Source organism: Meles meles, chromosome Y (assembly GCF_922984935.1).
Source record: "Meles meles chromosome Y, mMelMel3.1 paternal haplotype, whole genome shotgun sequence".
Classification (NCBI taxonomy): domain Eukaryota; kingdom Metazoa; phylum Chordata; class Mammalia; order Carnivora; family Mustelidae; genus Meles; species Meles meles.
The window spans coordinates 41754056-41826144 of NC_060088.1; the positions used below are offsets into that span (position 1 = coordinate 41754056).

General features: G+C 43.7%; 1 long non-coding RNA gene across 1 annotated transcript; it reads right to left on the reverse strand.

Annotated features, from left to right (window-relative positions):
• Nucleotides 1–22987: 22987 nt before the first annotated feature.
• Nucleotides 22988–47617, reverse strand: LOC123935764. Its single transcript, XR_006817015.1, has 2 exons — nucleotides 47563–47617; nucleotides 22988–23095 (listed from the first exon to the last, which is right to left on the reverse strand). It is a non-coding gene; the product is annotated as an uncharacterized LOC123935764 (long non-coding RNA).
• Nucleotides 47618–72089: the final 24472 nt, after the last annotated feature.

Consider the following 72089-nt stretch of genomic DNA (forward strand, 5'->3'; position numbering starts at 1 on the left):
CTCCACCTGTCCCCCAGAAGGAAACCGTGTTTTTTGAGCCTCACAAATCCCCCAGAGCAGGAGAAAATTCCGTGGCCTCAAGAGGCCATACACACACATACGATAGCCCTAGTGGACACAAATTCTAGTCTAAGTGAAAGCCTGACACTCACCCTCACTTCAGAATCTGGAACCTCGCCTCAGCATCTGCAGATTGGTGATCCATGCCCTAGACACTAGCCAGAAACCTAGCTTTGGATCTCAGACTTCTGTACCCAGATTTCTGTAACACAAATCCTCCATATTGGGAACTCTATAGCAACACCAGGACTCTCCCTGCCCTCCAGACTGAAATCGTCTTCTGTGGAGCTGCACAAAACACCTAAATTATGGGAAACATGCACTGTCCCAATGTCACCCACTTGCATTGCTACCCTGGATTCTAAAGCACAATATGACACACCTGAGTCCCGTCCTCCAAGCAGCCACCAAGACACCTGGCCCCAGAGCCATGAGATCGGACCTGCCATGCCCCTAATCCCTTATGCTAAATCTAGTTTGGGCTAACGGGCATTAATACACAGAACTCTTCTCTTGAATCCCTCCTCGCACCCTAGAGGCTAAACCTACATTCAGCAGATCTCATCGGCAGAGACTCCAATCAGCCATTAAGGTAGCTAGAGCCAGAGGCAGCTGATTGGAACTGCCATGCCCCTAGGCCGAAACCCTAACCGTAGTTTGAGTTTTTAGGCATCCATACACAGAGCCCTTTTTCTGTAAACCCTCCACATAGGGGATTCATGATCTATAAAACAAATATCCTCCTTCTGCCCAGAGGAAACATGGTTTATTGGAACTATGTAAAACCATCAGAGATGGAAGATATCAGCTTTGCCCCTATGGCCACATCCACTTTTGCAGGCCACCATGGACACTGTTAGGGCCAATTTAATGTTAAAACCTGCTTAACTATTAAGGCCTGCTTAGCCAGAACAACTCCATATTGCCTCGGTAGCCATATTGTTGTTTACATCCATGGACTTCATTCCGGGAATAAACGCTCCCTTAGTTCCTGGTATGGTTTTGGGTATCGATTCTGGGAGTAAACACCTTAACAATAGAAGCCTTGGGTCTGTGGTTATGCCCTATAAAACCAGCCTGTGTGATTGGGAGGAGGTCGCTCTGCTCTGGAATTCCTCTAGAGGGACACCTGAGGCAGAAAACGGGACTCCTCCCTTCCCACACCATGACCCCAACCTTTTGGGATTTGGGCCATATCCCCAGAGAGGGAGACTGGTCCATGGCCCATGAGGCCACCCCTCCATTCCATGGCCTTCCTTGACGCAAAATCCAGAGACAAAACCCTGAGCGACCGACTCCCACTCGCCCTTCTTTCCTATCCTGAGGAGCTCATGTCACTGTCTATAGATCTGGCCTGCCATACCTTCGGCTCCCAACCTAAGTCGACTTTATGTTATCGTAATTCTGGCCACACAGGCCTGGCCCACACACTCTCCAGGCTGAGGCCATTGGAGCCACACCACAGGACTGTGCCTGCCCTCTCCAAGAAAACTGTGCCCATTTCATTGGCCACAACCCTACAGATTATGAGAAACCTCCAAGGCCCCTGAGAACAGCCCAATTGTGTAGGCCGCCCTGGACAAACAGGGGCATTCTGACACAAGCTGACCTACCACCTCCACTCAGACATGCAAACCGATGTCCCCAGAAACAGAAGATTGAACCAGATGGGCCCCTAGGCCCTAATCTGAAGCCTAGCTTTGGATTCCATGCCTCTGTCCTCTGAGACCTGGTTTCTAATACTAGCATATGGGGTTTCCTGAGCTTGTCATGCCTCTTATTCCTAACCCTAAACGTAGGTTGTGTTTTCAGGCATCTATTCCCAGAGCCCTGCTCTCAAATCCCTCCATATGGGGAAATACTGATGCATGAAACAGGACAGCACATATCGCCCAGAATACACCAAACTATTTGGAACTGTGCAAATACCCCAGAGCAGTAGCAACTCCATGGCCCCATGAGGCCACCCACACACTCCATGGATCACATGGACAAAAAATCGAACCAGAGCGACCCCTGACACTCACCTTAACATGAGATCCCCAGGAGCTCACCCAGCATCTGAAGATTAGGCCTGCCTTTCCCTAAGACCTAACCCTAATCCTAGAGTCGATTTTCAGACTTCTGTTCCAAGAGCCCTGGCCTACAAGCACTCCAGAGAGAAAACTCCAGAACCACACCATGGAACTCTGTCTACTCTCCAGAAGGAAACCATGCTCATTGGAGCTGCACAAAACCCCCAGATTTGGAGAAACTGGCATGACTACTGAGGTCAAACCCATTTAAGAACATGACACTGGACCCTAATGCACATTCTTTCCCACAGTGTGATCCCTGTCCTCCAAACAGCCACCTACGTAGCTTGCCCCAGAGTCAGCAGATCGTTCTGCCATGCCCCTTGTCCCTAATGCTTACCCTAGGTTTGCTTTTTAGTCATCCATACCCAGAGCCCTGCTCTCGATCCCCCCATATGGGGACCCCTGAGCAATACAATAGGACGCCACCTCTCACTGAGAATGAAATAATACTATTTGGAGCTGCACAAAACCCCCAGCAAGAGATACCTCCATGGTCCCAGGAGGACACCCACACATTCTGCAGCTCTAGTGGAAACAAATTCCAGTCTGGTCTGAGCAAATGCCTGACATTCGCCCTACCCTCAGAAACTGGAGAGCTTGACTCAGGATCTGCAGATAGATGATCCATTCCCTACACCCTAACCATAAATTGAACTTGGGTTGTCTGAATTCCATCCCTTCAATCCTGAAATGAAAGCCCTCCAGGTTGGGACCTGGAGCTAGCCTACAGGAGTCTGCCTGCCCTCCAAAAGTAAACCATGCCCTATGGAGCTGCCTAAATCAGGGCAAACGTGCAAGGCACCCAAATGCCTCCCACTTTCGTTCTCCACCCTGGACACTTAATACCCAGTCTGACACAGCCTGAGTACTGTCCTCCAATCAGTCACCAGGAAGGCTGGCGCCAGAGCAGCAGATCAGAATTGTTACACCCCGTGGCCCAAATCCTAACCCTAGATTGGGGTTTCAGGCATCCAAACACAGAGTCCTCCACTTGAATCCCTCCACAAGGGGGATGCCTTAACCATACAACAGGACCCCACTCTCACTGAGAATGAAATCATACTATTTGGAGCTGCACAAAAGCCCCAGCAGGAGATACCTCCATGGCCCCAGGAGGACACCCACACATTCTGCAACCTTAGTGGACAAAAATTCTAGCCTGCTTTGAGCGAATGCCTGACACTCACTCTAACTTCAGAATCTGGAGAGCTCACCTCATCATCTGCAGATCAGGGATCCATGCCCTATACCCTAATCATAAACTGAGCTTGGGCTTTCAGAATGCCATCCCTTGAATCCAGGAATGCAAGGAATCCAGACTGGGGACTCCAGAGCCAGCCCACAGGACTCTCCCTGCCCTCCATAGGGAAACTGTTCCCTATGGAGTTGCACAAAACCCCTCGATTAGGGCAAAGTTGCATGGCCCCGATGCCACCCCACCTTGGTTCTCCACCATGGACACTAATATGCAGTCTGCCACAACCTGAGTCCTGTCCTCCAATCAGTCACAGGGTTAGCTGGCCCCAGAGCCAGCAGACAGGACCTGCCGCGGCCTAGAGTCTAATCATAGCCCTTGGCTGTGGTATCAGGCATCCATACCCAGAGCCCTGCTCTAGAATCCCACCACATGGGGGACCCCTGAGAAATGGAAAAGAACTTCTCCTGGCCCCCAGAAGGAATCCTTGCTTTTTCAGCTATGCATAACCCTCAGAGGTGGAAGAAAGCTGCACTGTCCCTGAGGCCATGCACAAATTTCCAGGCAGCCCAGGACGCAAACACCCATTGTGACCCTTAGCCTGAGCCCCATTTTCAACACAGCTCCATGGGTAGCTCTTTGCAGAGCCAGGATATAAGGTCTGACATGCCACTAGGACCTAACCTTAAAAATAGGTTGAGTCTTCAGGCATCCATATCCGGAAACCAGTGAATACCTGACATTTGCCCGAAGCTCAGATCCTGAGGAGCTCAACTCAGCATCTGCAGATCAGGCCTGCCATACCCTAGGACGTTTCCCAAATCCTAACTTGGGTGTTCAGACTTCTTTCCCCAGAGTCCTAGCCCACAAATCTTCCAGACTGGGGACTCAGGAGCCATACCACAGGACTCTCCCTACCCTCCAGAAGGAAGCTGTGTCCTATGGTGCTGTAAAAAAAAAAAAAAAAAAAAAAAAAAAACAGATTAGGAGGAACATGTATGGCCTCTGAAGCCACCCTCATTTCAGAAGCCCTCCCTGGACACTAATACACATTCCATCACTTACCCTGAGACAGGACCTCCACTCTGCCACCCACGTAGCTAGCGCAAGAGCCAGCGATCAGGCCTACTCTGCTCGAGTCCCTAATTCTAACCATAGCTGTGTTTTCAGATATCTGTCTCCAGTGGTCTACTTTAAAACCCTCCATATGGGAGATCCCTGGACCAGAAAACAGGACTTCTCCTACCTTCCTAAAGGAATTCCTATGGTTTAGAGCTGTGTAAAATTCTGAGGGTAAGAGACATCTGCATGGCTCAGGCCACCCCCAATTTCGGAGGACTCACTGGACACAAGTTGATTTGTGGACCTCAGCCTGAGCTGTGTTTACAACTCAGTCCCCAGTGTAGCTCCCCCCAGAGACAGCTGATCAGGCATGCTATGCCCTACGCCTTTATCCTAACCCCAGATTGGGTTCTCAGGAATTCATAACCAGAATCCTGGCTCAAATCCCTCTATGTGGGTGACCCCTGAGCCATAATACAGGACTCCTTCTTTCCCACAGAATAAAACCTTGCTAATTGGAGCTGCACAAAATCACCATGGCTATAGTAACCTCCATGTGTACATGAGGCCACCCCCATATTTGGAAGAAATCATGGACACAAAGTCCAGTTTGAGTGAACCCCTGACAGTCACTCTAAATTCACAATCCATGGAGGCTTCCTCAGAGTCTGCAGGTCGAGCCAACCATGCAGGTTACAATAACCCTATCTTGGGTTTTCAGACTTCCGTCCCAAGAGTCCTGGCCCATGAGTGCTCCAGATAGAGAACTCAAGAATCACAAAATATGTCTCGGCCTGCCCCCCTGAAGGAAACAGTGCCCTATGGAGCTGAACAAAACCCCAAGATTATGGAAACGTGCATGGCCCTTGATGCCACCCCAATTTTGTACGCCACTGTGGACACCAATTCGCAATCTGACAACCTGAGTCCCATTCTCCAATCAGCCACCAGGACAGCTGGCCCCAGAGCCAGCAGATGGGATCTGCCATGCCCCTAGGCCCTAATCCTAACCGTAGGTTGGGTTGTCAGTTATCCACACCCAGAACTCTGTTCATGATTCCCTCCTTATGGTGGACACCTGAGCCATAAAACTGGACTCTTCCTGTCTCGTAAAATAAATCTTGCTAATTGGAGCTGCACAAAACCATCAGGGTGGTAGTAACCTCCATGGCCACATGAGGCTTCTCCCGTATTTGGCAGAATGCATGGACACAAAGTTCAACCTGAGCCACTGCCTGGCACGCATCCTAAATTTACATCCTAGAGAGCTTGCCTCAGCATCTGTAGATCTGCCCAGCCATGCCCTAGGCCTTAACCCTAACACTAGCTTGTGCTTTTAGACTTCCATCCCAACAATCCTGGCCCATAATCCCTCCAGATAGAGAACTCTGGAACGACAGCATAGTACTCTGCCTGCCCATCAGCAGAAATGGTGCTCTGGGAGCTTCAAATACTCCCCAGATTATGAGAATCCTGCATGGCCAAAGAGGACACCCCAATTTTGGGACCTGGGTAGGACACTAATACAATTCCTGTCCCTCAGCCTGAGCCCCAACCTCCAGTCAGCCATCCACGTGTTTGGCTCCAGAGTCAGCAGATCAGATCTGACATGACCCTAGTCCCTAACCCAAACCCTAGGTTGGGTTTTTTTAGGAATCCGTACCCGGTCCCTGCTCTCGTATATATAAATATGGGGGACCCCTGAGCCATAAAACTGGACATCACCTATATGCTAGAATAAACCAAACTATTTGGAACTGTGCAAAAAATGCAGAGTTTTTGAAAACTCCATGAACCCATGAAGCTACCCCCAAAATCGATGGTTCTCATGGACACATGCTCCAGTTTGAGTGACCCCCTCATACTTGCCTTAAACTCAGATCCTGGGCAGCTTGTCTCAGCATCTGTAGACTGCGCCTTCCATGCCCTAGGCCCTAACCCTAGCCTTAGCTTGGGATTTCATACTTCTGTCCTCAGAGTCCTGGTTCACAAGCTCTCCAGATAGCGAACACTGAAGTCACACCACAGGACTCTTCCCGCCCTCCAGAAGGAAAACATGCCCTATGGAGCTGCACAGTACCCCCAGATTATGAGACATCTTCAAGAGACCCCAAGCCATTCCCATTTATGAAAGCCAGCACTGGATACTAATACAATTCTGTCCTTCAACCTGAGTCCTACCTCCAGACAGACACCCACGTAGCTGGCACAGAAGCAGCAGATTGACCTGCCATGTCCCTAGGACCTTATCCTAACCCTAGGTTAGTTTTTCAGGCATCCATACTGAGCCCTGCTCTTGTAATGCCTAATGGAACCTCCTACCAAATGATCTGAGGCATTGGGGGTGAGGTTGGTGGCAATGTTTGCAGTGTGTGAAAAAGTCATTCCCCTGGGGATTCTGGAAGCCAGAGCCCCATAGTGTTGGCAGACAGCAAGAGTGCAACTTTCTGTATAATATGTCTCCAGCCAAGGAACTCTGGTAGTGGACTATACTAGAATGTGGGAGCCTGGTTGCAGTGTTCCAAATTCTATTGAGGTCTGCAGTCAAGGAGGTGTCTATACTTCCTGAGATCACCTACCCAATTTCACCCTGGATTATCACCTACACAAACAGTGTTCAGGGATGTGGTCTTCCCATCACCTTTCTGCATGCAAGGCCACCTCTGTACACAGTGAAACCAATGTTAGGGTCCGTGATCAAAGGAACGAGACTGACACAAAGCGAAAATCAAGCAAAGCTTTATTTCATGCCAAGCACCCAAAATCAAACCGACCAGTCAGGGCCATTTCTTATGTAGAGGCGATGATGACGAGGATGCTGCTCCTGACGACAAAGAGGTGATGACGACAAGGACAAGAACCCTGATGACACAGACTTTGCTCCCCATGATGCCACTCCAACATGGCCATTCCCCAGATGAGGCTGCTCTGGACTAGGCCACTCAGGACGAAGCTGCTCCAGAAAAGGGCGCTCTGGATGAGGCCGCTAGTCCACGAGGCTGCTCTCCAGACAAGGCCGCTCCCCAGAATGACGCCACGGCTCAGGGTGGTGAGGCCAGTCACAGCTCGGGGCAGCGAGGCCAGTCATGACAGCACTGCTGCTCAGGCCCTCGAGACCAGTCATGGCAGGGCCGTGGCTTGGGGTGGTGCTGCTCTCAATGACCCCAACGCTATCACTCCTATGACTAACCTAATGGCTCCCAAAGGCTACCCTAACAGCTACTCTAATGGCTCCCAAAGGCTACTTTAATAGCTACTCTAACGGCTATTCTAACTGCTATTCTAACTCCTCCTACTTCTCCAATGGCTATTCTAACTCCACCTATTTCTCCAACTGCTATTCTAACTCCTCCTACTTCTCCAAGGGCTATTCTAACTCCTCCTACTTCTCCCCCCTCCCAGCCTCACAGACTAATGTTTATAGAGGTGATTGAGCCCGGCCCACACACAGGTGGCCAATGAGATTTCAACTCACTACAGTTAATATATGCGCACCCCACTGATTGGATATGGCTAACTGGCCTGGCCCGCCCCTATATCCCGGGTTTACAAGTAAGTTCCTCTGGCTAACCAGGCCCTTACATTCCCCCCTTTTCTTTGGAAATCAGCCAAATCCTTGACTTTTCAGCCAGTTCTATGTTCTCCTGTTGTAAGAGTGTTATATTGAGCATGTAAGACTAACATTTTTATTAATCCAATTTTCTTTGGTACAAATGACATTAGGGTGTTTACAATACAGGGGCCAAAAAGTAACAGTAGTGCACAGTCGGCTGGTGAGCTAGCCATTCAATGCTTTGTATACCCTTTTCCATTTTTTTCCTAATTCCGTTCATCTAATTTCCCACCTATACTTTACATAAACAGGTAACAATAGGAGCAACAATAAACTCACAGTTTTTTAGTCTTAGCTTTATTCCATGGTCAGTGAGGTCTGTCGACTTCAGCTTCCATCTCTTGGGGGCGTCCTCATCCCTGGCTCATTTGACATGACCCGCATGAATCCAGGCCCTAATGCCCTCTACTTTTACTGCCTTGGGGGTGGTCAGCATAACAGCAAATGGTCCCATCCAGCGAGGCTCCAAGTTTCCCCCTTGATAGTGACATATCCAAACTAAGTCCCCAGGTTAGTAAGGATGTGGTTACACCCCTGTCTCCATCCCAGTGTGGGCAGTCCGGATCCCTGAATGGGCTTTTTTTTTTTTTAAGACAGATTGTACTGCCTGCAGTGACTGGAGTACAGACTGATCAGTCATTTCTGCTAGTGCAATCTCTTGTATTTGACGGCGGGGTGGGGGGGTGTCTCCAAAACGTTATTTCAAATGGGGTCACCTTGCTTAAATAGGGTGTACATATCGCCCTGAGGAGGGCAAAAGGAAGGAGATCTACCCATTCACTGCCAGTCTCCAGAATTAGTTCTTTCAAGGTCTCTTTACGAGTCCAGTTCATTCTCTCTACTTGCCCAGAACTCTGGGGCTGGTAGGCACAATGTAGTTTCCAATTAGTGCCCATGGCCTTGGCCAATGACTGGGACACTGAACTCACAAATGCAGGGCCATTGTCTGACCCAATCCCGAGAGGTAAACCAAACCTAGGAATTATTTCTTCTAGTCATTTTTGGGCTACCACTCCTGCCATCTCATGTTTGGCGGGAAAAGCCTCTACCCAACTTGAAAAGGTATCTACAAAAACTAAAATGTTCTTGTGCCCATATTTTCCAGGTTTCATTTCTGTAAAATCTATTTCCCAATAAATTCCTGGTTCTTTACCTCTTTCTCTTTTCCCTCTTCCCATTTTAGTTCTTCCCACATTTACTGCCTGTCATTGAGCACATCTATCAACTACATCCTGAACCAGCTGCTGATTTAGAAACCCTAATTTAGAAACCTGGATCTGCTTGCCTATAAGCTCCTTAAGTTTGCGTTTCTGGTCTACTAACTTTTTGCCTAGTCTTCGAGGAAGAATTATATTTCCTGCTTTAGTCTTAGCCCAGTCCCCTTCATAGTCCAATTTAACCCATTTCTGTGAATACTTTAAATCTTCTTCTGAACAGTTCGGTTTTTCTGGTAGGGCAGGAGCCAGGAAGATAACCAGTTTTTGCACCATTTCTCGGGCTGCTTGCTTTGCGGCTTGATCTGCTAATTAGTTTCCTTTTGAAATCAGATCAGTCCCCTTTTGGTGTCCTGGGCAAAGCATAACGGCCACCTCTTTTCAGTCCCAAATAGCCTGGAGGAGAGCCAATATTTCTCCTCTGTTTTTAATTCCTTTTCCTTCTGCTGTTAGAAGGCCCCTTTCTTTATAAATAGCCCCATGTGTATGGAGAGTAGCAAAGGCATACCTGCTGTCAGTAGAGATATTGGTGGCTTTACCTTTGTCCATCTGCAGTGCCTTAGTGAGTGCAATCAGTTCTGCTTTTTTTGCCAAAGTTCCGTGTGACAGGGCTGCTGTCCAGAGTTTCTGCTAAGGAGAAACCATCACAGCCCCTGCATACCTCTTCCCATTGACCATGTAGCTACTCCCATCTGTGAACAGAGTCATCTCAGCATCCAGGAGGGGAATGTCTCTGAGATCCAGCCTTATTCCTGCGACTTGGGTTAGGACCTCCCCGCAGGCATGTGGATGGTCAGCCAGCTCCTCTGGCAGCAGCGTGGCTGGATTTAGCACCGCCAGGGACCAGATTGTCACACTTGGTCCATTGAGGAGGAGGACCTGAGACTCTGTCACTCAGGTATTTGTCGTCCATCGGTCTGGTGGAGTCCACAGAAGGCCCTTGATAGCGTGTGTGGTGGTCAAGATGAGATTTTGACCCAAATTAATGTACTTGCATCCTTGACCAGGAGGGCCATGGCAGCAATTACGCAGAGGCAAGAGGGGAATCCAGCCACTACTGGATCTAGTTTCTTGCTAAGATAGGCTACTGGCCTTTGCCAAGGTCCCAGAGTCTGAGTCAAAGCTCCTTTGGAAACACCTGCTTTTTCATCAACATACAAGTAGAAGGGCTTGGTAACATCTGGGATGGCCAATGCTGGGGCACTCAGTACATCTGTTTGTAATTCCGGAAATGCTCCTTCTGCCTCATCTGTCCACTCTATCATAGTGAACCGCCCCCCTTTTTCCAGTTGGTAGGGAGGTTGGGCAATCTCCACAAACCGCAGTATCCACAGCCTACAGTAGCCCACCATCCAAGAAACTCCCTCACATGTCAGGATGTGGTGGGGTGGAGGTATTGGGTGATCATCTGTTTCCTGGACTCAGACACTGAACGCACTCCCTCGTGGAGATATGTGGCATGGCTCTGACAGAGCTGTGTTTTCTTTGCTGACACTCAATACCCTTTTTCCTGCAGAGTCTGTAAGAGAGCTCTTGGCCCCCACAAACATAACTCATAGTCTTCAGCGGCTACTAGCAAGTCATCAACATACTGCAGCAGAGTGACTACTGGGTTGGAGGTTCTTTACTCTTGCAAATCCTCATGTAGGGCCTCCTCCAAAAAATGGCGGGTAAATTATTGAATCATTGGGGAAGTCTTGTCCAGGTGAGCTGGCCTTGGAATCCTTCCTGTGGGTCAGACCACTCAAAAGCAAAAAGGGGTTGAGATTTCCTTGCTAAAGATATGCAGAAAAATGCTTCCTTGAGATATAAGATGGTATACTCAGTTCTTTTGGGGCCCAGGAGCGAGAGTAGGTTATAGGGGTTAGGCGCCGTCGGGTGGATATCTTCAACCCATTTATTAACTTCCCACAAGTCCTGAACGGGTCAGTAATCCCCAGTCTCAGCCTTTTTGATGGGCAGCAAAGGTGTGTTCCATGGAGATTTGCAAGGAACTAGGATCCTGTCTCCTCAGAGGTGGTTACTGTGTTTTCTGATCCCTTCCTTTGCTTCCTTGGGAAGGGGGTGCTGCCGAATGTGAACAGCCGTAGCCATAGCCTTTAATTGTATCACCACTGGACGTTGTCCCCTGACCAAGCCAGGGGGCTTCCCTTCTGCCCAGTCCTCGGGAAACTTGACCTGTAGGATTTGGAGAAGTCTGCTCGCCTTTGTCTCCTCTGGATTTGAGACTGGCTCGTAAAGGAGTTATTCATCTACTGCTGCCATAAGCACCTGTACAGTGGGTTGTCTCAAGGTTACAGTCATGTCTCCTTCCGAGAACTGAATGCCAGCTCATAACTTGTGGAGGAGATCTCTTCCCATCAAGTTATATGGGGCATTAGGGAGGATGAAAAATTGAGGTTTAGCTACTCCCAAGGCCAAATTTAAAGTCCTTTTTGTTGTCCATTTATGTCTTTCTGTGCCATTTGCTCCTTTTACCCAGACTTCTTCTCCAGATAGTGTTCCCATTGGTTTAAGTAATAATGAAAACTGGGCTCCCGTGTCCACCCAAAAATCAACTGATTTCCCCTCCACTTCAATTTTTATTCTGGTGGCCAGCATTGCCATCTTCCTTTTTGGGCACTCCCTGGCCCAGTGTCCTTTTTCCTCACAGTAAGTACACTGATCTGAATCTAAGTCTTCCCACCTGCCTTCTCTGTGCACAGGCTTTTCCTTCCATTTACTATCTCCTACCTATCTCATGTAATGTCAAAACCTTAACCAGCTTTTTGTCTATTTTTCATCCTCCTGTGCATCCCTGTTGTTAAACAACTATTGCTATTCCCAATAACTTAATCAGACTCTTCCCTTCAAATCCTTCAATTTCCTAAAGTTTCCTCCTTATATCTGGGGCCAACTGACTAACAAAAGCAAGATTCACTCCCCCCTGATTTTTGGGTGCCTCAGAGTCAATCGGGATATACATTTTATAGGCTTCAATAAGCCTTTCTAGGAAAGCTCTTGGAGACTCATTCTTACCTTGAGTCGCTGTACTAATTCTGGTTTAGTCCGAGTGCAACTTTTACTTCTGGAAATTCAGTTCCAGGATTTCAGCATATCAATGACCCGTATTTGTTCTGAAAATCTCCCATATAAATTTCCTTTAAGGCGGAATTCATCTTACAAGAGAATTAAGACAGTGACAATTGACAAAAAACTCAGAATAGATATGGTTAAATATCAAATGATGACCCTTATCAAAACATTAAAGCTTTAGGAAATGTATAAAACCTCTGGAGTAGTTACAGCATTTACCCAAATGTAACCCAAGGTGTATCATTGATTTAACAGTACTTCTTGAGTAACTTAGCATATCAGGGAAAAACCTTATAATACAAAGAGATCTCACTTATAATTCTAGGCGGGCAAAGAGAAAACCATTCATCTTTTAGCCAAATGTGAACTGTTACAACAGCCGTTAAGCACAAAACATGTTTACCAACAGATTTCAAAAACACAAACCCAGTTCCAGCAACCAGCGCCCTAGCACTTCATCCCATTTGTCATCCAAGCAAATCTTCAAAGCTTCAGGTTACCAAAGACTCTGAAAGCTACTTTAACTATTACCCATTAAAACCCTGAGACAGACAATTAACCATCAGTTCAGTCATCTCCTTGCTAACAGATTTCATCTTCCAACTGGGCCCATTCCACTTCAGATGCCATGCTTTCCCGCCAGCAATGGGGAGGGGCTAGGCAGTCCACGTTGGGCCAGAGAAGGCAAGGAATTCCCTGAAACAAAGTGAGTATGGCAGCTGCTTGGGAATATTCCTTAAAGTCTTTCCCGAGTTAGACTAACCCCAGTTGGCTCCAGTTATAGCCCTTAACACAGGAAGCGAGTGAGGAAGAAGCCCCACATCTATTATGAGGAACAGAGAGATGAAAGTCAGAGTCCCCTTACTCTCTGCCTGTCCCATTCCCCCAAACACAACAAACAACACAGCAGACAACAAAAAGACAAGTCAAGGACAACTGCAGGCCCAGCGGTCCTGCCACCATTGGGGATTTCCTAGGGGGACTCAAACCCCCTTACCGCTTAGGGGGACTCAAACCCCCGATGACCACCTCGGGGGACTCGAATCCCCAATGACTGCTTAGGGGGACTCGAACCCCCTAGGTTCTGGTGGCACTCCTGCTTGGGGTAGCGAGGCGACTCATGGCGGGGATATGGCTTGAGGCAGCGCTGCTCCCGATGACCCCAATGCTATCACTCCTATGACTACCCTACGGGCTCCCAAAGGCTACCCTAATGGCTACTCTAATGGCTCCTAAATTCTAACTGCTATTCTAACTCTTCCTACTTCTCCAATGGCTATTCTAACTCCTCCTATTTCTCCCCTCTCCCAGCCTCACAGACTAACCTTTATAGAAGTGATTGAGCCCGGCCCACACAGGTGGCCAATGAGATTTCAACTCACCACAGTTAATATATGTGTACCCCACTGATTGGATACGGCTATCGGGCCTGGCCCGCCCCTATATCTGGGGTTTACAAGTAAGTTCCTCTGGCTAACCAGGCCCCTACAACCAATACACACATCTCCACAGGTGCCCAAGGAAGGGCTGAGTGCCGCCAGGGCCCCACCTGGCTTCAGAAACAAATCTCCACTCTTACTAGTTTGTGAACCTGGATAAGCCATTATGCCTGTCCGGGGTGTGTGCATGTTGTATGTACAATACAGAGATTGTAGCATGGACTTCCTCCACATGTCCACAGGCATGTGTGGAATAATATGTGATATTGTAGTAATGGTGTCACATATAGGAAATACCTCAAGCACATTTTCCTCATCTTCTCAATTTCTCTGAGTCTGCTACTTGTCAGATCCCACCCTACAGTCCGTAATGGTATGTGTAAGTGTGTGTGTGTGTGTGTGTGTGTGTGTGTGTGTGTGTGTGTGTGTACGCACTGTCACTCCTGTGGGCACATATCTGTTCATCAGTACTCATATTCTGGCATCCGAGAAGGTAACAGCCCCATCTAAAGAAGGGTGGGCCATACTTTCCCAAGACCTTAGGCTTTTGAATTTTCCAAGCAAACCCTAAAGAAGGGATTAGAGCTCTTGATGGTCAGAATCCTCCCATACCACTAAAGACTTCATACCCTGTGCTGAGAGCTATTAAATCCTTTCCAATGGGTGTGATGTGGATAGGGGTCCACTCAGGGGGTTGCCATGACCTGGGCTCCCCCTCAGACAAGAACTTCCAGGAATGCCTCCTGTCTATGATGTTAATGCCCTCTCTCACCCTGATACCATCTCCATGTTGGTAGCCCCTGCCTTCAACACAACTTTTTCCTGAGTCCTGCAGTGAGTTCTAGGTATCCAGGGCCCCAACTTTGAGGACACTCACAAAGAGCTGGGTTCATGCCTGGTTCAGCCTTCTCAACAGTCTGTGATTCTGGGCAAGGCACTAACCATGCAACAGTCTTCACCTTCTCCTCCTAGTAGTTCCCTGAAATCTCATATCCTGTTTAATCATCTTTGTGTAACCCTGTTATTGGAATGTGGTTTGGACTGAATGATTCCTTCCATTCCAGAGAACATGGCCACATAAACCAAAAGCCCCATCTGAGATTTAGCTCTAAGAGCTCATTGCCCATCCCCGTGCTGCCTCTGACCCATGTTCTCTCTCAGATGCTCACCCTGGAGTTCAAGCCCCTATGCTGAACCTTATTGCACACACATGGGCCCAGAACCTAGCAAGGAGGACCAACAACAGTCAGAAGAACTCAGGTATTTTGAGATGGACTGAGTCCTGCCAACACCCATACGTGAACTCAGATTCTCAGTGAAGCATGTCGTGAATTAATGTTATCAAGAGCCAAAAGTACTGTGGATCTCTGGCGGGAGCCCCTAGGTAAGCACTCCTGGATTCCCATACTTAAAGTCTCCTCAGAGAATGTGAGATAGTGTTTGTTGGTTAAGACAATGAGTGTGTGATAATGTGGTCACACAGCACTAGGAGCAGGGAACTGAAATTGTCCACCTGCCCCAGCCCATGGCCTTCCTCCCTTTCCTCTGCTCCCCCCTTTAGCATCCTCCTTTCTAGCACCCTGGCCTCCTTTCTAACCCTCACTCCAGCAACATCATATTCTGCTTCTGAACCTCTGCACCTATGGTACCCTCTGTTGGGCTAAATAGAGGAGGATTTGTGCAGGGCTGCCTTCTTCTTTTCCTGCCAGAGGAATTCTCAATGTCATCTCAGTATATCCTTGTCTGATCCTTCCCCTGGTGGAATTCAGGACCCATTTTATTCCCTTATACCTGTCTCATGTAGCAGATGCTCTTTTCATTCACCTTTTCAGTTCATGTTTGTGCATCTGCTCCTCTAAACACTGAACTCCTAGAGGGAGAAATTGTTTGCCTGATAAGGAGTGGCACCACCTGAGTGCTCAGGGCCCAGTGGCTGAATGAACAGGAGAGAGGATCCCGTCCACCACCGACCAGCTCTATTGTCCAAGCCCAATTGATTTGGGTTATGTGTAAGTCCTGTTGTTTTCTTTTGTTTCCTACATCAAATCCGTGTTCCATATGGAGCTCAAACTCATGACCCTGAAATCAAGTACCTCATTCCTTACTGACTGAGGAAGCCAGGTGTTTCTTTGGTCATTTTCTCTAGGTTCTAGGCTGATAATTATCGAACTTTAATTGCTGATTTCAAAGTTATATTTCCTTATGCTGAATTACCAAATAACTCCCCTAATTATGGTGGCATGTTGCCATAGATTTGCTCACATGACAGTGTTGAGTGGATCTTCAGATTGGTGACTGAGCTCCTTCATGTGGTCTTTTAGGAGGCCAGAGTCCCTCCACCATTGGCCTCATCACTCCCTTGATTGTCACACACTCTGATGCCATCAGCACGAGGGAAATGTCCCTGAATTAAAGTGGTCAAGTGGTGAAACTTGTAGGAATCAGACAGAAAGAAACAGATTTGTGGCACAGATGTACTTATCACTTGAATGATGAGAGTCAAATAATTGGAAATGGCTCAGTTGTTCAATGATGGGTCTTTGAGTGCTGTCACTGAGAATGCCCAAGAGGACAGCAGCGATAGTGCCTGTCCACTGTGGGGGCACCAGGTAGAAGAAGAGCCCAGCCTGAACACTCTCACTACCTCCCCCCCACAGCGTAACACACACACACACACACACACACACACACACACACACACACACACACACACCAGAGGGAAAATCACTGGAATTGGGAAAAAGTCCATTACGGGCGATTATTTGTTGGTGAAGGAACTTGTCTTCTTTTTGTCATATTTAAGTCATTATTTTACTTCATCAACACCTTCTGGCTTTAAATTAAAGAACTATTTAGTCTATTACTTGATTTGTTATTAATAAATGGGAAGATTTAAGATGTGATTTCAAGGGGCGCCTGGGTGGCTCAGTGAGTTAAAGCCTCTGCCTTCGGCTCAGGTCATGATCCCAGAGTCCTGGGATCGAGCCCCTCATCTGACTCTCTGCTCAGCAGGGAGCCTGATTCCTCCTCTCTCTCTCTGCCTGCCTCTCTGCCTACTTGTAATTTCTGTCTTTCAAATAAATAAATAAAATAAAATTTAAAAAAAAGATGTGATTTCAATATTTTTTTTTATAAATTGCCCACTAGAATAATTTAAACATGGCCTATGCAGGATAATGAAATAATTTAAAAGTATCTCATGGACCGAGATTTCCCCCCTCTTTCTGCCATTTAAGATATCCTTATGAAAGGGAACACTACCCCAGATAATGAGAGTAGCTTATTTTGGGGCTTCCCATGCTGATAGTTCTTTCAGGAACTTTCATTTATAATAAAATGTTACTTTTATGAAAAAGTGAAAAAACCTGTATCTTTCTTATATTCTTTAGCCAGATAGAGAAGGCCATACTGTAGGATTCAAGTCATATGAAAATACCAGATGAGGTATAGTATCAGAGACAGAGAGAAGTGCAGTGGTTGCAGGGACTGGGGAGCGGTAATGGGCAGTGAGTTATAAGTAGCCTAGGTTTCTCTGTAATGGAAATGTTCTACAAGTAATTAGTTGTGCAACACACTTAAAGTACTTAAAGGCACCTCAATATACCATTGAAAATGATCAGAGTAAACTTTTAAGTAAACTCTAATAATACTTTATTTAATGAACAAAATCTATTCAGCCATTTTACAAGTGTATGCAAAACTCAGAAATAACAAAGAGGGCAAGGAACCCAAACCTTGGTGTTTCAGCCAGCATGAGATGTTCCTTGGGGGCTGAGTCTGGTCATTCCACTGAGACAAGTGCTGACTTGAGCCCCTCAGGAAACAAAAAGGAGTATGGGCAGAAGCCTGATGGACCTTTGGGTCAGGTAAAGGGGCTGATAGATCTTCTATCTCAAGGAGAGTGAATTAGAGCCCTGACTACCAACTGCACTGGACCCAACAGGGGAGGTGATCACACTGCTATTGCTGAGGGGTGAGCTCCAGCACCAGGGATGGGGTGGGCCAGCTTTGTGCCCCAAGATACAGCGGGCACCACAGTGGGAGCTGGAGCGAGTTCCTGAGGTGGTTCGGGATCTTTCTCTGGGCCTAGTGCAGTAGCTCCTTGAAAGTAAATTATCATCAGCATGATTGACTTCCCATGTCCCTTCTAAAAAAGGGAAACTTTTCCCAGCACTCAATGTCTTCTGTGTTCAGGAAGCAATACCTGGGAGGTCTCCCTGACCAAAGACCATGGTGACAGGAATCTGAGACTACTCACTCCTCTTGGCTCAAGTGTACTCTAGGCTTCGTGGGTGTGGCCCACTCAGCCCCCTCCACAGGACCACATCAGACAGTACAGCCCTTCTCTCTCTCTTTTTTTTTAAGTTTTTATTTATTTATTTGACAGACAGAGATCACAAGTAGGCAGAGAGGCAGGCAGAGAGAGAGAGGGAGAAGAGGCTCCCCGCTCAGCAGAGAGCAGATGCAGGGCTCAATCCCAGGACCCTGGGATCATGACCTGAGCCGAAGGCAGAGGCTTTAACCCACTGAGCCACCCAGGTGCCCCTGTCCGGCCCTTCTCACTCCCAGACTCTGTCTCCATGGGCCCAAGCTGTTACAGATGGGAGAGCAGAACCTGAGTATGGTGCTCCAAATCTAAGCTTGGCATATTGAGCCCCATGCTGAATATGCCAGCAGCATATTCAGGCTGGGAAATTCTGGGGGCTGAACAAAATCCTTGGTCTATTGTTCTAGCCATGTGTTCAAGATGGAGGAGATGGCCCTGGGAAGAGACTTAGAGGAGTCATAAGACTTGGCACCCTCCCAAACCAATTTCCCAGGGAACCCCTGTGGGAACCTGGGTCCTTGGGCTTCGAGCTCCTATCAGAGACCAGTCATAGTCTTTGTCCACCTGTGATCTGGCAGTCCTGCCTGAGATAGGTCTCATCATAAATGACAGGGTGTAAAAAGGTGCTATGAGTGTGAGTCCTGATCAATCCTGTGAGCATTTCTGTCCTTCTTAGGGGAACTGGAAACACTCCTCAGTCTGCCTCCTTTTCCACTTGCCACAGAATTCAACTGCATGTTCCCAGGGAGGGGTGGAGTCTGGCCTCTTAATTACCCTCACTGCACATGCCACTGTGCTGTGAAGATCCAACCAAGGAGGGAACTAAGAGACTCTGTCTCTAGCTAGGCATTTCCAGGACACTCCCATTACCTCAAATGTTACCTCCTATAACAACCATGTCCTGCCTCTTTCACTAATTGCCACGAGTGTATCTCCTTCCACTCACACTATTCTCCCACGGAGTTAGGAATGTATGGTCCCTGAGCTCTCACTGGGTCTTCTGAGCACCTTCTGGACACCCAGTGTCTGGGTTCCAACAGATTGCTACGTGTGATGGTTCCTACACCCTCTGTTCTGGGTCCCTGGATTGGTGTTGAGTCAGGACTGTGAGGGCGTGGGGTTGGGTGGGAAATGACTCCCTTAGGGGCTAAAGCTGTCCTCTAGTCCCATTTCTTCTGCAAAGGTGCCCATATCCACAGTTCCTCTGCGCCCCTTCCTTTCTCCAGAAGATCTGAGACCTTCACCCTTAAGAAGGAATTACAGATGTGTGGGATGAGGGTCCAATGGTCCCTGGGGGTGAGAGAAGGCACTCATGCATCAGGCAAAGCTCACTGACATATTCTGCTACTCCTGGGCTCTGCCGTCCTCATTGTAGCTGGAGAAAATACACCCATATCTAGTGGAAGCCAGGGGTCATCACATAAAATATCATGTGGATGCTGCCTCTCATAATGTCCAGTGTCACTGTGTGTCCCCTAAATAGTCTGGGGCCCTGGAGTGCTGTCAACTCTGTGCAGGGTTCATAGTCAGCTCCTAGAGGATTGCCTGTTATGAGTGGGACTTCCTGAATGCTTCCTGAATTAAAGGGCCCCAACCTAGCCCATTACAGATATCTGCGTGGGCCTGGAGCCCCTGCTAACCTCCAGGGACACCTGCTCTGGTTTCACCCAGGCAAAGTCCTCATATAGAGTCTTTTATCTCCTTTTAAAAAATTAAATTGTGTTTCAGTGTTCCAGAATTCATTGCATATGCACCACACCCATCCTCCATGCAATCCATGCCCTCCATAATACCCACGACTTGTCTCACCCAACGCCCCACTCCTGCCCCTCCAAAACCCTCAGATTGCTTTTCAGAGTCCACAGTCTCTCATGGTTCATCTCCCCCTCCATTTTCCCCCAACTCCCTTCTCCTCTCCATCTCCCCATGTCCTTCGTGTTGTTCCTTATGCTCCATAAATAAGTGAAACCATATGACAATTGACTCTCTCTACTTGAATCTCTTCCAGTCCCGATCATGTTGATATAAAAGTTGGGTATTCATCCTTTCTGATGGACCATATCTTCCTTTTCCATTCGTCCATTGAAGGGCATTTTGGCTCTTTCCACAGTTTGGCGACTGTGGCCATTGCTGCTATAAACATTGGGGTACGTGTGGTTCTTCTTTCACTCCATCTGTATCTTTGGAGTAAATCCCAGTAGTTCAATTGCGGGGTCATAAGGAAGCTCTATTTGACATTGTTTTAAATTTGACTCGTCCCTGAAAATTTTTGGAACAGTATCAAGTTGCAAAATTAAAAAATATATTTATCTACATCTATATCCATGTACATATAGATGTAGATGTAGATACATAAATAATTTATTTATTTGGCAGAGAGAGGTTTCCAGAGAGGGAATAGGAGCAGGAGTGGGAGAGGGAGAAGCAGGCTTCCCACTGAGCAGGGAGCCAGATGTGGGTCCCCTGGGATCATGACCTGAGCCAAAGGCAGACACTTAATGACTGGGCCACTCAGATGTCCTTAAAAATATTTTAAAATGATATTATTCAGGTATGTTTTATGAAGTGAGTGACCTCCCTATGCTCTGAAAGAGGATATTTAATATTTCATTTTGACTAACATCTGAGAACCAATTCGAATACTCTGGGTTCTCAGTGTCTTGTTCACAGATCCTCTGTGGTAAAAGGGAAATATAGAAAAAAAGCTACAATGGAAAGTCTTCTCACAAATATTTTACTACTGTCCTTGTAAATACACTCCTTTTCTACTGAATGAAATCTGAAGCAACTTTCAGTAGAGTAGTAATCTAGAAAGTTTATTTTTATAAAGGTGATAAATGAGGTATTTTTTTTATCAATAGGAGAATGTAGGTCATGGATGTTTTGCTTTAAATCTCATAAAGATATAAAATAGTATCATTATTACATTTTAAATAAAGTTTATTTTTTCACTCTTCATATTTTATTAAGATTCCTATAAGTAAATAAATGATTATTTTTTAATTTAATTTTTTTTTCTTAATTCTAATTTTAATTATTTATGCACCACACTCAGTGCTCCATGCAATACATGTCCTCCTTAATACCCAAGACCAGCTTCACCTATCCCACATCCCTGACCCTCCAAAACCCTCAGTTTATTTCTCAAAGCCACAGTCTCTCATGCTTTATCTCCTCTTCGAATTTTCCCCCAATTCACTTTTCCTTCCCTTCTACTAATGTCCTCCATGTAATTTCCTATGCATACACATAAGTGAAACCATATGATAATTTTCTTTCTCTGCTTGACTTATTTCCCTCAGCATAATCTCCTCCAGTCCTCCATATTGATAGAAAAGTTAGGTATTTATCCCTTCTGATGGATGCATAATATTCCATTGTATATAAGGACCATATCTCCTTTATCCATTGTCTGTTGTAGGCTTTCTTGGCTCTTTCCACATTTTGGTGACTGTGGACACTGCAGCTATGAACACTGAGGTACAGATAGCCCTTCCTTTCACTACATCTCTATCTTTGGGGTAAATACCCAGTAGTGAAATTGCAGGGTCATAGTGAAGCTCTATTTTTTTTAAAGATTTTATTTATTTCTTTGACAGAGAGAGAGATCACAAGCAGGCAGAGAGGCAGGCAGAGAGAGAGGAGGAAGCAGGCTCCCTGCTGAGCAGTGAGCCCGATGCGGGGCTCGATCCCAGGACCCTGAGATCATGACCTGAGCCGAAGGCAGCGGCTTAATCCACTGAGCCACCCAGGCGCCCCTCTATTTTTAATTTCTTGAAGAATCTCCACACTGTTCTCCAGAGTGGCTGCACCAACTTGCATTCCCACCAACAGTGTAAGAAGGTTCCCCTTTCTCCACATCCTCTCCAACACACGTTGTTTCCTGTCTTGCTAATTTTGGCCATTCTAACTGGTGTAATGTGGTATCTCAATGTGGTTTTAATTTGAATCTCCCTGATGGCTAGTGATGATGAACATTTTTTTATGTGTCTGATATCCATTTGTATGTCTTCATTGGAGAAGTATCTGTTCATGTCTTCTGCCCATTTTTTGACATGATTATCTGTTTTGTGTGTGTTGAGTTTGAGAAGTTCTTTATAGATCCTGGATATCAACCTTTTGTCTATACTGTCATTTGCAAAAAACATCTCCCATTCCGTGGGTTGCCTCTTTGTTTTGTTGACTGTTTTCTTTGCTGTGCAGAGGCTTTTGATCTTGATGAAGTCCCAATAGTTCATTTTCGCTTTTGTTTCCTTTGCCTTTGGAGACAAATCTTGAAAGAAGTTGCTTGTGGCAGATATCAAAGAGGTTACTGGCTATGTTCTCCTCTAGGATTCTGATGGATTCCTGTCTCACGTTGAGGTCTTTTATCCATTTCGAGTTTACCCTTGCATACGGTGTAAGAGAATGGTCGACTTTCATTTTTGTACACATAGATGTCCAATTTTCCCAGCACCATTTATTAAAGACACTGGCCTTTTACCACTGTATATTTTTTCCAGCTTTTTTGAAGATGTTTTTGACCATAGAGTTGAGGGTCCATATCTTTGCTGTCTACTCTGTTCACCTTATTTATGTGTCTGTTTTTATGCCAGTACCATGCTGTCCTGGTGTTCACAGCTTTGTAGTAAACTTGAAATCAGGCAGGGTGATACCCCCAGTTTTTTCGTTTTCAACATTTCATTAGCAATTTGGGGTCTCTTCTGATTCCATACAAATTTTCGGATTGTTTGCTCTAGCTCTTTGAAAAGTGCCAGTGGAATTTTGATCGCAATGGCATTGAAAGTATAGACATTTTAACAATGTTTATTCTTCCGATCCATGAGCATGGAGGGGTCTTCCATCTTTTTGTGTCTTCTTCAATTACTTTCATGACTGTTCCTTGAGTACACATCCTTAACCTCTTTGGTTTGGTTTATTCCCAGGTATCTTATGGTTCTTGGAGCTATAGTAATTGGAATCAATTCTCTACTTTCGCTTTCTGTATTTTCATTGTTAGTGTATAAGAAAGCAACTGGTTTCTGTACATTGACTTTGTATCTTGCCACATTACTGAATTGCTGAATGAGTTCTAGTAGTTTGGGGGTGGAGTCTTTTTTATTTTTCATATAAAATATCATGCCATCTGCAAAGAGAGAGATTTTGACTTCTTCAATGCAATTTGTGCTCCATAGTTTTAAAAGGCCCTTGACTGGCTCAGTCAGCACAATCTGTCTCTTGATCTCAGAATCTTGAGTTCAAATTTTGGTCATGGAGATTATTGTTTTTTTAAAGTGGGAGTGTTAATAACATTCTGTCCAATTTTCATCTAGGTATTTTATGGTTGTAGCTGTTGTGTTGAAGTCTATGTCACATGTTGACTCTTGTTGTGGATAGAGTTGGGATAGACATTCAGTTGCATTGCTTTACTTGAGGTTGCCCAGTGTTTCCAAAACCACTTAATGTGGAGACTGTTGCTTCCCTATTTTTTATTCTTGGAGCTTTTGTTGGAAATGAATTGACTACATATGTGTCAGTTTCTTCCTGGGCTTTTTACTATGTTCCATTCATCTGTGTGTCTGTCTCTATATCAATACTATACCGTTTTGATTTCTACAGCTTTGTAATACCCTTTGAATTCAGAAAGCATGACACATCCAGTTTTGTTCTTTCTCCAGATGGCTTTGGCTATTCAGGCCTTCCATGGTATTATTCACTTTGTATGATTGCTGTTCTTATTTCTGGAAATGCCATTAAATGTTGATGGGGATTGAACTGAATTGCTTGTTGCAGTGTGTATTTTTAGATTACATATGTTCTTGGGATCCATTAGTATGGGATGTCTTTGGACTTCATTCTATCTTCTTTAAATACTTTCATTAATGATTTATGGTTTTCAGTATACAGGTCTTTCCCTTCTTGATGAAAATAATTCATATGTATTTTATTCTTTTTGAGTGATTATGAATTAAAAATTATTTTCTTAATTTCTTTCAGTGATTGCTTGCTATCCATGTATAGAGATAAAACTCATTTTTGTATATTGAATTTGTGTCCTTAAGCTTGACTTAATGCATCTGTTGGTTCTACGAGGATCTTTGTAGAATCATTTTGGGTTATATAGATCCTATCATGTTCTCCTAATAAGTAAAAAATTAACTGGGAATATAGGTCGATGTTATCTAACTGGGAAAAAAGGATACAGGTATGCTGGGAGATTGTTTACAAATTGTCTAAAATGTTTTGTGGTTTATGTAAGCAAAGGGATACATAAATGTGGCTTTTTTCCATTTACTGTTTTCTTTCAACCAGATATACAGAGCTGTGGCTTAGACCAGTTATTCCCCCACACTTTCCCACCCTACAAGCTGTGCCTCTTGGGAGGCTTCCACTGTTCTCTCTGCTTTCTGTCCTTTGACCCAGGGCCTGACTCAGGTGCTCAGAAAATACTTCTCAAAATAGTGCAATTAGGAAGAAGCTTATTTTTTCATAGATTTCCTGGAAGACATCCTCCAAAAGATTGAATTTTACAGAATTGTTTTCGATCTCTCTGGGATCCTTGAAGAGTCCAAGGTTGAATGTGGCTTTTTTTGCAGGCAGGTCAGGGAGACCTGCGGTACTCCTGCAATGTCTCCTGTGGCCACTGGAGGGGTGTGTGTGCTCTTATCGAAGACATGGCTGCACCTCTGCAGAATGTAGAAGTTAACATCCTTTACCACTTCCTTCAAGATCTTAGACAATTGCTTCAAGGATTATTTACTGTAAAGATTCTTTGGGATCTATTGACAATTCCCTACAAATGACAACCTAAGGTACTATAGTGATTAAACTGTGTCCCTTCTTGCACATGCAAATGTATAAAATTATAAATGTCTGAGTGGAGGTGGACCCTCCCCTCACATGAGATTCAAAATGAATGCCAGATGGGTCCCAGACCTTAATTTAAGAGCTAAAACTATAAACCTCAGAGAAGAAAGCCTAGGAAGAAATCTTTCTTACCTTAGATTTAGCATCTGTTTCTTAAGGTTGATGCCAGAATCAACAAGTGGAAGAATAGATACCTAGGTAAATTTGTCACCAACACATCTGCATTTCCTCTGGGCTCCCCATGTGCTCCCGGGCACAAGGTAGGAAATGTAGGAGTCTTTCTTTCGACATCCTACTTAGCTGTACCCATAACTATCTCTAATTAAGGGATGGGATCTGTAGCTTCAGAGTCCTAGCTGGGGTCACCCAGCTTCAAAGAGGTTGACTTAGGGGCTAGAACTGCTGTCTCTCTGCCATCAGACTCTTTGCTCCATTCACACGGCCCCGACCTGGATCTCAGAGGTGTGCAAAGCTCCACATGCAAACCCCCAGGCCTGGAGACCTCACTGAACTCAGGGGGAAGTGATACCACTCTAATAGGGGCTTGGCCTGAATCCATTGTCTGACGATGGCACTAAGGACACTCCCAGTTCCAGCCAGCCTTTGTCTGGGCAGGAAGTTTCTTCCTGGGTAAGAACCACAAAGGTTCATGTAACCTCAGAGCTGAGAAGTCCCTTCTGAAGCATCTGGAATGCAGCCTTCTTGTCAGGTGGGGTCAAAAAGGGTAGACAAGGCCTGGGATACAATCTTGCCTCTGCCTCATTGTGGAGTATGGAGAGGGGCATCTTCTTAAAGCTTTGGTTTCCTTATTCATCAAACAGAGACAGCATTTCTACTTTCCACATGGAATTGTTATAGAGATTTACTGACATGATTCATATTCTCAAAGGACACTCAGTCATCCCTAGCTCTATCTGCTTAAATTATCTCACTGTGAACCCACTGCTTCCATGGGCTCTGGGCCTCTGCCTTACTCCGTCCCTTCTGCCTGGCAAGCCCGGCTCCCCCTAACTCAATTGTCTTTTCCTTTCAATTGTCTTTATTCCCTCCAGCATGGGAGACCTGTCACTCAGCTGGGATCCCACAACACTATTCCTCATCCATCAGACCCAGGCCAGCCCTGGGTAAGGATCTCACCCTGAGCTTGTGTCCTGGACATGGACAATACTTGGTGTGGAGACTGTCATTCTGGAGCTTCCTAAATTGACATCTCTTCTTGGAAGAAATGATGGAGTGTCTTGTGATGGGGCTTTTTCTGTCCAAAGCAGGCAAATGAGTTGTCATCACTTCCATCACGACTGTCTCCTGTATCTCCCTATTGTATAATCATTGGTACATAGCATCTTAGGCTTCCTTGCCTGCCAGGATACCAAAATATTTTGATGGTCAGAGCTGAAAGATTTTCTGGAGGTGAATTTGGTTTTTGACAGACCTGTTGGTAAGATGAAGCCTGACCACTCCCTACAAACCTACACAGAGCCTGTGGCCCTGACCAATAGCACAGTGCCCAAGTCCATAGCAGCCATTCCCCTAGTGTTCAGAACTCTCCTTTCTCACTGAGTACCCATTCATTGGTGTTTCTCTCTCTTCTTCCAGGGAGAGCCCCAGATGTCTTCTCTCTGAAAATGTACCTTCTGTGCCTGGTTAGCTCCATCTTATGACAGAGAAGATATGGATTACTACCATGGCTTCCCCAGGAGCTTCAGATCAATTGGATAGCCCTTACCCAAATTGTGGGAGGAGAGGGATCTCCCCCTTCTTCTCACATGGTGTCTTGAGCTGGAATCACAGCCTCCTCTCCAAGATAAGCTGAATTTGAGGGATACCAAGGTTGGGGCAGTGGTACAGGTCATGGCTAGGGGAACCTAAGGCTGTGGATGAACCATATCCAGTGCCAAAACCCTTGGTAGAGTCTCTCTCCATCCTGGAGTCCATGAGCAGCCAATGTGCTTTGTAAGGGTCTCTCTTGTTCACGCAGGTTCAAGTAGTTTTTGCTGTTGCCACTAAAACTAACTGGATGAACATAAGTCTGTAACTCACTGACCTCCGCTGTCCTTAGAGGTTCTTCCCTCAAGGGATGTGGTCCAGCCAGGATACACAGGGAACAACTTGATAGGAGTGGTCTGGTCTGTACCCCTTTACTGGCATCGAGCAGTGCATGGTCGCTCAAGTTAGAATTTGAGTTATGGAGAACAAGGGGTTGGAATGGCTGGAGCATATCACCAGACACGGCCTGGGTGTTGTGTGTTCCTGGACACTGGCAGGGATATTTGTAGGGGAGGATACATGAGGGGACTGTAGGAAAGCTCTTGCCTGCTCTATGGTCACTCCACTACCCATGGACTCCCTGCTGGCTTGTACTCATGGTTTCAGGTCTCATCTATAGACACCAGGTCCCTCCTTTCCCAAGAAGTCTGTGCTGAATAAAGAGAGCATAGATAGGGAAGCATGGATCCTGTCCTCCAAAATTATGGTTAAATTGTGCTCCATAAATGGTGTTTATAGGAATCAGACACAATGAATAGAGATTTATGGCACAGATATACTTATTACTTAATGATGAGAGTCAAATAATTGGAAAAGGCCCAGTTTTTTAACAGATGGGGCTTTGAGTGCTGTCACTGAGAATGTCCAAGGGGATAGTAGTGACAGTGCCTATCTACTGTAGGGACATCTGGTAGAACAAAATCCCAACCCTAAAACTCTCCCTGCTGCCCTCCCCCTGTCTTATGCACACACACTGACATGTGTGTGCATGAACACATATTAAATCCAGAAGAAAATGCATGGAAACGGGACACCATCTCATTATAGGCGATTTTTTTTCATGGAAGAAGGAAAGTGTCTTATTTTCTTCATATTTAAATCATTATTTTACTACATAAATATAGTCTGCCTAAACCTGAAGAACTATGTGCTTTATTACCTGACTTTTTAAATAAAAAGGATATAATTCTAGTATTTTTAAAATATGCCCTCTAGAATAGTTTAAACGTAGCCTATGCAGGAAAATGAAAGAATTTAAAGGTGTCTCATGGACCCAGACATTCCCTGGTTTCTGCCTTTCAAAGTATCCTTATGAAAGGGAACACAATTCCAGGTAATGAAAGTAGCTCATTTTGGTGCTTCCCAGGGTAATTGTTGTTTTGGAAACATTCATTTGTAATAAAATGTCTTTTTTTAAAAATAAAATATTGAAAAAAAGGATTTCTGTATCCTTCCTATGTTCTGTAGCCAGACAGAGAAAGCCATAATGTAGGATTCCAGGCACATGAAAATCTCAGACAGAGTAAAGTACCAAAGACAGAGAGAAAAGCAGTGGTTGCTGGGACTGGGGTGAGGGAAGGAGCAGTGAGTGATAAGACCAGGTTTTTCTCTGTGACGGAAATGTTCTTCAAGTAAATGGTAGTGCAACACTCTTAAAGTACTTAATGGCACTTCCATGTACCACTGAAAAGAATCAAAGTAAAATTTTATGTAAACTAAAATTCTATTTTATTTAATGAACAAAATCTATTAAGCCACTATACAGGTGTATACAAAACACAAAAATTACAAAGAGAGCAATGACAGAAGAGGGGAAACCATCTTTGGGGTTCCAGCCAGCACAAGCTGCTGCTTGGGGGCTGATGCTGGTCATTACACTGAGACAGGTGCTGGATCAAGTCCTTCATGAACCTCAATAGCAGGGGATAGACCCTGCTGGACCTCTGGGTCAGGTGGAGGAGCTGGTAGCTCTTCCATCTCAGGAGAGTGAATTATAGTCCTGACCACCACCTTCTCTGGCCCCAACAGGGAAGGTGGTGTTACCATTCTTCTTAACGTGTGAGCTCCAGCACCAGGGATGGTTGGGGCCAGTTTTGTCTCTGAAGATACAGCGGGTTCCACAGTGGGAGCTAATTCAAATTCCTGATGTGGTTCAGGCTATTTCTCTGGGCCTGGTGTTGTAGCTCCATTAAGAGAAAGTATCATCAGCATGATTGAACTCCCATGTCCTTTATAAATAAAGGAAACTTTTTGCACCATGCAATGTTGCCTGCATCCAAGAACCAATCCCTGTGAAGTATCCATGACTGAAGACCAAGGGGAAAGGGATCTGAGACTATTTATTGTTCTCCACCTGACTGCACTCTATGGAGGCGTGGTCAGTGTGGCCCACCCTGTCCCATCCTCAGGAACACATAAGACACCCCCAGTCCCTCTCACCCACAGCTTCTGGCTCCGTGGGCTCAAGGTGTTGCAACTGTGTGAGCAGAAACTGGGCACCGTGCTCCAGGTCTGAGCCTGGCATATTGAGCCCCATGCATGCCAGCAGCACTTTCAGGCTGGGAAATTCTGGGGGCTGTAAAAATATTCAGAATATTTTTCTACACATGTGTTCAAGAAGGAGGAGATTGCTCTGGGGATAGACATTTAGGAAGAGGACTCAGAGGACAGGGCATCCTCTCAAACGACTATCCCAGGGAAACCTGTGGGAACCTGGGTCCTTGGGCATCCAGCTCCTGTCAGAGAACAGTCCTACTCCTTGGCCACCTGTGATCTGAAAATCCTGCCTGAGACAGGCCTGGTTACAGACAACAGGCTGGCAAGAGCCTCAATGAGTTGGAGATCTTGATGAATGGTGGGACCATTTTTGCCCTACAGGGTTGATCTGTACACACTCTGTAGTCTATATCCTTGTGCACTTGCCATTTGAGTTCAACTGCAGGTGCCCAAGGAGGGTTGGTGTCTGGCCTCTTAATTATCCTCACTTCACATGCCACTTCTCTCTGAAGATCCAACCAAGGAGGGAGCCAATGGACTCTATCCCTAGCCAACCCTTCCCAGGATCCTCCCAATACTTCAAAAGTTACCTCCTGTGCCCATGGACTACCTCTTTCACTAGGTGCCATGAGTGGGTCTCCTTCTACTGACACTAATCTCCCACAGGGTTTGGAATATCTGGTCCCTATACTCTCACTGGGTCTCCTGAGCACCCTTGGAACACCCAGTGTCCAGGTTCCAACATATTGTTGAGTTTGGTGGTTTCCACAGACTCTGGTCTAGATCCCAGGATTGGGGTAGAGACAGGGGTGAGAGGGTCCAATGATGGGGAATGACTCTCTTAAGGGCTAAAGCTGTCATCCATTCCCCTATGCTCTGCCACAGTACCCACACCCACAGCTTCCCTGAGCCCCTTCCTTTTTCCAGAAGAAACTCTCCAACCTTCACCCTTAAAAGGAATCAGAGCTGTGTGGCATGAGAATCAAAGAATCCCTCCACCTCACAGTACACTTTCTGCTCTGGTGGAGAGGGAAGGTCCTCCTGCATCATTCCAAGCACACTCATATGTTTCACTGCTCCTGGGCTACGCCAGCTTCATCATAGCTGGAGAAAATGCACCCATATCTAGAGGACGCCAGGGAGCATCACATGAAATGTCCTGTGGATGCTAAATCTCATTGTGTCCATTATCACTGTATGACTCCTGACCAGTGTGAAGACCTGGGCTGCTGTCTGCTCTGTGCAGGGATCACAGTCAAGTCCTAGAGAAGCATCTGCACCTAGTGGGGCTTCCTGAATACTTGATGAATTAAAGGGCCCAACCACCCCATCACAGATATCTGAGTGGGCCTGGGAATGCCTCTGAAATCCGGGGATCCTTGCTCTGCTTTCACCCAAACACAGACCCCAAATGGACTTTCAGATCTCTCTTTCAAATGGCAAAACAGCCAAACTCAAGATCATAGTGATAGTGAGGAATGAGGCAGAGGCTTTATCATGACAAGCAGGACAAAGATAAATGAGTACAACCACAGGTCCTCTATCAGAACTTTGCACGGGCCCAGGTACCCAGGTGCACTTTCCTATCAAGACCTGACTATATCCCTAACATAACTCTGCCCTACTCAGAGGAGCAAACTGAGGCTCGGGAAGTTTGGGCCATTTCCAAGACTCACAGCAAGTGGTAGCCAAATCCAACTGAGCAGTTAGGGATAGGGTGCTCACCTTGCAAAAAGGAAGTTCAACACCTCTTGGGTGGTGGCAATGGCTTGATATGTGCCCAGGAACGTGTAGGTATAGCTGAGTTCTCTTCCTAGGAAATCAGGCACCAGATGTTGTATTTGCTTCTCTAGTAGGTTGGCCCGGTTTTTCCATAGTGCACAGGTCTCACTCTTCTTCATCAGTGATCCATATTTACCCTGATGTGAAACAGAGGAGACATGAGTCAGTTCTGTCTCCAGGAGGGTTAGGTGCTGAAGCACAGACCGAAACCCCAAGATGCCAGTAACTTATGGCAAGAGGTGGGACAAGAGGGCCCACAATCATAAAAATAAGATAACTGGGTGGTTCCTTGGCTTAATCCTAGGAGTCACGGTTTTTCCTCAGGTCATGATCTCAATGTCCTGAAATCGAACTACTTGTAGGGTTGCATACTTGGGCAGAATCAGCTTGAGAATACTGTATCTCCTTCTGCTTCTCCCCACTCCCCCACTCCTGCCACCCTCAAATCAGTCAATCAACCAATCAATTCATAAATATTTAAGGAAATATAAAAACATTTCCTAGTAGACATTCAATGAATTGAAGTCAGTGATATCTGTTCTTGATAGTATCTGAAGTCAGATTGTGAGATGTGTATTGCTAGCACTTCCCTGCATGAGCGGCATCTGTCTTGTGGTTTCTGATAACATATTCCATTCTTGAGATGAGAGCACAGAGATATTTTCTTAGATGAGACAGCTAAGGATATTAGGCCATGTAGGATGTTTCATGGAGCACTATGAGTTAGCAACAGAAGAGAATCACATCAAAGTCCTGCATAATTGAAGGGCTCAATGGCTTTAACAAATGACTGGCCTTCTGGAATATTGTGCATCAGAATGAATCCCCTGCCCCTGTCCCTGAACCTGGAGGGGCGTGACGGATGTGTTCATTCAAAACCTAAAGACAGAATAAGAGGCATAGTACCATTGGCAACATGTCCCTTTGGGTTAATGCCTTCCAACTCACCATGATCATGTGTAAGACTTGCAGAACCTGGGGAACACTGTCAGGTCAGTGAGGACACCTGGGAGCACATGTTAGGAAAATACATAGCACAGTGCAAAAGGATCCTAGATGAATGTCACGAGACAAGGTTTAAAGTCTCTTTTCTGATATTATTACAAATATGTGGACAACTACTCTATATCTGGCCAACATAGGGGCAGGGAAATGAGGGCAAGTTTGAAAAGGGGATGGTGATGCACATTCATGTGGGTTCAGAATCCTAGGAGGAAGCACAGAGCAGTACTAGTCTGGCTTCTGGGACACGGGTACTATTCTGCTTCACTGGAAACCTGGGGGATGTGTTCCCCAGAACCTGCACGCACCCTGAGCCAGTGCTGGACTCTGTTGGCATTTGGGGACACCTTATGTCCTTCAAGGAGGTAGAGCAGAGGATCTCAACATCCAGCTCCTGCCCAATCTCCTGTGTAGAGCTCTGTAAAGACAGTGCCCAGCAACTAGGCAGGAGGCATCAGAGTCCTGTCTGGCTTCCTTTGCTGGTCCTCAGACCCAGGGCACTCCATTCCAGACACAGCACACATCAGTATGCACATAACTCCACCAAGAAGAGAAATGTGGCACAGCTTCAGGGCCTTCGTTGTGCTCTGAGAGAGGTAAGACGCACCCAGGAATCCTTCCCACCTTGCCCAGCATGACATTGGTGGGGACATAAAGGGATCACCAGGGTATCCGCTATCTTGAAACTCCCTCCATCCCAGTGGCAGGAACCCCCACATATCCCTCTTTGCCAGAAACTGCAGAGGAGAGGACGAGGCTGGCCTGGGTTTGCTCAGAGGGGTGGCTTGGCCTGGCATAGGCTGTTCTGTATTACCTTGTGGAACCTCCTGCTGAATGTCCTGAGGCTTTAGGTGTGAGGTTTTGACCAACATCTGCAGCATATGAAAAAGCCATTCCCCTGGGTTTTCTGTGAGCCAGAGTCCCGGGAAGTAGGAAAACAGCAGGAGAACATCTTTCAATATTGGGTGTCTCTAGCCAAGTAACCATGGTGCTATACTACACTAGAATGTGGGAACCTGTTTGCAGGGGTTCCAAATTCTGTTGGGGTCTGAAGTCAAGGAAGTAACTTCACTGCCCGAAATCACCTACCCAAGTCCACTTCTGGATTGACACCAAACAAACAGTGCTCAGGGTTGCCATCTGCTCATCCCCATTCTGCATGTAGGGCACATATGTACACAGTGACACCAACACACCCCTCTTCACAGGCCCCTAAGGAAGGTCTGGGTGCAGCCAGGGCCACAGCTTAGAGAAACACGTGGCATCAAGAACAGCTCTACAATCTTACCTGTTTATGTCCTGGATAAGCCATTATCCCTGCCAGGGGTAGTCTGAATTTTGACTGTACAATACAGATGATTATAGCATGGACTTCCTCCAGATGTCCATAGGCATATGTGAGATAATATCTGTGATATTGGAGGAATGGTGTCACATGAAATAAATAGCTCCACCATATATTCTTCCTCTTCTTAACTTCCCTGGGTCTGCTATTGGTCAGATCCCACTCTACAATCCCTACTGGTGTGTGTGTGTGTGTGTGTGTGTGTGTGTGTGTGTGTGTGTGTGTGTGTACATGCACACTCTCTCATGTGTGTACACCTGTGTTCATCAGTGCTCAAATTCTGAAGTCCCAGAAGATGGCAGCCTCACCTATAGAGTGGTAGATAATAGCTTCCCAAGATCGTATTATTTCTAATTTAAGAAGCAAGAAGGGATTGGAGCCTTGGACTCTGAAGTTCATAATTCACCCCTATGCCTAGAGACTGCATACCCTGTACTGAGAGCCATTAACTTCATTCCATTGGGTGTGATGTGGATAGGGTTCCACTCAGTGTGTTGCCATGAGTTGGGCTGCCCTTCAGACAAGAACTTACTGGAATGCCTCCTATCTGGGATATCAAGGCTCACAATCACCATTATACCATATCCATGTCTGTAGCCACTTGCTTTCAACACAACTTTTCCCAGAGCCCTCTAGTGAATGGCTACATGCATCCAGGGTCTTTAATTTTAGGACACTCAAAGAGCTGGGTTCATGCATGTTTCAGCCTTCTAACCATTCTGGGCAATGCTCTAACCCTGTTGAGGTCTTCACCTTCTCCTCTCAGTGGTTCCCTGAAATCCCATATCCTGTTTATACATCTTTTGTAACCCTGTCACCTGGAGTGTGGTCTGGACTTAGTGATTCCTACCATTCCACAGAACACAGCAACATGACCCACAAGCCCCTTCTGAGATTCAGGTATAAAAGCTCATTGCCCAGTCCCATTATGACTCTGATCCCTATTCTCTCTCAGATCTTCACTCAGGAGTACAAGCCCCTATGTTGAACCATGACCCAGACATGTGCACGTTACATCCCAATGAGGGCCAACAACAGACAGAATAACTCAGGCCTTTGAGATGGACTGAATCCTGCCAACAACCCTAAGTGAGCTCAGGTTCTCAGTGAATCAGGTCATGCTTTGGTGTTTTCAATAGGCCCAAAGTACTGAGAAACTTTGGCAGGAGCCTCTAGCTGGACACTCATGGATTCCTGATCCTCTAAGACTTTGTGAAATTTTTTGTTGGTTAAGCCACTAAGTGTGGGCTAATGTGGTCACACAGAAGTAGGAGCAGGGTACTGATACTGTTCACCTGCCCCAGGCCTTGGCCCTCCTCCCCTTCCTCTCTGCTCCTCTCCTCAGCTTCTGCCAATCCCCTGGGCCATATTTCTAACTCCACTACAGGAATGTCATAATTTTTTTTTTCAGTCCTCTGCACCATGGTGCCCTCTGCCAGGCTAAATATACTCTAATTTATGCAGAGATGTCTCCTTCTTTTCCTGCCATAGGAATTCTCAATTTCATCTCAGCACAGCCTTCTCACACCCCTCACTTGATGGAGCTCAGGACCCAGTTATAGTCCCTTGCTCTTTTCATTCACCTTTTTGGTTCATGTTTTTTCCATCTTCCCCTCTAGATCCTGAGCTCCTAGAGAGAGAAACTGGTTGCCTGATAAACACTGGCACCATCTGAGTGCTCAGAGCCTGGAGGTTGAATGAACAGCCTAGAGGATCCAGCCTGCCTTAACCAGCTCTATTGCCAAAGCCTATTTGATTCTCGTCATGTGTAAGACCTTCCCACCCCGCCCTAAGGAAACTCTCTGTTCCATGTTGGGCTCAAACTCATGATCATGAGATCAAGTACCACATGCCCTACTGGATGAGGAAGGCAGGTGCTTCTCTGGTAATATTATATAGGTTCTAGGCTGTTAACAATTGAAGTTTGCCTGTTGATTTCAACATGTTGTAGGTATATTATGTTATGCTGAATTACCAAATAACTCCCCAAACGTTGGTAACATATCACCAAAAATTTCCCCACGTAAGAGTGCTAAGTGAATCTTCAGTTTGGAGACAAAGCTCCTTCATGTGGTCTTTCAGGAACCAAGAGTCCCTCCACCATGGGCCTTCTCACTCCATGGGTTGTCTTGTACCTCTGGCACCATCAGCACTAGGGGAAAGATGACAAATGCACATAGGAGGTTGTTTCCATTCAGATTTTGAAGACCTAAATATACACCTTTATGCTCAATCTTTAATTTTTTAAGGATTTTATTTATTAGAGAGAAAAGAACACAAGAAGGGTGGAGATGCAGAGGGCAGATAACCAGAGAGTTGCTGAGGTGAGGAGGACAAGGGATGTCTTATATGGACTGGAACAGCTTGGGCCAAACAGAGCAAGTCTCCACCAAGTGTGGTAGGCTGAGAGTAATGAGTAAACTCAGATCCCTGTGCCCATAACCAGCCATCAGGAGATACCTCCCAGGGATTCCTTCATGGCCTCAGACAACATGGAGTGATGGGAAATGTTTCCTTTATTTAGAAGGACATAAAAAGTCAATCATGGTGTGGATACTTTCTCTTCATGAAGCTACAGCTCTAGCCGCAGAAAAAGATCCTAATCCACTTAAAGAGCTACCTCCATCTCCCACTGTGATGCATGATGTAATCCACTTAAAGAGCTACCTCCATCTCCCACTGTGATGCATGATGCAGCTTCAGAGTTTGAGTGGCATGGGTGGGAATAAGTTGTGTGGGTGATACAGCTAGGGATACAGCAGAGGGGAGGAGCCTGGCCTAAGGAGACTACCTCAAAGTTTTATCAGCAAATAAGTACACAACTGAAACATTTAAGAGTTTACTACTGTGAGGGATGTCCCTGGATTAAAGGTGTTTATGTGGTGAAGCAAGTTGGAATCCCGGGTGTGGAAGCTTGAGGATCCTGGGGATCACAAGAACAGTTGTATCTTGAATGCTTCAGAGTCCTCAGATATCAGTTGGGGAAAGCTGGTTGAGAACCGTGAGGCTAGATGCTGGCTTTTTGCTCTATGTAGTCCTAAACTTCAAATCATAGCACAGTTGGGTGACTGCATTCCTGGGAGGAGTCCACCAAAAAAAAAAAAAAAAAAAGCATAAGCATGACAAGACCTCTAACTTCCAGGAGGTACAGCATGAATCTATGCCACAGAAACCCACAAAAATTGGAGTTGGAATTCAGTCGCATGCCTGAGATAAAAATGCTTTGTCTCTGGCTTGGTGAACACAGAATTTTGACAGAAACCAAGGAGATAAGACTGATGGATTGCTTTCCTGTGAAAAATCACTGAAGAGTTTGGGTGAAAATTTTCAGCTTCTGGGTAGAGAGCAGGGTGAAGCCATATTCATCCCACCCATTGGTCCTGTAAGCCTTCAGGGAGTAATACAGGTCCACATGCTGGAATCCAGGGTTGATTACCTGGAAGTCTGCCTCTTCTTAGGAGAGGTGCATTTGTTCCAGCTGAGGTATACCTGAGAATCAGTGCCACAGACCCCTCCCCCAGAAAATGATCACACACATCTTACTTCTGTTAAGTTTACTGATCATAGAGGGCTGCAAAGCTTCAACTCTAAGGGAAAACACTAGGTAGCATTCTTTGCATTTTTATTTTTTAATCTTTTGTTTAGTTTTTCAGTTTTTTTCTTATTTTTCATCTGTTTTTAATAATTTTAGTCCTTTTAAAATTTATTTTATTTAGTTTTATTCATTTCATTGTATATTTTTTTCTTTCTTCTTTTCTTTTCTGGAAATAATAATGAGATGGAGAAATTCACCTGAAATTAAAGAACTGGAGGGAGTACTCAATACCAGAAATTGTATCACTATGGATATAATTCAAATATCTGAACTAGAACTTAAAACAATGATTCAAAAGATACTAGACAGGCTAATAAAAGGATAGAAGACAACAAAGAATCCCTCACTATAAAAATAAAAGAACACGAATCTAGACGGCCCCAAATTAAAAATGCTATTACAGAGATTCAGTTCTAAATGAAGACTATGGGAAGGACTGTGAATGAGGCAGAAGAGGAAGTCAGTGAAATAGAAGATAAAATAATGGAAAATTAGTAAGCTAAAAAAGAGAGAAAGAAAACTATTGGATCACCAAGGCAGATTTTGAGAACTCAGCACTTCCATAAAGTGAAATAATATCCAGATAATAGAGGTACCAGAAGATGACAAGAGGGGCAGACGGGGGAAAGGTTTATTTCAACAAATTGGAGCTGAGGAATTTCCCACCTAGCAGAAGCAAACATATACTCAAGTCCAGGAGGTACACAGAACTCCTCTCAGAATCAATAAAAATATTTCAACATCTTGACATATAAGAGTCAAGCTTTCAAAGTGCAGTGATAAACAGAAAATCCTGAAAGCCGCTCAGGACAAGAGAAACATAACCACTAAGTGTAGATACATAAGGGTGGCAGCACACCTGCCCACAGACATCAGGAAGGCCAGAAAAGAATGCATGATACATTCAATGTGCAAAATGTGTAACTTGTGCAGCCAAGAATACATAGTCCAGGGAGCCTGTCATTCAGAGTAGAAGCAGAGATAAAGAGCTTTCCAGGGCAAAGAAAACTTAAGGATTGTGAACACTAAACCAACCCTGAAAGAAACATTTTTGGGGATCCTGTGAGTGTAGAGAGAGCCCAAAGTTAAGAAAAATCCAGAAAGGAACAGAGACAATCTACAGAAACAGCAACTTTACAGGTAATACAATGGCACTGAATTTATACCTTTAAATATCACTCTGAGGGCAAATGGACTCAATGCCCCAATCAAAAGATATACTGTATAAACATGGATTAAAAGAAAAAGAAGAACCATCAATATCCTGCTTATAAGAGACTCACTGCAGAGGCAAGAATACATCGAGATTGAAATTGAAGGCATGGGGAATCATTTATTATGCTAATGGGAATGTAAGACATGCTGGAGGATCCATCCTTCTACATTAGACACACTAGATTTTAAACTGAAGTCTATTATAAGTGATGAAGAAGGACACTATAACATAATAAAATGGATGTACCCAATGAAAAGATCTAACGATTGTAAACATGTATGCCCCTAACTAGGGAGACGCCAAACATACACACCAATGAATTACAAAATTAAAGAAACTCCTTGAGAAGAATACAGTAATAAAAGAGGACTTTAAGAACCCACTCACAGCAACGGACAGATCATCTATGCAGATCAACAAGTAAACATGGGCTTTGAATGACACACTGGACCAGATGGACTTCATGAAGATAGGCAGAGCACAGCCTCTGAAAACATCAGAAAAAAACATACTTTTGGAGGTTACATGGGACACTCTCCAGAAGAGATCACATACTAGCTTAGAAATTAGGTCTCACAAGTACCAAAATATTGACATCATAACATGATTTTTTTTTTTTATCACAGTACTATGAATCTTGAAGTTAATTACAAGAAAAAATGTGGAAGGACAACTATGTGGAGGATAAAGAACATCCTACTGTAGAATGAATGGAGAATCAGGAAATTAAACAAGAATTTAAAAATACATGGAAGCAAATGAAAATGAATGTAGGACAACTCCAAGTCTTTGGGATGCAACAAAGGCGGTCCCAAGTGGGAAGTAATGAGAATAAAAGCCTTTCTTAAGAAACAAATTATATTCTCAAGGGGGAGACAAGATGGTGGGGGAGTAGGAGGAGGCACCATTTCAACCTGTACCCTAAAGTGAGTTGATTACCTACCAAAGAACTCCGATCACCCATGAAATCAGACTGAGAGCAGAATTATACACATCTGAATCTCTACAGGAGCAGAAGATGCCAGTGGGCAGGTAAAGCGGAGTGGGAACGTCAGACTGATATCGGAAGATAAACAAAAGGGGGAGGGAGCCACCAGAGGTGACCAATTGGAAAGTAATACCCCAATACGAGAGTGCCCTGTGACTGGGGACCAGCATTAACTTGGAGTCTGGTGAAAGCACTCAAAAAGAGCAAATGATCACGAAGCGAAATTGTGGGTATCGGGGCAGTTAGGGAGAGGGGCTTAAGTCCCCGGACCCAGGACAGCCTCCCCTGGTGCTGAGCCAGAGAGAGTGTGGCAGAAAAACCAGGTCTTGGTCCCTGAGCTGCCAGTGTGCCCAAGAACTTGTAGGGTCAAGCTCTTGTGAAGGGCTGGGAGTCTCGCCAGATGGCAGAACACTGGGCCCTGCCAGCAAAGCCTGAGTGGTGCGCACCCCCACCCTCCCTTGAGAGAGTTGCAGGCAGGCACCAGTCAGACGCATGCTCTTAGAACCACGCTGTGCCCCGCCATTAGCGCCTGAGAAGCATGTGCTCCACACCCTCCCCTGAGAGAGGTGCAGGCAGGCACCAGCCCGGCGCTCACACTTAGACCAGCGCTGCGTGCGCCATCAGAGCCTGAGAAGCGCGCACCCCACACTCACCCTGGGAGAGTGCACACAGGCACCAACCGGGAGCTCTCCAACCCCAAAAGACCAGGAATTCCCAGCCCAGGCCGGTGGGAAAAATATCAGTCAGTGTGTGATCGCTGCTTGGAACCTCTCTGGCAGTCTTGAGCTGCCCAGACAGCCGCCAATGCCGTGGTTTTGGATACAAATAGGAGATCCGAGTCCCCAGGGACCTCAACTCAGAAGCTGTTCTGAGGCTTCTCTCTGAGAGGGAGGTCAGGGTGCAGTTTGCTTTCCTCTAAACCTCCAAAAACCATCAAAAACAGTCAAGACGGGAGAAAAACAAAAAAACAAACAAACATATAAACCTCCAGAGAACAAGCCTGAAAAACTGGTTTCCTCAGAGCTCACCCCCTTGAGGGGGGCAGGAGGACTTAAATCAAGGAACATCATTGATTGAAAACCCACGTGACAGACCCCTCCCCCAGAAAACCAACCAGGAAAGAAGAAAAAAAAAAGACAACTAGAGAACAACCATCACTACTTCATAGATACAGCTTCTATTTTTAACTTGTTCCCAATATTCTGATTCATGTTTTTTATATAGATAATTTTGTAACCTGTTTACCATCACAGTGAGATGTCCAGTACTTCAAATTCCATAAAACCTTTTAACCTGAAATTTTTTATACAAGCACCCGTGTTTTTCTTTTGCTTTTCTATTTTTTTTATTTTTTTAAAATTGAGTTTAGTTTAGTCTAGTTTATTCTTTTTTATTTTTATTTTCTAATATTCATATAGAGTTAAACCTCAAGGTAATCCCCTTTCCCCAATCAATGCTACCCCTATAGGCAAACCAATTTTTAATCCCCCTTTATCTTAGGAGAGCTGAATCCTTTAACAAAGATATCAATATACATCCAGGAAGGATCAAAATAACCTTCCTCACTGACACTGAAAACTTATAACCACTCTCCAATCTTTTTCTTCTACCAGTGTTTCTATGTGTTTGTGTTTGTCCTGATATTATATATATCTTAAACTTGGGGTTCTTTTTGACGAGGTTCTTCCTTTTTTTTTTTTGATTATATATATATATATATATATACATATATATATATATAAAATTTTATATATATATATGGAAAATTTATATATGTACTTTATATATATACTTTTTCCTCTTTTCATATACTTTTATCAGTCTTTTTGTTTATTTGTTTTTGTCTGTATACCTCATAAATCTTACCTTGGGGTCTATTTGGGATGAGCTTTGTCTTTTATCTTCCCTTTTTTTCCCTCTCTCCCTCTCTCACTCTCTCTTTTTTTTCTTCTTTTCTTTTCTTTTTTATCTCATTTGGGTGGGGAATCCTGATTGCTCAGAAGCAATCCAGGGTGCACCTTGATTGCACCACAGTCGATACATCCAGCTACATCTGATCAGTCAACTCTCACCAAAATGACTAGGACGAGAAATGCCCAACAGAAGAAAAATACAGAGGATGGGACTTCTACATCAGAGCTAATCCCTATTGACATAGACAATATGTCAAAAAGGGAATTCAGGCTAACAATTATCCAGGAAATATCTAGGTGGAAGAAAGCCATGGATGATCAAATGGAATTGATTAGGGCAGAACTGGAAGCCACCAGGGATGATGTTCACAATGTTAGGACAGAACTGAAAGTCACCAGGGATGATGTTCAAAATGCTCTCAATGAGTTCCAATCTAACGTAAATTCTCTAAAAGCTAGGGTAACTGAGACAGAAGATAGAATTAGTGATCTGGAGGAAAAACTGATAGAAAGTATCAGGAGTAAGTCTGGAACAAACAGCGCAGGAGCCATGAAAACAGTATCAGGGAAATAAATGATTCCATGAAATGTTCCAACGTCAGAATTATTGATATCCTTGAAGGGGAGGAGAAAGAAAGAAGTCTAGAAGTTATAATGGAACAAGTTGTCTATGAAAATTTTCCCAATCTCACGAATGGAAACAGCATTCATGAACTAGAGGCAGAACGGTTTCCCCCCAAGATTTTAGATTCTCGAGAATCCTCACGACAACTGATAGTTAGAATGAAGAATTATAACTGTAGGCAGACCCTCTTGAAAGCAGCTAGGACAAAGAAGCTCCTTACATACAGAGGAAAGCCCATGAGAATAATGTCAGACCTGTCCACAGAGACCTGGCAAGCCAGAAAGGGCTGGCAAAATATATTCCGGACACTAAATGAGAAGAACATACAGCCAAGAATACTTTATCCAGCAAGACTGACATTCAAAATGGATGGAGAGATAAAGAGTTTCCAAGACCGGCAAGGATTAAAAGACTAGGCAACCACCAAGCTGACACAGCAGGAAATAATAAGGGGGGTTTTATAAAAAAGAAAAAAATCCTAAGAATATCATTGAACAGAAATATAGAAGCAATCTACAGAAAGAAAGAATCCAAAGGTAAAACGATGTCAATAAAAACATATCTATCAATAATCACTCTCAATGTGAATGGAATAAATGCGCCCATAAAATGACACAGGGTTGCAGGTTGGATAAAACGACAGGACCCATCCATATGTTGTCTACAGGAGACCCATTTTGAACCTAAAGATACACCCAGACTGAAAGTAAAGGGATAGAGAAGCATCTTTCATGCCAATGGGCCTCAGAAGAAGGCCGGGGTAGCAATTCTCATATCAGATAAATTAGAACTTAAACTAGAGATTGTAGTCAGAGATACAGAAGGTTGAGGAACAAGTTGGTGGGTTATAGGGAGGGCATGTACTGCATGGAGCACTGGGTGTGGTGCAAAAACAATGAGTAGTGTTATGCTGAAAATAAATTAATTAATTAAAAAAACAAAAAAAAAATCAAAACAAAAAACAAAACAAAAACTAATTCTTGTCCTGGACATTTGGTGGTTGCATAATCACTTTCATAACTGGGCAGTATCTCCTAGTTTACAAATCAGTTTTATACACACTCTCTTATTGGAGACAGGATGTGGTCCTGGGAGAAGAATGTATTGTTTATTTATAGAGGAAAAAAAAGAAAAAAGAAAACCAGACTTAGAGCAGGGGTGTGCTTTGTTCATGGCTGCAGAGCTAACAGACGATCTTCTGATTTTCAGTCCAATGGAGGAGAAAAAGAAAAAATGCAAACAATATAACAAGAGCCAATGAAAGGCACTACAAACTGATAATGGAGCTACAGCACCAGCCCCAGAGCAAGGTCCTGATCCACCTCAGTAACTCGTCCCAGCACCCACTTTGGCACCTGCGGCATCTTTGGAGCCTGAGCTGGCCCACCCCATCCCTGCTGCTGTGGCTTACCTGTCAGGAAAAGCAGTGACACCACTTGCCCTGTTGGGGCCAGTGCAGGTGGTAGTCAGGGCTCTAATTCACTCTCTTGAGATGGAAGAGCCATTGGACACTTTGCCTGAACTGGAGGTCCATCAGTGTCCTGCCCCTGCTCCTGGGGTTCCCGAAGAGGCTAAATCCACCACCCTGCCTCAGTGGAGCAACCAGTCTTAGACGCTGAGCATTAGCTGGTGCAGGCTGCAGTCACAAACAATGCCTTCCCCCCATCATTGCCTTCTTTATAATATTTGTGTTTTTTAATACACCTGTATAATGCCTTACTAGATTTTGTTCATTAAGTAAAGAATAATTTGAGTTTACATAAAATTTTACTCAGATCCTTTTCAATAGTATATTGAGGTCTCATTAGGTACATTCAGACTTTGGCACAACCATTTACTTCAACATTTCTGTCACACAGTCACCTGTGCTACTAATCACTCATTGCTCATTCCCTCATCCCAGTCCCTGAAACCACTGCTCTTCTCTCTGTCTCTGGTACTTTACCTCATCTCCATTTTTCATGTGCCTGGAATGCTACAATATGGCCATCTGTTTCTGTCTGCAGAAGGTAAGAATGATTCACATTTCTAATTTTTTTGCACAAATAACATTTTATTACATAGTAATGTTCCTGAAAGAACAAAGATCACGGGAAGCCCCCAAATCAAGTATTTTCATTATCTGTGATAGGGCTCCCTTTTACAAGGATGCCTTGAAAAGCAGAAAGCACAAGAGCAATGTCTGGGTCCATGAGACACCTTTCAATTCTTTAATTTTCCTGGATAGTCTCAGTTTAAACTATTCTAATGGGCATATTATAAAATATTAAAATCATATCTTAAATACCCTCGTTTATTGCTAATAAGTTAGGTAATAAGGAAAATAATTCTTTAGGTTTTATCCAGACTATGTTTATTTAGTAAATAATGATTTAAATATGAAAAAAATAAGGCACTTTCCTTCTACCAAGAAATAATCGTCCATATGACACAGTGTCCTTCTTCCATGTCTTTCCCTCTAAGTTTAGTGTGTGTGTGGCAGAGTGGGACAGAAAAGCTTGAAGGGCTGAGCCCTTGTTGTATCATATGTCCCCACAGTGGACAGGCACTGTTGCTGCTGTCCCCTTGGGCATTCTCAGTGACAGTACTCAGCAGACCTATCATTAAACAACTAAGCCATTTCCAATTATTTGACTTTCATAATGTAAGTGATAAGCATGTCTGTGCCATAAATCTCGGTTTCTTTAGGAATGATTCCTATAAACACCAACACTGGAACACACTTTAACCACATTTTGAGGGGACTGGCTGCTGGCTCCTCTATGCCCACTTTATTAAGGAGAAGCATTGCTTCGGAAAAGAAAGATCCCAGGTTCTATAGATGAGAACTGAAATCATGAGGAGTACAAGCCACCAATGATGCCATCGTGGTATTGGGAGTGACCATAGAACATAGAAAAGTCTGCACACAACCCCCTCACATGTTCTCTCCCACAAGCTTCCTTACCTTGTGTTCTGGAACACACCTCACCCATGCCTTGTCTGGTGACACGCTCCAGCCACTCCAGCCCCTTGTGCTTCATAACTCAGATTCTAACTAGAGCAACCGGACCCTGCTCCAGACCTGCATAGGGGTGCAGGCCAGGTCACTCCTCTCAGCTTGCACCCTGTCCTTCCTGGGTGAACCACATCCTCTCAGGGAGGAACCTTTAAAGGCAGTGCAGGTCAGTGGGTTACAGACAACTGTTCATCCAGATACAGTTTTAGTGGCAACAGCAAGAACGACTTGAACTTGTGTGAGCAAGAGAGGCCTCTACAAAGCACACTGACTGCTAATGGAAGCTGCAGGATCGACAGAGCCTCAGCCAGGAGTATGGCGCTGGACATAGCTCATCAACACCCCTCAGGATCCTCTAGCTGTGACCCCCTGACCCTTCAAACCCCAATATTGGCCCCCCAAGTTGAGCTTGTCTGAGCTAGGGGGCTGTGCTTCCTGATGAGACCCCTTTTCTCCCACAAAGTCGGGTAAATGGAAGTCTACTTGATCTGATGCTGTAATTTAGGCCATCGTCAGTAATTCCTGTCTTCTCTGCCATAACATGGAGCTAACCAGACACTGAAGGTACATCTTCAGAGAGAGAACATTTGTGGCTCCCTCTGCAGGAAGAAAGAGAAACAACAGTTATTGGGACTCAGTGAGAAAGGAATGCTCTGAGCACTAGGGGAAGGGCTGCCATGGACTGAGCACTGCCATATTGGTCCGTGGTACAGGCTTTGTGTTGGCTTGTAGGGAGTGGCCAGGATTCACCCTACTAATAGGTCCAACAAAAACCAAAATGACGTCCATAAAATACTTTCAACTCCAACCAAAATGGCTCTGGGGCACAGGCAGCCAAGGGGGTCCAAGATGCTATTACCAATGATTACACGATGGGGGAAATGTGGGACAGATGATGGAATTGAGGGCAGCTCATTTCCCTGCTTTGGGGAGAAAGAGTGCTCTAACAAGACACCCCAATATTTATTCCAAAAACAGGTGACAGCTTAGGGGCTCTTGCCTGTCAGAATCCACACTGAGTATTGTCCATATCCTGAACACAAGCTGAGGGTGACATCTGGTTGCAGGGCTGCCTTGGGTGTGATGTATGAACACTAGTTTTGTGGGATCCCATACTGGAGAGGATGAAGGCTTTCTGGAAGGACACCTGAGTCAGGAGAGCCTGGATTGGCAGGCTGAAGGAACAGTTATGCAGAGACCCAGAGCCCATGACAGAAATGTGCTCCCTGTGAGCTAATTTTAAGAGGTAAATCTAAGGATTACTGAGTATCTTTTTAGAGCATGAATCATGGCAGCCAATCCCCCTAACAATTCCATGTGGAAGGTAGAAATGGTGTCTCTGTTTGATGAAGAAGGAAACCAACGCTTTAAGAAACTGCACTTTCCCATGATCCACATTGAGTCACAGGCAAGATTTGAACCCAGGGCTTGCCAGCGTTGTGGGCCTGACCTCACAAGAAGGTTGTATCCAGTTGCTTCAGAAGAGACTTCTCAACTCTGAGGTTACATGAGCCTTTGTACCCAGGGAGAAACTCCCTCCTACCCAGACAAAGGCTGGCTGGTACTAGGGGAGTCCTCAGTGCCAACCACAGCATCATCAGACAACAGACCCAGGACAAGCCCTATCAGAGGTGGCACCACTGCCCCTTGAATTCAGTGAGGTCTCCAGGCCTCGGGGTTGGATGTGGAGCTTTGTGCACCTCTGAGTTCCAGGAGTGAGCTGTGTGGATGGAACACAGAGTCCAATGGCAGAGAGACAGCAGTTCTAGCCCCTGCTCAGCCTCTTTGTAGCTGGGAGACCCCAAGCAGGGCTCTGAAGCTACAGACCCCATCCCTAAATTGGAGAAAGTAATGGGTACTGCTAAGTGGTATGTAGAAAGAAATGACTCGTACGGTTCCTGCCTGGTGCCTGGGAGCACGTGTAGAGTCCAGAGGATAGGCATTCGTGTCAGTGACCAATATACCCATATATCTGCTCTTCAACTTGTTGGTTCTGCTGTCATCCTTAAGAAACCGATGCAAAGCTAAGGTCAGGAAGATTTCTTCATAGGCTTTCTACTCTGAGGTTTACAGTTTTAGCTCTTGAATTTAGATCTGTGACCCATTTGGGGTTCCTTTTCTGTCTCCTCTGAGGGGAGGGTCCACGGGCATTCATTCAGTCATTTATAATTTTATGTATTGGTATATGCAAGAACGGATGCACTTTAGTCACTGTACTACTTTAGGGTGTCACTTGTAGGGAGTTGTCAATAGATACGCAAGAATCTGTAGAATAAAATTTATTCTATCCATGAAGGAATTCGCTGAGATGATGAAGGAAGTCCAAAAGGAGGTTAACTTATATCTTCTGCAGGGGTGGAGCAGTGTCCTGGTTAACAGTATACAACATCCTCTGTTCATCTCTTCTGCCCATATTTTGATATGATATGAACAGACACTTCTACAATGAAGACATACAAATGGCTATCAGACACATGACAAAATGTTCATCATCACTAGCCATCAGAGAGTTTCAAATTAAAACTACATTGAGATACCACCTGACAACAGTTAGAATGGCCAAAATTAGCAAGACAGGAAACAACGTGTGTTGGAGAGGATGTGGAGAAAGGGGAACCCTCTTCCACTGTTGGTGGGAATACAAGTTGGTGCAGCCACTTTGGAGAACAGTGTGGAGATTCCTCAAGAAATTAAGAATAGAGCTTCCCTATGACCCTGCTATTGCACTGCTGGGTATTTACCCCAAAGATACAGATGTAGTGAAAAGAAGAGCCAACTGAACCCCAATGTTTCTTGCAGCAATGGCCACGGTCGCCAAACTGTGGAAAGAACCAAGATGCCCTTCAACGGATGAATGGATAAGGAAGATGTGGTTCATATACACAATGGAATATTATGCCTCCATCAGAAGGGATGAATACCCAACTTTTGTAGCAACATGGATGGGACTGGAAGAGATTATGCTGTGCGAAATAAGTCAAGCAGAAGGAGTCAAGTATCATATGGTCTCACTTATTTGTGGAGCATAACAAAGAACACGGAGGACATGGGGAGATGGAGAGGAGAGGGAGTTAAGGGAAACTGGAAGGGGAGATGAGCCATGAGAGAGTATGGACGCTGAAAAACAACCAGAGGGTTTTGAAGGGGCGAGGGGGTGGGAGGTTGAGGAACCAGGTGGTGGGTTATAGGGAGGGCACGTACTGCATGGAGCACTGGGTGTGGTGCAAAAACAATGAACACTGTTACGCTGAAAATAAACAAATAAAAAAAAATAATTAATTAAAAAAAAACCGTACACACCATCCTCTAGTGGCCACAGGTGACATTGCAGGATTTCTCTGAACTGCAAAACAAGACAGTGGATGTTAGGCATCTTCAAGGATTCACAGAGAGATGAAAATAGCTCCACAAAATTCAACGTTTTGGAGTGTGTCTTCTAGGAAATCTGTGGAAAATGGGCTATTTCCCAAGTGTACTATCTCAAGAAATATTTTCTGAGTAGCTGTGTCACGCTCTGGGTTCCAGGATAGAAAGTAGGGAAAATGGTGGATGCTTCCCAAGAGGCACATGGTGTATGGCCGGATAGTGTGGGAAATAACAGGTCCATACCACAGCTCTGTATATTTGATTGAAAGAAAGCAGTAAAATAAAACAAGCCATATTTATGGCTTCCTTTGTTTACACAAACAAAAACATTTTAGACAATTTGAAAACTATCACTCAGCATATCTGTATCCTCTTTTCCCAATTAGATGACATCAACTTATATTCCCAGCTTATTTTTACTTATTAGGAGAAGATGGTGTCATATATTGAACTCTTAATGACGCTACAAAAGTCCTTGTAGAACTAACAGATGGATTAAGTCCTAAACTTAAGGATACAGCTTTTATATACAAAAATGAGTTTCATCTCTATACATGAATAACATGCTATCAAGGACAGAAATTAAGAAAATTATTTGTAATTGATAATCACTCAAAAAGAATAAAATACTTAGGAATTATTTTCACTTGGAGGTGAAAGACCTGCATTCTGGAAACTTAAATCATTAATGAATGAATTTGAAGAATACAGAGTTAAGTCTGGAGATATCCCATACTAATGGATTCCTAGAATATATGTAATCCAAATGTCCACACTGCATAAACAATCTAAATATTCAGCACAAACTCCATCAAGATCTAATGGCATTTTTAGAAATAAGACCAATAATCCTGCAGAGTGAATACTGCCACAAAAGGCCCTGAAGAGCCAAAGCCATTTGGAGAAAAAACAAACCTGGCAGCATCATGCTTTCTGAATTCAAAGTGTATTACACAGTTGTAGAAATGAAAATCGTATGGTATCGACATGCAGACAGACACACAGATCAATGAAACACAGCAGAAAACACAGGAAAAAAACCCCACAAATATGTAGTCAATTGATTTCCAACAAAAGCTAAAAGAATATAAAATAAGCAAGCAATAGTCTCCACCATAAGTGCTTTGGAAACACTGGGAAACCTCAAGTAAAGAATGCAACTGGATGTCTATCCCACCTGATCCAGAACAATGAAGTCACAATGTGACAAGGACTTCAACAAAACAGCTACACCCATAAAATACCTTCCGGGAAACTGGGCAGAATGTTATTAGCACTTCTGTCTTTTTATAATAAGCTTGATGACCAAAATTTGAACTCCAGACTCTGAGATCTAGAGTCAGATGTTGTGCTGACTGAACCAGGCAAGACTATTAAAACTATGCAGCACAGAGATGTCAGAAGAGATCTAGTCATTCATCCCCTTAACACATTTTTTGGAAGAATGTTTCCTGAGTTCCTTCTTGACACTGATTTTCTGATTTGAAATCAGAAGCAAAAGCTACAATGAAAAACAACTGGGACTGCCACAAACTAAAAGCTTTCTCTACAGCAAAGGAAATCTCCAGTCATTAACACATTGAAAAGACACACTGAAGAGAAGAAAATATTTGCAAACTACCTAACTGATATATGTCTCATATCCAAAATATTGAAGAACTCACACAACTCACTAACACAAAAACAGATAGCAGTTACAAGATCAGCAGAGATAAGACTAGATATTTTTTCAAAGAAAACATGGAGAGGGCCAACAAATACATGAAGAGATTTTCACCACCACTTATCACCAGGGAAATATAAATCAGAGCCCAAAATTATGTCACCTGTCACCAGTCACCTGTCAGAATGACTAGTGTCCAGAAGACCAAACAAGAATTTTGGCCAAAATGTGGAGGAAAGGGAACTGTGTTCTATTGGGCCCTAGTGGGACTGTAAACGGTCTCTGTTGGTAGGAATAAAAATGGGTGCAGCTACTATGGAAAACAGTGTCAAGTTTTCTCAAAAAATTCAACAGGGGGCACCCGGGTGACACAATCAGAAGAGTGAGTGACTTTTGATCTCAGGGTCATGATGTTGAGCCCCACATTGGGGGTAAAGAGTATTTTAAAAAATGGATATAGAATAACCGTGTCATCCAACAATTCTCTTCTTATGTATTAGAATGAAGCCAAGTCTTCTCTCTTGTACAATGAAGGTGTATAGAGCTGTCTGGGTGGCTCAGTCGTTAAGCATCTGCCTTTGGCTCAGGTCATGATCCCAGGGTCTCAAGACTGAGCCCCATATTGGGCTCCATGCTCAGTGGAGAGTATGCTTCTCCCTCTCCCACTCCCCCTGCTTGTGCTCTCTCTCTCTCTGTGTCCTTCTCTCTGTCAAATAAATAAATAAAATCTAAAATAAATAAATAAATAAATAAATAAATAAATAAATAAATAAATAAATAAAACAAAATGAAGGCATATAGTTTGATGTGCCCACTGTTTCAATCCAGCACTGAGAGTCTCTGCTCCTTTGAAGTAGACTGTGAAGATTCCTGGCCACCAAGCTAAGGTTTAGGGTCTCAGGTCAACTGCCTTCCAGAGATCTACACAAGTCCTGAGAAGTTAGCTGTCAGTCTATTCCCCTTGTACCCACAGCTCTGTCTTCCCCAATCTGTCAAGGCCCAGTCCAGCGCCCCCTGGGACTTGACATAGCTTGTGGTTTGGCTGACCCAGGGCTTGCTGAGACAGCACTGGGCGCAAATCTATCTCCTGAGCTGCCCCCTACAAACATGCCTGAGTCACAGGAACCTACTAACTACTTAGCAGAATGTTCACATAAGCACAGTATACTTGCTGATCAGCCACTGCCGTCCCACTGTATCCAACGAGCCATCAGGTGTTCTGTGCAAATTCCTTCCACTCTTGTCCCTCAAACAGCCAAGACCCTCACCAGCAGGTGAGAACAGGTGAAGTCACATGCATATGCTCACCAGAATTTTGATGGTTTTAAGTCTTCTGCTACTCATGCGGCCCTTTCCTTCCCAGCTTAGCAGTATCTGGAAGTGAGGATACTCTACCAAGTCTTCTGATCTTGAAACTTTAGACCCTTCATCTATCACATGGTCTGATGTACCTTGTGCCTTCCTTCTTCCCTCAGAAATATTTTCTTCATAAGGTCCAGCCCTCGGCTCTGAGTGTTGCATTCACCCATGGAATCCACCAGGAAACTCTCTTGATCCTTAGAGCCTCACTGTTGATGGCATGGGAACAATAATCAGGAGTTTATTGGTGTCTAGGAGTTTCTGGAGTTAATAAGTAACATATATCAATCCAGCTGTCTCAGATTTTGATTTGTGGAGGGAAACGTTGACACTAACAGGACAAGCAAAATCCATTCAAATTCAACATATTTCATATATATACATGATCAAAAAGGAAATGTCAATCCATAATTTGTCTCTTTTTATATTTATATTTATCCAAAATGATGACTTAAGTTTGTTTCCTTCAAAAGGTCCACATAACAAAGCAAGAGGTTATTTTAGGTGGTCAATTTGAACAGAACCCTAAGTGGTGCTTTTCTTCTTCCATCACTGAGTTTTTCTGTCCCCAGCTTGCAGCACATAGCCTATTCTTTCTACCTCTTTGGAAGAAAGCCAGGTGCACATCTTAATGCTCAATCCGTGAAGAACATTTTTTTTTCTTTTTTTTTTTTTTGGTAGGAGAGTATCTTCTGGTAATCACATAGAAACTATGGCTGGCCCAGGTAAAGAAGACAGATTACCCACAATGGAGCTGCATTTCCACTTTTGGCAACATTATGTGAGGTGAAATGTTAGATCCAAATAAGGGAAGTTTGGAGTGAATTTTCCTCAACTCCTTCCACACTTGGGTGTGCGATGTGACTGCCATAGGGCCTGACTGCCACAGCAAGAAGCAATGCTCCAGAACACGAGAGTCTGAAGACTGTGGGACTATTAACGCTGAAAATGCCTATAATCAAAAGAGTATGGGAGTGAGAGAAGGAGAAACAGTGAAGCATCAGGGGGGGAAATACCCATTGGATTCTAAAAGTCCTTGAATGTTGAGCATGGACAGGGTCTGATGTTTTTCACCTGGCATGTGCCCTCCACAGGAGGCTCCAGAGCAAGGATTAAAGCCACTGTAGATGCCAAACACAGAGTAGAAATTTACAATCCCTTCCAGGCAGTGGAGATGTGAGAGAAGGTGCTGGGCTTTGGAAGCAAGGCACCAAATCTTCAGTTCCCAGTTTCTCATATGTTGGCTATGTGCCAACAGTCTTCAAGTCTCTGTTCCCTCACATAGCAGACAAAGATCATGACGGTGCCTTTTCTTTCCTTATGCTTGATCAAATTCCATGAGAGAAATCTAATGCTTGCTCAGAGGTGAGGTTTATTGTTAGATGAAGCTATTACTGACTCATAAACAGAGATTCTTATTTATTTATTTATTTATTTATTTATTTTTTCAGGGTAACAGTATTCATTGTTTTTGCACAATATCCAGTGCTCCATGCAATACGTGCCCTCCCTATTTCCACCACCTGGTTCCCCCAACCTCCCACCCCCGCCCCTTCAAAACCCTCAGGTTGTTTTTCAGAGTCCATAATCTCTTATGGTTCACCTCCCCATCCAATTTGCCTCAACTTCCTTCTCCTCTCCATCTCCCAATGTCTTCCATGACATTTGTTATGCTCCACAAATAAGTGAAACCATATGATACTTGACTCTCTCTGCTTGACTTATTTCACTCAGAATAATCACTTCCAGTTCCGTCCATGTTGCTACAAAACTTGGGTATTCATCCTTTCTTTTTTTTTTTTTTAATAAACATATAATATATTTTCATCCCCAGGGGTACAGGTCTGTGAAACACCAGGTTTACACACTTCACAGCACACAGGATAGCACATACCCTCCCCAATGTCCATAACCCCCTACCCCTCTACCAACCCCACCTCCCCCCAGCAACCCCCACTTTGTTTGTGAGATTAAGAGTCATTTATGGTTTGTCTCCCTCCCAATCCCATCTTGTTTCATTTATTCTCCTCCTATCTCCCTAACCCCCCATGTTGCATCTCCACGTCCTCATATCAGGGAGATCATATGATAGTTGTCTTTCTCCGATTGACTTATTTCACTAAGCATGATACGCTCTAGTTCCATCCACGTCGTCGCAAATGGCATGATTTCATTTCTTTTGATGGCTGCATAGTATTCCATTGTGTATATATACCACATCTTCTTTATCCATTCATCTGTTGATGGACATCTAGGTTCTTTCCATAGTTTGGCTATTGTAGACATTGCTGCTATAAACATTCGGGTACACGTGCCCCTTCGGATCACTATGTTTGTATCTTTAGGGTAAATACCCAGTAGTGCAATTGCTGGGTCATAGGGTAGTTCTATTTTCAACATTTTGAGGAACCTCCATGCTGTTTTCCAGAGTGCTGGCACCAGCTTGCATTCCCACCAACAGTGGAGGAGTGTTCCCCTTTCTCCGCATCCTCGCCAGCATCTGTCATTTCCTGACTTGTTAATTTTAGCCATTCTGACTGGTGTGAGGTGATATCTCATTGTGGTTTTGATTTGTATTTCCCTGATGCCGAGTGATGTGGAACACTTTTTCATGTGTCTGTTGGCCATCTGGATGTCTTCTTTGCAGAAATGTCTGTTCATGTCCTCTGCCCATTTCTTGATTGGATTGTTTGTTCTTTGGGTGTTGAGTTTGCTAAGTTCCTTATAGATTTTGGATACTAGCCCTTTATCTGATATGTGGTTTGCAAATATATTCTCCCATTCTGTCAGTTGTCTTTTGCTTTTGTTAACTGTTTCCTTTGCTGTGTAATAGCTTTTGATCTTGATGAAATCCCAATAGTTCATTTTTGCCTTTGCTTCCCTTGCCTTTGCTGATGTTCCTAGGAAGATGTTGCTGCGGTGGAGGTCAAAGAGGTTGCTGCCTGTGTTCTCCTCAAGGATTTGAATGGATTCCTTTCTCACATTGAGGTCTTTCATCCATTTGGAGTCTATTTTCATGTGTGGTGTAAGGAAGTGTTCCAATTTCATTTTTCTGCAAGTAGCTATCCAATTTTCCCAGCACCATTTATTGAAGAGGCTGTCATTTTACCATTGGACATTCTTTCCTGCTTTGTCGAAGATTAGTTGACCATAGAGTTGAGGGTTTATTTCTGGGCTCTCTATTCTGTTCCACTGATCTATGTGTCTGTTTTTGTGCCAGTACCATGCTGTCTTGATGATGACAGCTTTGCAATAGAGCTTGACATCCGGAATTGTGATGCCACCAACTTTGGCTTTCTTTTTCAATATTCCTTTGGCCATTCGAGTTCTTTTCTGGTTCCATATAAATTTTAGGATTGTTTATTCCATTTCTTTGAAAAAAATGGATGGTATTTTGATAGGGATTGCATTAATATGTAGATTGCTTTAGGTAGCATAGACATTTTCACAATATTTATTCTTCCAATCCAGGAGCATGGAACATTTTTCCATTTCTTTGTGTCTTCCTCAATTTCTTTCATGAGTACTTTATAGCTTTCTGCATATAGATTCTTAGCCTCTTTGATTAGGCTTATTCCTATGTATCTTATAGTTTTGGGTGCAATTGTAAATGGGATTGACCCCTTAATTTCTCTTTCTTCTGTCTTGTTGTTGGTGTACAGAAATGCAACTGATTTCTGTGCATTGATTTTATATTCTGACACTACTGAATTCCTGTACAAGTTCTAGAAGTTTTGGAATGGAGTCTTTTGGGTTTTCCACATATAGTATCATATCATCTGTGAAGAGTGATAGTTTGACTTCTTCTTTGCCGATTTGGATGCCTTTAATTTCTTTTTGTTGTCTGATTGCTGAGGCTAGGACTTCTAGTACTATGTTGAATAGCAGTGGTGATAATGGACATCCCTGCCGTGTTCCTGACCTTAACGGAAAAGCTTTCAGTTTTTCTCCATTGAGAATGATATTTGCGGTGGGTTTTTCATAGATGGCTTTGATAATATAGAGGTATGTGCCCTCTATCCCTACACTTTGAAGAGTTTTGATCAGGAAGGGATGCTGTACTTTGTCTAATGCTTTTTCAGCATCTGTTGAGAGTATCATATGGTTCTTGTTCTTTCTTTTATTAATGTGTTGTATCACATTGATTGATTTGCAGATTTTGAACCAGCCCTGCAGCCTGGGAATAAATCTCACTTGATCATGGTGAATAATCCTTTTAATGTACTGTTGAATCATATTGGCTAGTATTTTGGTGAGATTTTTTGCATCTGTGCTCATCAAGGATATTGGTCTGTAGTTCTCTTTTTTGGTGGGATCCTTGTCTGGTTTTGTGATCAAAGTGATGCTGGCCTCATAAAATGAGTTTGGAAGTTTTCCTTCCATTTCTATTTTTTGGAACAGTTTCAGGAGAATAGGAATTAGTTCTTCTTTAAAAATTGTAGAACTCGGAGGAGTCAAGATGGCAGAGAAGTAGCAGGCTGAGACTATATCAGGTAGCAGGAGATCAGCTTGATAGCTTATCTAAACATTGCAAACACCTACAAATCCAATGGGAGAGCGAAGAGAAGAAGAACAGCAACTCTAGAAACAGAAAATCAACCACTTTCTGAAAGGTAGGACTGGCAGAGAAGTGAATCTGAAACGACGGGAAGATAGACCGTGGGGGGAGGGGCTGTCTCCTGGCAGGCGGTGGAGCAATGGAGCACAAAATCAGGACTTTTAAAAGTCTGTTCCACTGAGGGACATTGCTCCAGAGTCTAAACCAGGGTGAAGCCCACGCGGGGTCAGCGTGGCCCCAGGTCCCGCAGGGTCACAGAAGGATCGGGGGTGTTGGAGTGTCACAGAGCTCGCAGATATTAGAACGGAGAAGGCAGCTGCAGAGACAGAGCCGAGGACTGAACTCTCAGCTCGGGGTTACCTTGAACTGGTCGCGGGCTGGGTGAGCTCGGAGCGTGGCTATAGGCTGGGGATACGGGAGTGATTGGGTGCTGTCCTCTGTGGGTGCACTGAGGAGTGGAGCCTCAGGCTCTCGGCTCCTCCGGGCCGGAGACTAGGAGGCCGCCATTTTCATTCCTGTCCTCCAGAACTCTATGGAAACTGTTCAGGGAACAGAAGCTCCCAAAAGCGAACCCGAGCCGATTACTTAGTCCGGCCGCCGGTAAGGGTGGTGCAATCCCGCCTCGGGCAAAGACAGTTGAGAGTCACTACAACAGGCCCCTCCCCCAGAAGATCAACAAAATATCCAGCCAGGACGAAGTTCATCTATCAAGGAAAGTAGGTTCAATTCCTAAGACAGAAGCGCAATTCCAGAGGAGGAGAAAGCAAAGCAGGGAACTCATGGCTTTCTCCCCATGATTCTTTAGTCTTGCGGCTACTTCAATTTTTTTTTCTTTTTTCAATTTTTTTTCTTTTTTCTTTTTTCTTCTTCTGCTAAATTTTTTAAAACTTTTACCCTTTTCTTTTTTAACGTTTTTTGACTAACTTATCTAAATATATATATTTTTCTTTTTTTTTATATTTTTTCCTTATTTGTTTTATTTTCTAAATTTTTTTCTTTTTTTTCTGAACCTCTTTTTATCCCCTTTCTCCCCCCCCCCACAATTTGGGGTCTCTTCTCATTTAGTTACAGCACATTTTTCTGGGGTCTTTGCCACACTTTTAGTATACTATTTGCTCCTTCATATCCTCTTATCTGGACAAAATGACAAGGCGGAAAAAATCACCACAAACAAAAGAACAAGAGACAGTACCAAAGACTAGGGACCTAATCAACACAGACATTGGGACCATGTCAGATCAAGTGTTCAGAATGACGATTCTGAACATTCTAGCCGGGCTCGAAAAAGGCATGGAAGATATTAGAGAAACCCTCTCTGGAGATATTAAAGCCCTTTCTGGAGAAATTAAAGAACTAAAATCTAACCAAGTTGAAATCAAAAAAGGTATTAATAAGGTGCAATAAAAAATGGAGGCTCTCATTGCTAGGATAAATGAGGCAGAATAAAGAATTAGTGATATAGAAGACTAAATGACAGAAAATAAAGAAGCTGAACAAAAGAGGGACAAACAGCTACTGGAACATGAGGGGAGAATTCGAGAGATAAGTGACACCATAAGATGAAACAACATTAGAATAATTGGGATTCCAGAAGAAGAAGAAACAGAGAGGGGAGAAGAAGCTCTATTGGAGAGAATTATTGGAGAGAATTTCCCTAATATGGCAAAGGGAACAAGCATCAAAATCCAGGGATTTATTCCAGGGCTGCAGGGTTGGTTCAACATCCACAAATCAATAATGTGATACAACACATTAATAAAAGAAAGAACAAGAACCATATGATACTCTCAACAGATGCTGAAAAAGCATTTGACAAAATACAGCATCCCTTCCTGATCAAAACTCTCCAAAGTGTAGGGATAGAGGGCACATACGTCAATATTATCAAAGCCATCTATGAAAAACCCACCGCAAATATCATTCTCAATGGAGAAAAACTGAAAGTTTTTCCGCTAAGGTCAGGAACACGGCAGGGATGTCCATTATCACCACTGCTATTCAACATAGTAGCAGCAATGTCTACAATAGCCAAGCTATGGAAAAAACCTAGATGTCCATCAACAGATGAATGGGTAAAGAAGAGGTGGTATATATACACAATAGAATACTATGCAGCCATCTAAAGAAATGAAATCTTGCCATTTGCGACAACGTGGATGGAACTAGAGCGTATCATGCTTAGTGAAATAAGTGAATCGGAGAAAGATAACTATCATATGATCTCCCTGATATGAGGACATGGAGAAGAAACATTGGGGGTTAGGGGGATAGGAGAAGAATAAATGAAACAAGATGGGATTGGGAGGGAGACAAACCATAAATGACTCCTAATCTCACAAAACAAACTGGGGGTTGCTGGGGGGAGGTGGGATTTGGAGAGGGGTAGGGGGTTATGGACATTGGGGAGGGTATGTGCTATCGTGAGTGCTGTGAAGTGTGTAAACCTGGCGATTCACAGACCTGTACCCCTGGAGATAAAAATACATTATATGTTTATTAAAAAAAAATTTGGAAGGGGAGGCGAACCATAAAAGACTATGGACTCTGAAAAACAACCTGAGGGTTTTGAAGGGTCAGCGGTGGGAGGTTGGGGGAACAGGTGGTGGGTAATACGGAGGGCACGTTTTGCATGGAGCACTGGGTGTTGTGCAAAAACAATGAATACTCTTACACTGAAAAAATAAATAAAATGGAAAAAAAAAAGTTGTAGAATTCCCCTGGGAAACCATCTGGCACTGGGCTTTTGTTTGTTTGTAGATTTTTGATGACTGTTTCAATCTCCTTACTGGTTATGGGCCTGTTCAGGTTTTCTATTTCTTCCTGGTTGAGTTGTGGTAGTTTATATGTCTCTAGGAATGCATCCATTTCTTCCAGATTGTCCAATTTGTTGGCGTAGAGTTGCTCATAGTATGTTCTTATAATTGTCTGTATTTCTTTGGTGTTAGTTGTGATCTCTCCTCTTTCATTCATGATTTTATTGATTTGGGTCCTTTCTCTTTTCTTTTTGATAAGTCTGGCTGGGGGTTTATCAATCTTATTGATTCTTTCAAAGAACCAGCTCCTAGTTTCATTGATTTTTTCTATTGTTTTTTTTTTTTTGGTTTCTATTTCATTGATTTCTGCTCTGATCTTTATGATGTCTCTTCTCCTGCTGGGTTTAGGGTTTCTTTCTTGTTCTTTCTCCAGCTCCTTTAGGTGTAGGATTAGGTTGTGTACTTGAGACCTTTCTTGTTTCTTGAGAAAGGCTTGTGCCACTATATATTTTCCTCTCAGGACTGCCTTTGCTGTGTCCCACAGATTTTGAACTGTTGTGTTTTCATTATCATTTGTTTCCATGAATTTTTTCAATTCTTCTTTAATGTCCTGGTTGACCCATTCATTCTTTAGAAGGATGCTGTTTAGTCTCCATGTATTTGGGTTCTTTCCAGCTTTCCTCTTGTGATTGAGTTCTAGCTTCAGAGCATTGTGGTCTGAAAATATGCAGGGAATGATCCTAATATTTTGATATCGGTTGAGACCTGATTTGTGACCCAGGATGTGATCTATTCTGGAGAATGTTCCATGTGCACTAGAGAAGAATGTGTATTCTGTTGCTTTGGGAAGAAATGTTCTGAATATATCTGTGATGTCCATCTGGTCCAGTGTGTCATTTAAGGCCTTTATTTCCTTGTTGATCTTTTGCTTGGATGACCTGTCCATTTCTGTGAGGGGAGTGTTAAAGTCCCCTACAATTATTGTATTATTATTGATGTTTTTCTTTGATTTTGTTATTAACTGGTTGATATAGTTGGCTGCTCCCACGTTAGGGGAATAGATATTTAAAATTGTTAGATCTTCTTGTTGGACAGACCCTTTGAGTAGGATATTGTGTCCTTCCTCATCTCTTATTATAGTATTTGGCTTAAAATCTAATTGTTCTGATATAAGGATTGCCACCCCAGCTTTATTCTGATGCCCATTAGCATGGTAAATTATTTTCCATTCCCTCACTTTAAATCTGGAGGTGTCTTTGCGTCTAAAATTAGTTTCTTGTAGGCAACATACTGATGGGTTTTGTTTTTTATCCATTCTGCTACCCTGTGTCTTTTGATTGGGGCATTTAGCCCATTAACATTCAGGGTAACTATTGAGAGATATGAATTTAGTGCCATTATTAGCCTGTAAGGTGACTGTTACTGCATATTGTCTCTGTACCTTTCTGATCTACTACTTTTAGGCTCTCTCTTTGCTTAGAGGACCCCTTTCAATATTTCCTGTAGAGCTGGTTTGGTGTCTTCAAATTCTTTCAGTTTTTGTTTGTCCTGGGAGCTTTTGATCTCTCCTTCTATTTTCAATGATAGCCTAGCTGGATTGAGTATTCTTGGCTGCATGTTTTTCTCGTTGAGTGCTCTGAATATATCATGCCAGCTCTTCCTGGCCTGCCAGGTCTCTGTGGATAAGTCTGCTGCCAATCTAATATTTTTACCATTGTATGTTACAGACTTCTTTTCCCGGGCTGTTTTCAGCATTTTCTCTTTGTCACTAAGACTTGTAAATTTTACTATTAGGTGACGGGGTGTGGACCTATTCTTGTTGAATTTGACGGGTGTTCTCTGTACCTCCTTGATTTTGATGCGTGTTCCCTTTGCCATATTAGGAGAATTCTCTCCAATAATTATCTCCAATAGACCTTCTGCTCCCCTGTCTCTTTCTTCTTCTTCTGGAATCCCAATTATTCCAATGTTGTTTCGTGTTATGGTGTCACTTATCTCTCGAATTCTCCCCTCATGGTCCAGTAGCTGTTTGTCCCTCTTTTGCTCAGCTTCTTTATTCTCTGTCATTTGATCTTCTATATCACTAATTCTTTCTTTTGCCTCATTTATCCTAGCAATGAGAGCCTCCATTTTTTATTGCACCTCATTAATAGCTTTTTTTATTTCAACTTCATTAGATTTTAGTTCTTTAATTTCTCCAGAAAGGGCTTTTATATCTCCAGAGAGGGTTTCTCTAATATCTTCCATGCCTTTTTCAAGCCCGTCTAGAACGTTCAGAATCGTCATTCTGAACTCTTGATCTGACATTTTACTAAAGTCTGTGTTGATTAGGTCCCTCGCCTTTGGTACTGCCTCTTGTTCTTTTTTTTTTTTTTTTTTTTTGTGGTGATTTTTTCTGCCTTGTCATTTTGTCCAGATAAGCAGCTATGAAGGATCAAATAAAATACTAAAAGGATGGCAAAGACTCCAGAAAAATGCACTGTAAACAAATCAGAAGAGACCCCAAATTTTGGGGGGGAAGAAAGGGGATACAAAGAGGTTCAGGAAAAAAGTGGAAAAAAAATTTAAAATAAAACAAATAAAGAAAAATATAAAAAAGAAATTAAAAATATATATTTTAAAAAAACTATTCAAAAAAACTTTAAAAAAGAAAAGGGTAAAAGTTTTAAAAAAATTTAGCAGAAGAAGAAAAAAGAAAGAAAAAAATTGAAAAAATATTGAATTAACTGCAAGACTAAAGAATCATGGGGAGAAAGCCATGAGTTCCGTGCTTTGCTTTCTCCTCCTCTGGAATTCTGCTTCTGTCTTAGGTATTGAACCTGCTTTTCTTGATAGATGAACTTCGTCCTGGCTGGATATTTTGTTGATCTTCTGTGGGAGGGGTCTGTTGTAGTGACTCTCAAGTGCTTTGCCAGAGGCCGAATTGCACTGCCCTTACCAGGGACTGGACTAAGTAACCTGCTCAGGTTCCCTTTTGGGAGCTTCTGTTCCCTGAACGCTTTCTGTAGAGTTCCCAAGGACGGGAATGAAAATGGCAGCCTCCCAGTCTCCGGCCCAGAGGAGTCTAGAGCCCGGGGCACCACTCCTCAGTGCGCCCCCAGAGGACAGCACCCAATGACTCCCGTATCCCCAGCCTCTGGCCACGCTCCGAGCTCACACAGCCCGCGACCAGTTCAAGGTAACCCCGAGCTGTGATTTCAGTCCTCGGCTCTGTCTCTTTAGCCAGCTTCTCCATTCTAACACCTGCGAGCTCTGCAGCATTCTGACGTCCCCTATCCTTCTGTGACCATGCAGGACCTGGGGCCACATTGACCCCCTATGGGCTTCACCCCGGTTTAGCCTCTGGAGCAATGTTCCTCAGTGGAACAGACTTTTAAATGTCCTGATTTTGTGCTCCATTGCTCCAGTGCTTGCCGGGAGCTGACCCCTCCCCCATGGTTTATCTTTCTGTCGTTTTAGATTCACTTTTCCGCCAGTCCTACCTTTCAGAAAGTGGATGATTTTCTGTTTCTAGAATTGCTGTTCTTCTTCTCTTTGATCTCCCATTGGATTTGTAGGTGTTTGGTATGTTTAGATAAGCTATCGAGCTGATTTCCTGCTACCTGATGTAGTCTCGGCCTGCTACTTCTCTGCCATCTTGACTCCTCCAATAACAGAGATTCTTGAGTATGGTTTTTGTTCATTTTCAACCCTGTGAACAAGTTTTTCAGTGGTGAAGACATTTCTCCCCAGGTTTATTGAGGTATCACTGAGTATACTGTAAACTCCTGAGGCCCAAGCAGCACAAGGCTTCCCTCAAGAGAAGGCACAGGTTCCAAGTATTACTAGTAATATTTGTCTTGACTTCTGGGCATAACCTGTAGGACTGGCCTTTGGAGAGGTTCAGTCATCATGAGTTAAAAAAATTGCCATACTAACATTTGTAGGAGCTTTCAGTGATGACCCCTTGTCAATGCTTAAGTGGTTCTTTAGATAAATAGAAAACAGAAGGAAAATAAATAGAAAAATAGATAAATAGAAAGAAAATGAAAACTTCCAGTCTCTTTCTGTGTAGCCAGAATTATCCTGGTCCTGAAACCGGGCAAAGATCTCTTCAAAAAGAAGAATTTCAGACCAATATCCCTGATGAATATGGACACCAAGATCTCAACAAGATCCTAGCTAATCGGATCCAACTGTACATTAAGAAGATTATCTTCCATGACCTGGTAGGATTGATCTCTGGTAGGCAAGAGGGGTTCAATATTCACAAATCAATCAATGTGAAAAAAAAGAGAAGAGAGAACCACATGGTACTCTCAATTGATGCAGAAAAATCATTTATAAATATATAACATTGGTTCATGATTAAAACACTTCAAATTAAAGGAATAGAGGAAATATTCCTCAAATTCATCAATCTATCAATGAAAAGTCCACAGTAAATATGATTCTCTAGGGGAAATTTTAACAGTCTTCCCTTTGAAATCAGGAACACGAGAAGGATACCCAGTCTTGGCACTGTTCTCCAACATAGTACTAGAAGTCCTAGAAACAGTAATCAGAAAACAAAAGGAAATTAAGTGTACTCAGTTTGTGGAAGAAGAAGTCAAACTCTCTATTCACAGACAAGACGATACTCTATAAAGAAAACCCAAAAGACTCTACCCCCAAAATACTAGAACTCATATAACAATCATTAATGTGGCAGGATACAAAATCAATGTACAGAAATCAGATGCTTTCTTATACAATATCCATGAAAATAAAGAAAGGGAAATTAGAGAATTGATTTTATTTACCATAACACCAAGAAGCACAAAAGACCTTGGAATAAGCCTAACAAAAGAGGTACAGGATCTGTACTTAAGGACTTTAAGAACACTCATGAAAGAAATTGAAAAAGACTCAAAAAGGTGTAAAAGCATCCCATGCTCATGGATCAGAAAAATAAACATCGTTAAAATGTTTTTACTGCACAGAGTAATGTACACTTCAATTCCTTCCAGGTCAAAATTCCACTACCATCTACAAAGTGCTAGAACAAACAATCCTAAAATTTGTATAGAACCAGAAAAGACCTGAAATTGCTAAGGAATTTTTTTCAAAAAGAAAAACAAAACCAGGGGCATCACATTGCCTGATTTCATGTTTTGTTACAATGCTGTGATTACCAAGACGGCATGGTACTGCCCCCAAAATGGACAAATAGACAAGTGGAAGAGAGGAGAGAGCCCAGGTATGGACCAAAAACTCTATGGTCAAATAATCCGCAACAACACTGGAAAAATATACAGTGGAAAAAAAGACAGTCTCTTCAAAAAATGGTGCTTGGAAAATTGGACAGCTATGTGTAGAAAAATGAAAGTCAACCGTTCTTGTACACCACATATGAAGATAAACTCAAAATGGATAAAAGACCTCAACGTGAGGCAGCAATCCATCAGAATCTTGACGGGGAACATAGACAGTAACCTCTTTGACATCAGCCACAGCAACATCTTTCAAGATATGTCTCCAAGGGCAAAGGAAACAAAAGCATAGTTGAACTTTTGGGACTTCATCAAGATCAAAAGCTTCTGCACAGCAAAGGAAACAGTCAACAAAACAAAGAGGCAACTCACAGAATGGGAGAAGATATTCACAAATGATACTATAGACAAAGGGCTGATATCCCGGATCTGTAAAGAACTTCTCAAACTCAATACACACAAAACATATCATCATCTCAAAAAATGGGCAGAAGACATGAACAGACACTTCTCCAATGAAGACATACAAATGGCTATCAGACACATGAAAAAATGTTCATCATCACTAGCCATCAGGGAGAATCAAATCAAAACCACATTGAGATACCACCTCACACCAGTTAGAATTGCCAAAATTAACAAGACAAGAAATAACATCTGTTGGAGAGGGTGTGGAGACAGGGGAATCCTTTTACACTGTTGGTGGAAATGCAAGTTGGTGCAGCCGCCTTGGAAAACAATGTGGAGATTCCTTAAGAAATTAAAAACAGACCTTCCTTATGACCCTGCAATTGCACTACAGAGTATTTACCCCAAAGATACAGATGTAGGGAACAGAAGGGCCATCTGTACACCAATGTTCATAGGAGCATGGCCACAGTCATCAAACTGTGGAAGGAGTCAAGAAGACCTTCAACAGACAATGGATATAGAAGATATGGTCCATATATACAATGGAATATTATGCATCCATCAGAAGGGAAGAATACCTAACTTTTCTATCAATTTGGAGGACTGAAGGAGATTATGTGAGGGAAATAAGTCAAGCAGAGGAGTCAATTATTATATAGTTTCACTTACTTGTGGTGCATAGGAAATTACATGGAAGACATTAGTAGAAGGAAAGGCAAAGTTAATTGGGAGAAATTGTAAGAGGAAATGAAGCATGAGAGACTGTGGATCTGAGAAACAAACTCAGGGTTTTGGAGGGGCAGGGATGGGGGATAGGTGAACCTGGTGGTGGGTGTTAAGGAGGGCATATATTGCATGGAGCACTGCATATAGTGCATAAATAATTAAACTTGGAACTCAGAAAAAATTTAATTTAAAAAATAATCATTTATTTACTTAGGAAAATAATAAAATATGAAGACTGAAAAAATACATTTTATTTAAAACAGAATAATGATGCTATTTTATATTTTTATGAGATGTAAAGCAAAATATCCATGACCTACATTCTCGTATTGAGAGAGATTACCTCATTTATCACCTTTATGAAAATAAACTTCCTAGATTTCTGTTCTACTGAAAGTTACTTCAGATTTCATTCAGCAGAAAAGTAGTGTATTTACAAGGACAGTAGTAGAATATTTGTGACAAGACTTTCCATTATAGCTTTTTTTCTATATTGCCCTTTTACCACAGAGATTCTAGGAGACAAGACACTGAGAACCCAGAGTTATTTGAGTTGGTTCTCAGAGGTTAGTCAAAATGAAATATTAAATATCCTCTTTCAGAGCATACGGAGGTCACTCACTTCATAAAACATACCTGAATAATATCACTTTAAATTATTTTTAGGGACATCTGAGTGGCTCAGTCATCAAGTGTCTGCGTTTGGCTCAGGTCATGATCCAGGGTTCTGGGATCAAGCCCCACATTGGGTTCCCTTCTCAGTAGGAAGCCTGCTTCTCCTGTTCCCACACCTGCTCCTATTCACTCTATGGAAATATCTCTCTGCCAAATAAATAAATCATTTATATATCTATATCTGTATGTAGATGGATATAGATATAGATAAATATATTTTTTAATTTTGCAACTTGACACTGTTCCAAAAAATTTTCAGGGATGAGTCAAATTTAAAACAATGTCGGGGGGGAGTCAAGATGGTGGGGAAGTAGGAGGAGGCACCATTTCAACCTGTACCCTAAAGTGAGCTGATTACCTACCAAAGAACTCCGACCACCCATGAAATCAGCCTGAGATCAGAATTATACACGTCTGGATCTCTACAGGAGCAGAAGAGGCCAGTGGCAGGTAAAGCAGACTGGGAACGTCAGACTGATATCGGAAGATAAACAAAAGGGGGAGGGAGCCACCAGAGGTGACCAATCAGAAAGCAACACCCCAACACGAGAGTGCTCTGCGTCTGGGGACCAGCATTAACTTGGAGTCTGGTTGAAAGCACTCAAAAAACAAACAGCAAAGGATCGCGGGGGGTAATAGTGGGAACCTGGGCAGTTAGGGTCAGGGACCAAAGTCCCCGGACCCAGGACAGCCTGCTGTGGCACGGTGCCAGAGAGAGTGCAGCGGAGAAATCTGGTCTCCATCCCTGAGCCGCCAGTGCACCTGACCCGCCAGCGCGCCGGAGAATGAGTGGGGTCTGGCTCCCGTGAGGGGCTGGGAGCCTGGCCAGACGGCAATCCTGAAACGTGCGCGTCCCACACCCTCCCTTGGGATAGGTGCTCATAGGCGCTAGCCTGGAGCTCTGGCAGCTGGAAAAAACAGACATTCCCAGCCCGGGATGGCGGGAAAATCTCAGTGTGTGATCTCTGCTTGGAACCTCTCTGGCGGTCTGGAACTGCCTAGACAGCCACCGCTGCCCTGGTTTTGGGTACAACGAGGAGCTCCTGCATCCCCAGGGACAGTGATTCAGAACCGACTCTGCCAGCAGCTTTTGCAAAACAGTCTGAGACTTCTCTCTGAGAGGGAGGTTGGGGTGCTGTTTGCTCTCCTCTAAACCTCCAAAAACCATCAAAAGCTGTCAAGGGAGAGAAAGCAGATGAAAGAACATAAAAACCCCCAGAGAACAAAAGGCTGAAAAAAACAGTTTCCTGAAGAAAAAAAAAGAGCTCACCCCCTTGAGGGGAGCCAGAGGACCTAACTCAGGGAACATCATTGTCTGAAAACCAACGTGGCAGGCACCTCCCCCAGAAAACCAACCAGGAAGAAAGAAAAAAAAAAAGACTACAAGAGAACAATCACCACTACTTCATAAATACAACTTTTATTTTTAACTCTTTACCAATATTCTGGTTCTTTTTTTTTTATATACATACAGATAATTTTTAACCTATTTACCATCACACTGAGATGTTCAGTACATCAAATACTTTAATAACCTTCTAACCTTAACTTTTTGATACATACACCCGTATTTTTCTTTTGTTTTTTTATTTTTTTAAATTCTTTTTTAATTTTAACTTAGTTTAGTCTAGTTTATTCTTTTTTAATTTTTATTTTCTACTATACATATAGAGTTAAACTTCAAGGTAATCCCCTTTCCCCAATCAATGCTACCCCTATAGGCAAACCAGTTTCTAATCCCCCTGTAACTTAGGAAAGTTGAGTCCCTTAACAAAACATCAAGATACCTTCAGGAAGAATCAAAATAACCTTCCTCACCCACACTGAGAATCTATAACCATTCTCCCAATTTTTCCTTCTGTCAGTGTTTCTGTGAATTTGTGTTTGTCCTGATAATATATAAACCTTATACTTGGGGTTCTTTCTGATGAGGTTCTTCCCTTTTTTTTTTTTTTTTTTGCTTATATATACATATTTTTTTCTCTTGTCATATACTTTTATCACTCTTTTTGTCTGTCTGTTTTTGTTTGTATACTCCACAAATCTTACCTTGTGGCCCATTTGGGCTGAGCCTTCTCTTTTATCTTCCCTTTTTTTCCTATCTCTCTCTCTATCTTTTTTTTTTCTTTTTTCTTTCCCCCTTTTTTTTTCTTTCTTCTTCTCTATTTCTTTTTCTTTTCTTTTTTTCTCTCATTTGGGTGGGGAATCCTGATTGCACAGAAGCGTTCCAGGGTGCACATTGACTGCACCACAATCGATAAGTCCAGCTGCATCTGTTTAATCATCTCTTTCCAAAATGACTAGGAGGAGGAATACCCAACAGAAGAAAAATACAGAGGATGGGCCTTCTGCAACAGAGCTAATGGCTATCGACATAGACAATATGTCAGAAAAGGAATTGAGACTAACAATTATCCAGGCAATACCTAGGTTGTAGAAAGCCATGGATGACCAAACAGAATTGATTAGGGCAGAACTGAAAGCCACCAGGGATGATGTTCACAATGTTAGGGCAGAACTGAAAGCCACCAGGGATGATGTTCAAAATGCTCTCAATGAGTTCCAATCCAATCTAAATTCTCTAAAAGCTAGGGTAACTGAGACAGAAGATAGAATTAGTGATCTGGAGGACAAACAGATAGAGAGAAAGGATAAGGAGGAAGCCTGGAACAAACAGCTCAAAAGCTGAATCAAAAAGCCACGAAAACAGAATCAGGGAAATAAACGATGGCATGAAACATTCCAACGTCAGAATTATTGGAATCCCTGAAGGGGAAGAAAAAGAAAGAAGTCTAGAAGATATAGTGGAAGAAGTTGTCTATGAAAATTTTCCCAATCTCACGAATGGAAACAACGTTCATGTACTAGAGGCAGAAAGATTTCCACCCAAGATTTTAGATTCTCGAAAGTCCTTACGGCACCTTATCGTTAGTTGGGGAATTATGTTTCAAGAGAGACCCTCTTAAAAGCAGCTAGAACAAAGAAGCTTCTTACATACAGAGGAAAGCCCATTAGAATAACATCAGACCTTTCCACAGAGACCTGGCAAGCCAGGAAGGGCTGGCAAAATATATTCAGAGTACTAAATGAGAAGAACATGCAACCAAGAATACTCTATCCAGCAAGAATGACATTTAAAATGGATGGAGAGATAAAGAGTTTCCAAGACCGGCAAGGCTTAAAAGACTATGCAACCACCAAGCCGACACTGTAGGAAATATTAAGGGGGGTCCTATAAGAGAGAAAAAATCCTAAGAATATCATTGAACAGAAATATAGAAACAATCTATAGACAGAAGGACTTCAAAGGCAACACGAGACAGGAATCTATCAGAATCCTAGAGGAGAACATAGGCAGTAACCTCTTCGATATCAGCCACAGCAACTTCTTTCAAGATATGTCTCCAAAGGCCAAGGACACAAAAGCAAAAATGAACTTTTGGGACTTCATCAAGTTCACGAGCTTCTGCACAGCAAAGGAAACAGTCAACAAAACAAAGAGGCAACCCACGGAATGGGAGAAGATATTTGCAAATGACAGTACAGACAAAAGGTTGATATCCAGGATCTATAAAGAACTTCTCAAACTCAACACACACAAAACAGATAATCATATCAAAAAATGGGCAGAAGAGATGAACAGACACTTCTCCAATGAAGACATACAAATGGCTATCAGACACATGAAAAAATGTTCATCATCACTAGCCATCAGGGAGATTCAAATTAAAACAACATTGAGATACCACCTAACACCAGTTAGAATGGCCAAAATTAGCAAGACAGGAAACAACGTGTGTTGGAGAGGATGTGGAGAAAGGGGAACCCTCTTACACTGTTGGTGGGAATGCAAGTTAGTGCAGCCACTTTGGAGAACAGTGTGGAGATTCCTGAAGAAATTAAGAATAGAGCTTCCCTATGACCCTGCAATTGCACTGCTGGGTATTTACCCCAAAGATACAGATGTAGTGAAAAGAAGGGCCATTTGTACCCCAATGTTTATTGCAGCAATGGCTATGGTCGCCAAACTGGAAAGAACCAAGATGCCCTTCAACGGTGAATGGATAAGGAAGATGTGGTCCATATACACAATGGAGTATTATGCCTCCATCAGAAAGGACGAATACTCAACTTTTGTAGCAACATGGACGGGACTGGAAGAAATTATGCTGAGCGAAATAAGTCAAGCAGAGAGAGTCAAGTATCATATGGTCTCACTTATTTGTGGAGCATAACAAATAACATGGAGGACAGGGGGAGATGGAGAGGAGAGGGAGTTGAGGGAAACTGGAAGGGGAGATGAACCATGAGAGACTATGGACTCTGAAAAACAACCAGAGGGTTATGAAGAGGCGGCAGGGTGGTGGGGGGGGGTGGGAGGTTGAGGAACCCGGTGGTGGGTAATAGGGAGGGCACGTACTGCATGGAGCACTGGGTGTGATGCCAAAACAATGAACACTGTTATGCTGTAAATAAACAAATAAAAATTAAAAAAAAAAACAATGTCAAATAGAGCTTCCTTATGACCCTGCAATTGCACTGCTTGGTATTTACTCCAAAGATACAAATGTAGTGAAATGAAGGACCACATGTACCCAATGTTCATAGCAGCAATGGCCACAGTCGCCAAACTGTGGAAAGAGCCAAAATGCCCTTCAATGGACGAATAGAAAAGGAAGATATGGTCCATATACACTATGGAGTATTATACCTCCACCAGAAAGGATGAATACCCAACTTTTATATCAACATGGAAGGAACTGGAAGAGACCATGCTGAGTGAAATAAGTCAAGCATAGATAGTCAATTGTCATATGGTTTCACTTATTTGTGGAGCAAAAGGAATAACACGGAGGATATGGGGAGATGGAGAGGAGAAGGTAATTGGGGGAAAATGGAGGGGGAGATGAACCATGAGAGACTGTCAACTCTGAAAAACAATCTGAGGGCCTTGGAGGGGCAGGAGTGGGGCGTTGGGTGCGAAAAGTGGTGGGTATTATGGAGGGCACGGATTGCATGGAGGAATGGTGTGGTGCATATGCAATAAATTCTGGAACACTGAAACGCAATTTATTTTTTTTAAAGGAGATACAAGACTCTATATGAGGACTGTGCCTGGGTGAAACCAGAGCAGGTGTCCCTGGAGGTGAGCAGGGAGTCCAGGCCCACGCAGATATCTGTAATGGGCTAGGTTGGGGCCCTTTAATTCAGGAAGCATTCAGGAAGTCCCACTCATTATAGGCGATCCTCTAGGAGCTGACTATGATTTCTGCACAGAGCAGACAGCACCTTGGGACTCCAGACTAGTTAGGGGAGAAACAGTGACACTGGACATGATGAGAGGTAGCATCCACACGACATTTTATGTGATGACCCCTGGCTTCCACTAGATATGGGTGTATTTTCTCCAGTTATGATGAGGTTGGCAGAGCCCAGGAGTAACAGAATATGTGAGTGAGCTTTGGCTGATGCATGAGGGCCTTCTCTCACCCCCAGGGACTTTTGGACCCTCACCCCACACATCTGTGATTCCTCCTTAAGGGTGAAGTTTTGAGAGTTCCTTCTGGAGGAAGGAAGGGGCCCAAGGGAACTGCGGATGTGGGCACCTTTGCAGAGCAGAGGGTGTTAGAGGACAGCTTTAGTCCCTAATGGCGTCCTTCCCCACACCTCCCTCCAGTCCTGACTCAACACCAATCCAGGGACCCAGAACAGAGGGTGTAGGAACCATCACACGTAGCAATCTGTTGAAACCTGGACACTGGGTGCCCAGAGGGTACTCAGAAGACCCAATGAGAGCTCAGGGACCATATATTCCACACCCTGTGGGAGGATTGTATTGGTGGAATGAGACCCACTCGTGGTATCTATTGAAAGAGTGAGGACAAGAGCAGATGAGGTAACATTTGAGGTAATGGGGTGGTCCTGCAAAGGCCTAGCTAGAGACAGAATCCCTTAGTTCCCTCCTTGGTTGTATCTTCACAGCACAGTGGCATGTGCAGCAAGAGGCCAGACACCATCCCTCCCTGGGAACATGCAGTTGAATTCTGTGGCAAGTGGACAAGGAGACCAACTGAGGAGTGTTTACAGTTCCCCTAAGAAGGACAGAAATGCTCATAGGATTGATCAGGACTCACACTCCTAGCGCCTTTTTGCACCCTGTCATCTATGATGAGATCTGTCTCAGGCAGGAGAGCCAGATCACAGGTGGACAAAGACTAGGACTGGTCTCTGACATAAGCTGGAAGCCCAGGGACCCAAGTTCCCACATGGGTTCCCTGGAATATTGGTTTGGGAGGGTGCCCTGTCTTCTGACTCCTCTGACTAACAGTCTCTTCCCAGGACCATCTCCTCCATCTTGAACACATGGCTAGAACAATAGCCCAAGGATTTTGTTCAGCCCCCAGAATTTCCCATCCTGAATATGCTGCTGGCATATTCAGCATGGGGCTCAATATGTCAGGCTAGGATTTGGAGCAACATACCTGGTTCTGCTCTCCCAGGTGCATCAGACTGAGCCCACAGAGACAGAGTCTGGGAGTGAGAAGGGCTGGAAGGACTGATGTGGTCCTGTGGAGGGGGCTGAGTGGGCCACACTGACCAATCCTAGAGAACACTTGAGCCGAGAGGAGTGAGTAGTTTCAGATTCCTTTCCCCATGGTCTTTAGTCAGGGAGACCTCCAAGTAATTGCTTCCTGGACACAGAAGACATTG